The sequence below is a fragment of the Lygodium microphyllum genome, chromosome 28, assembly GCF_053477565.2.
Source record: "Lygodium microphyllum isolate KBCC chromosome 28, Lygodium_microphyllum_v1.1.10, whole genome shotgun sequence".
NCBI lineage: Eukaryota > Viridiplantae > Streptophyta > Polypodiopsida > Schizaeales > Lygodiaceae > Lygodium > Lygodium microphyllum.
Window position 1 is genome coordinate 73361719 of NC_141162.1, and position 72089 is coordinate 73433807.

The following is a 72089-nucleotide window of genomic DNA, read 5'->3' on the forward strand; positions in this document are numbered from 1 at the left end:
TTAGAGGAAAATAAAAATATAGATATTTGGATAAATGGTTTCTTGTATCCTAATGGCTCTAGCACTAGGCTAAATCCACCTTTCAATGCCACTTCTTTGTTGCTCATTTTTGTTGGGGATGGTGAAAATGATCTACTAGGTTATTGCAAATGCTTAGATAGAAATATCCATATGCATCAATATTATCAATCAATGTTATATAGTACTCGTTGATCTTTCTTACAATTCCAAATGTGTTGTGCAAAAAGTTGTTCAATATTAACAAATCAAAGTGCAAAAGCTTGAAGGAGAGTTGAAGCAATATAAAGACAAGGGAGAAGAGATGGCAAATGACACACAAAAAATTTCAACCTTGAAGAAGGACAATGCTTCACTAAAATCACTTTTGGAGCAAATTGAGAAGGATAAGAACATTGTAGAAGTAAAGTTGCAAAAGTACAAGCAAACTCCCATGGGCTATAAAGAAAGGAAACGTCTATTAGTATGAATGCTATCATTATCCTTGAATGGTGGAACCCAAAGAAACGTATGCAAGCATTAAGGTTCGGCATTTTCTATTGAAAGACAATCTAAATCTATTATATTCCCTAAAAATGTCTATTTTTTCTTAAGAACTTTTTCAATGATGTTGGAGGCCAAGGTGAGGGTCAATAGATGGAGCTTCTAAAGGCAGTCTTAAAACATAAGCATCTAGTTGGAATTTTGAGAGATCCTCAATATCAAGGCCTTTGGCTTGCTACTTTAAATGAGGTTCTTACAAATGTTCTTAATAGTTTATATATGGAATAATTTCAAATAGCATGTGATACACGTGAGGTTAGTCAACGGCAAGGCTATGAGACCATATATAATATGATAAAGAAATTAATTGGCTCATAGAAAAATAAAGCACATGATTTTGCCTCATTCATTGTAACTTAGAGTTGTAAGATGAGAATGAAATATATCCATTGTTGATTCGATAGGAGAATCATTTTTTATCACTAACAAAATGGAAGTGGAGGAAATTGAAGTTGGAAAGATTTCTTATCACTATGATAACTTCAACAATGTTTTTGTTGACCTAGTTAAGTTGCAATGTGCCATGGCTCATTTCTATAAGATGCAATACTTGGAAGGTATTGACTTGTCCTAATATAACATTGCAGATTCAATATGGTATACTTGTTTTTATTGAGTTCATGCCAATCATAATTGTTAGGCATTGTTTCAACCTTGGAGTTTGTTATCAAGCTTGTTGAATGCCAAATCATAAAGGGACACAAGTTGAAGAGGGTGGGTCTTACATTGATGAATTATGCAATGGCCTATATACAAAAAATAGCATGTTTGTTTGACCATTTAGTGTGCAATCAGAAAAAGAAATTTGGTGTAGTAGTTGAAGTGCCCAAGGAGACCCATAATGTTATCTCTTGGATCTTCCAATGTGCTCCATATCAAATATTATTTCTAGACAAACAAGTAGCGAGAAGCTCTATGTGAAAGAAGTCTGAGGATTCAACATTAATTGACACTTGAGTGGTGATCTCAAAACTCTAAAATATATGCTCAACTATGATACTAAGGCATTAGCATCATTGCTTTGCCCATTTTGCATGAAAATAAACAATTCCTTTAAGGCCATGGATAATGTTGCATGGAAAGGAGGAACATAGGCCTGCAATAGAAAGGTGCCATCCAATAGGTCACTTCTCGACAGGAATTGGAAAGCCAAATTTTTTATTAACATTATGAATGTACATTTTTGCACTCAAAGAACTACCACTACACGTACTCACCTACACTATATTGACAAACCTAGGTATCAAACCCACTAAGAAGAGACCATATCAAATGAACCCTAGACACAAACATCTTATATAAGAAGAACTAGAAAAGTTTCTTAAGATAAGGTTTATTTATGAGATAGAGCATATGGATTGGTATCATCCATTGTAGTTGTGCTCAAGAAAAGTAGAAAGATCTAAGTATAAGTGAATTATAAATAGGTAAGCACAACTATTAAGAGAGATTATCACCGATTTCCTTACACTAAATATATGACTGGGTACATGATAGGCAAGGAGGCACAAAAGTACTTTAATGGATTTATAGGAAATAGTCAAATGCAAGTTCACCCCCATGAGACTAGAACAAGACCACCTTTGCCATTGAATGGGGACCATTCTTGTATATCATCATGTCCTTCAAGTTGACAAATGTGCTTGCAACATTTTATAGTGCTCATGGAGGATATACTTCACAAGCACTACCTCAAAGTACTTGTGGATGACCTCTATATCAATTCCTCATGGAATGAACACTTGGAGAAGCTTGGAGCAATCTTTGAGCGATATAGGTTGTATCAACTCTTCGTTGAATTTTCTCAAATTTTATTTTGAGTATAGCATGGTATCATACTAGGACACATAATGTCCAAGAAGAATTGCAAGTGACACTTCAAAGATGTGAGATATCTTGGAGCTACCACCCCCTTAGAAAAAACCAAAGGAGTACAATGCTTCCTAGGCCACAAATGTTTGTACTCAACTATACAACCATTGCTAGATTGATGAACAATTCTTGATAAAACTAGAAGTGGACATTGCTTATGAAGCATTGAAAAAGACTCTAGTCAACACACATATCTTATGAGCCCTTGACTAGAAAAGTATGCTCCCCATGCATATTGATACATCCAAAATTGTTATTTGAGCAATGCTTTGCTAGTCAAGAGAACACAATATAGACCTTTTTGTGAGCTTTGCAAGTTGATAGCTCGTTTGAAACAGAAATGGACTACTCAACCACAAAATGTGAGGGACTTGGCATGGTGTATATTGGTAAGAAATTTTTCCACTACCACTTAGTTACTCCCTTCAATTTATCCATACATCATCAAGCTTTATTGTATGTAGTAAACAAACACTACATCATAAGATGCATAGTAAGATAGTGACTATTGCTATCAGAATTTGACTTTTTAAAGTTATTATGAGACCTTAAGGGCAAACATCATGATATGGTTGATCACATATCAAGGGTCACAAGTGGACAAAAAACAATGGGGATGGATTAGAGCTTCCCATTCCCAACTATTCATTCTATAGCAAGAAGCTCAGATTTTCAAGGCTGACTTGACACGCTATTTGGCCAATGATATTGTGGATGTATTGGAAAATGGACTATTTGAGCACGCAATAGAGAAAGCTTGACTTACGTGCTTTCTCATTAAAATAAGGCCCTATCAAAAGTACTATAGTTGTACAAGCTAGAGCCAGATGGATTGTTGAGAAGGTACATATGCAAGCATGAGTTCAAAGACAATACAAGTGATATATATTAGAATAGTTGGATGTCATGCCACCATAATGGTAGGAAAGGTTTTGTAATCACAAATTTGGTGGTCAATTCTATCCAAGGACACAACATAAAGTTGCCATAGGTGGAAACTAATCAAGGATTGTTTCCTTCTCTCAAAAAAGCTAGAGTACAATAATTTACTGCACAAAAGACTAACTTGCATCAATTAGTGTACACATAGAAGTAATTGGCTTAGGTTAATTATTGCACACAAAGACTGACATCATAACAATGAATTAATTGCCACTCCATATGAAATGATAAACTTAAACTCCATAACAAACGAAGTAATTGAAAACCACAAACATGAACACACATATCAATTGCATGCACATTGATTTACTTATTATCCTTATCATAGATTGCCACCACCATCGGTGTCGATTGTGTCCACATTAATTGACATTACCCAATGAACCAAATGTACCAATACTAATTAATTGACAGGTAATCCATATTAGCATCTGATAGATGAAGAACATAGTGACAAGCATAAAAATAAACAATAAACATATCATAAAAATTTATCGGTTGGGACTCACCTTCACTAAAAACTCAATCAAAGAAACCCAAAACCTAATGAAGGGAAGACCTACGTTACAAAACACATAAACTTTGCTTGCTAGCACAATAAAATTATGAAGGGAAAGCCATGTAAACAAGTGTAGCGCGAGGATTGAAGCACTACAAGTGTATTATGGATGTACAAAGAATACATTGAGGCATGTTTTGAAATCATAGAATAGAAAAATAGTAGAATGGAAGGTGAAATCATTTTATTGCATGAGTGTGGCCTTCTCATAATAATAAATTTGATAATAATAATTTACATTGAGTAGCTACAGATGTATGAATTTTGGACATGCATGTTGTAATATTAAAGCAGAGAATTCAAAGGTGGAGGTGTCATAATTTTATAAAATACAAAAGTATGCATGCTTCCAAGGCTATCTTAGGATGTAGTAGAAATAGGAAAACACTGACTGCAAGATTGCAGACAAAATTTGTGCATTTATGCAAGCATGGAATGTAATAAACACATGTAGAAGGGTAAAGTTCTATAGTAAAGGGAATAGGATTGAGAATTGTAGGATTATCATTGCAATTTCATAGACAATTGATTGCAATAAAATAAGACAAAAGTTTCATTGTAGAATTGCTAATTAAAAAGAAAGAAATTACATGGAGTACATGCCAAGCTATCACTTTGTCACTGCAATTTCGCAATCACTTGTCATTGAATGCAAAAAAACAAGACATAAATTTTGTTGTACGATTTCCAATTAAAAAGAAAGAATTTACTTGGAGTACATGTGAAGTTGTTGCTTTGATGCGCTCATTATGGTAGGCTACATAAGTTTCAACACAAGAGGATCCTTATGCATGCACAATGCATAGAACATTAGACTCGTTTTTCTTCACATGTCCTTTATAACCTACAAGGACGGGTGGGAAGGGTTAAGAAGTGAAAGGGACAATGATGACATGCTAACACACTTGCAAATGGATGGCTAACATCTCCAAATGGGTTCATGCTAGCATGCCATGTTTTTATTAGATACCGGAGATATAACCAAGCTTTCCTACCTATACATGCTTGTGTTTCTCATCAGGCAACAATAGGAGGCAATGACATAACTAGTATAACAAGATTAGCTAGTGGTAGACTTGGGATCCACTACCACTTCAGGGACTCCTTGGTCAAAATTGCAAATGGAGGACCCATGCACCCATGGTATCTGTGCTGAAGCCATGAGTAGTGTTAAGGCAAAATATTTTTAGATGAGAAATGATTTGTTCTATTAGGGATACAAAAACTAGGGTTTGTTTTCATACACCCATAATACTCAAACTACTAGGCTACGACCTTGTCGGCACAAAAAAATATTTGGTAGAAGATACCAAAATCTTTAACACAAAAATTTTGAGGGATTTTAAGGTTAATTTACACGTATTTTTCATCTTTATAAAATTTTACAATACACAAACCCTTTTTTTTTTGTGAGCTCTAGCCACTACACAACCATGTCGATTTAGTCTTTGCTAGTTGACATGATCCAAGTTTACACGTGTGGATTTGTATTGTTGACTTGCCACTCATAAGTCCCTCAAAAAGTAAGGGTATCACCTTCACTTCTATACACATGACAAACACTAGGGAAAAGAGCCTAATAAGGTGACTTTTCCCAAAACCAAATGAGTAAGGCATGTGTAGTTAAGATTAGTTAATGAAATTCTTGAAAAGGAAAGTGACTACTTATGATTCTCCTTGGCATCATGTTTTTGGCAAACATCATAGTGCTTAACATAATTGAAAGCATCCTAGAATATCAATGGCCACAAATATCTAGCATGGAGAGCTTTCTAGGCAGTAAGTTGTTTAGCAAAATGTCCCCCACATACTGAATCATGGCATTCCTCAAGAATGAATGGTACCTCATCAGGTACTACATATCGATTATAAATCTTGTCCATTTCTTTTCAATACAAGACACCTGCTATAATTGAAAAGCATAGTGCTTGCTGCTTAATCTTTTTCTTCTCTGACTTTGATGTAGTAGTCCCAAATCCCCTTATAGATAGATAATGCATTATAGTTGCATACCAGGAAGGGATGGAAATCGTATTAATTTTGAATAGACCTTCAATGTCACTTCCTTTAACCAGAATTTCCTTTGGCTCCCTGAAATCCACAAGACATTCCACAATACCCTACAGCTTCAATGGCTTACTCTTAATTTCATAATCAAACTCCTATAAAGTGATTAACCACTTTGCTAAACGATCAAGTGGCTGCAACTTGTTCATCAACAGTCTAAGTCCCTCTGCCTTTGTGAAAAATACCATCTTCTCATAGAGAATACAGTGCCTAAATTTCTTTATGGCAAAAACCATTCCAAGGCACAATTTCTCCATACAAATGTAGTTGACTTTAGATATCCTCAATTTATTACTTGCAAAGGCTATTGGATGATACCATTTCTCCTCCCAAATTTAAGCTAAACACAGCTAATACTATTCATTGTTGTTGCTGAAAATATATAAAAGACCTCACCTCTTTTGGGTGCTTTTAGGGTTGGCATTTTCGCTAGTTCTTGCTTCACATTCTCAAAAGATACCCGACAAGCTTTGCTCATATTAAGTAGACAGTTAAAAGATAACAAGTTTGTCAATGGCAACATTCTTTCTGCTAATGCATTGATAAATCTTTGATAATACCCCATTGATGACAAAAATCTGTGTACCTCTTTTGGAGTGTGTGGTGGACTCATAGAGACTATAACCTTCATCTTTTCCAGGTTAGTCAACGATAGCGGTTGAGCTAACCACATGGCCCATTAACGATCCATAGGGCACCTCAAAGACACACTTTTGTGAATTAAGAGCAATGTAGAACTGTCTGCAATGCCCAAAACATTTCCTTAAAATGATTAGTCATCTTTCCCTTGTGGTGGCTGCCCCCATATCATCGATGTGGACTTTTAACTCCTCTTGGGAGATATCACCAAAAGTCTTATCAACAGTTCATTGCCAAGACCTAGTTACATTGTGTAACCCAAAGGCCATCACATGATATGCAAAGGTACCGAAGATAGTGATAAATATTGTTTTCAGCTCATCTTCCTTTGCAATAGCCATTTGGTTGTATCAAGCAAAGCAATCCATACATGAATAGATTTTCCTACCCGCTAGTTGATCTAAAATCTGATCAATAAATGGCAATGGGTGGTAGTCCTTAACCGTCTGCTTATTAAGCTCTCTAAAGTCTATGCAAAGTCGAATCTAATTATTATTATTTTTCTTGATAACAATTGGTGAATGCCACTCTGTGTGTTGAATTAGAAATATCAAGCCAGCTTTCCATAATTTTGTCAATTCTTCGAATAGCCCGTCCCTTAGTTCGAAAGGCATATGCCTCACTTTTTGTCGCACATGGCGGCTGCCTTCCTTTAGGGGAATAGTATGAATAGCCAGCTTAGGAGGAATACCTCTCAGTTCATCATAACTCCAAGCAAAGATGTCACCGAATTCTTGAATTAAGGACACATACTCCTTCCTTTCTTCTAAACTGAACATGGACCCTAATTTAATTGGCCATGAACCATTCAACATACCAAGGTCTGACTCAATTATGTCCACATATCTTATCCTCTCTTGAGCTTCTATTGGCTCATTCAAACTTACTTGATAAATATCCTCTATAGTGGGCCCTTTGTTGGACTTGTCACTTGATGACATCACACTACTAGCTGCATCCTCCAATGTATCTATCTCTGTAGAGGATAAAGAAGCTCTCTCACTTTGAGGAGATTCAGGGTAGACATATACTACTACATGTCTGGCACCTCTATCAAAGATCAACCGACCAGCGGGTATATCAACTTGATAGTTTGCTTGTAAGATCCATGGCTTGCCAAGAAATACTTAATAGTTAGGTCGCCCCACGAACTTGATAACCTTAAGGTCCAAAATGCATTCCACATTGGCAACGGTCATGTGGACTTTAATAATGCACCCTTAAGGTTGTCGTAAATTGTCATCAGCCATTCGAAGAATCGTGGAGGCATATTTTATTTATTTCTAACCCTAGCCTCTCCATCAATTCCAAACTCATAATGTTGACGGAGGATCCCGTATCTACAATAGCATGATCCACTAATATTCCATCAAGATATGTTGCTACCCTTGGACAAAGCTTTTTAGCATGCTCAAACCAATCATCTCCTACACGTTCTATGCCCAAGGGCTCCACAATATACCCTGTGTGTAGAATTTTTTTAAATTCCTTACACTCTCCTGGGGACAATTTAATCAACTGTAGGAGATCTACATCCAGCTTAACTTCACAAAGAAAAAAGCTAAATCAAATTCATAATAGCTAGCAAGAGCTCTCTTTTCCCACCACACCAGTCTCTCCTTTGGTCTTTGAACAGGCTTTGGTGCCTCTTTCTTGGCTTTTGCCTTCTTCTTTGGCAAATCCTTATCCTTCTTGGGGTCAACTTTACCCTCAACTACTTTTAGAGGTCTGCCTTTGATATTGGGATTAAGGACTTGCGTCTCCTTAATATCGTGCTTAGGGTTTCCCTCAATAGGTTTTACCTTTTCTTTGTCACCATCTTTACCCTTTTGAAATCTTGTAATAACCCATAGATTAGAAGCTTCTATGCCATTGACACAAACAACTTCAATAAGACTCACTCCATTGCCACTAGGCAGCTTCTCTACAATAGCTTTCCCTCTTTGCAATATTTGTTTCGGTCCCTCATCTTGTTGGAGATTATTTCCTTGTGCTCGATGGTTGACTGGACCTAGTTATTTACTTCCTACAGGTACTAGCTAAGTGGCCGAACTTCCCGTATATGTCACATTTCACATTTGGACAATTCCTAGGGAAATGTTGGCTACCACACCACTTACAACTCCCTATCAAATTTTGTTGCTTCTTAAGAAAATTGACATCAATAGCTATTTGCCTATATTGTTCAGTAATCATGTCAGTATAGTGCTTCAACTTTGCCAAGGACATTCAAGGCACTTGACTCATAGCCGCAATCGTCTACATGTCATTCCATTGGTCTAACCACTTGATTGGGAATTGGCTGTTGATTGCCTAGAACAACATTAGGGTTTATTGCTTGGCCTCCAACACTTGGTAGAGCCATTTGACTAGCCATAGGTATGGTCACACTGGGAGGAGCTGGCAACATGGGCACATTTTGAATCACACTTCCTCTCCCATTGGAAGTACTTGTGGCCATCTCTTGACCTGCATTCATTAGTGCTAAAGTATTTCTAACACCTAGACTCAGATGAGTTTGCCCTAGAGGTATAGACCGCTTATAATCACGAATCTACCTCCTCTACTCGTGTAATACCCGTATCAATGTCCGCAAGAGCAACACTGCTTAATTGCGCCTAAATGTTAAAGTTTAGCCCATGCAAAAAGTATTGCAACTAAGCAACAGCTGGAATAAGAATATAGGTTTTCAACTTACAAAATACTTTCTTCAGTTTCTTGGCATAGCCTTGAACATTCTCATGAGGTTCTTGATGTGTTACATTGAGAACATGTAGCCAATACTATTGACCTCCCCTTTCAAGGGCAAACTCTCTTTAGAAGGCTACAAAAAATAAATAAATCATAGTTATGGTTCTAGCCTCTAGGCTGTGATACCATATTGCAACTCATCCTTTCAGAGTCATATTAAAGATAATCATCAAGTGTTCTTTATCTTGGATTCAATAGTTGAGCATTAACTTTTGGAATTCATTAATATGAAGTTCCGCATCTTCCTCTGCTAACCCATTAAAAATGGGTAGAGGAAATCCCAATATTGGCAAGTTCGGCATTCCTGCTATTGGGATTGCAATGGTAACAACTAGATTTGCTAAAGGGGTTTGAATGATGGGAACTATTACTCCTTTTGAAGAGGGTTGACTAGGTGGAAGAGGGAAAGTACTAGAACTTCCTCCTCCTCCTAATGGACTATGCATGGAGCTAGGGTTACTAAGACCCCTCCCTTGTAGGGATATCGGGCCACTCCTTTGTGGAGAATATCTCCTAATAATTTTAGCCTATCATCGAGCCCATTCAACTCTTTCTTGCTTTTGAAGCTCGGCTTGACGGTCTTTTGGATCTATTCCACTGCCTTTTGGCATACACTAATAACTTGGTCCCTATCGACCAAGATTTGGAGACCACCACTTATTAGCAGCTCCTGTCAAACACACCACTTGTAGGGACCTAAAATAGGCTAACACTGGCTCTAAGGCACTAGCCAGGCCTCTACTACACACCCAAACCACCCCTCACAACCTACGGCCAGGAGCATCTAAGGGGTATACTACCCTAACCTCTAATACAAAACTTTGTGTTTGTATGGATTGTAATCCAACGGATAACCCTTCCCACACTCCTCAAAGGGATTCCCTACACATATCATTATAATACACCACATAAGCACAAAAAAGGGAGTGCCCCTTGACTAATTGCCGTGGCCCTAGTATAGCTCTCCTACACCTCAAAGATTGGCCCTAAGATGTGCCATGAACACATGAAGCACATACAATATATACTCCACTCTTTTAATCGATCGATCCAGGAGATAATAGATAGTCCTTACTAAATATTCCCCAAAGAATTATTAGAGGTGATCTTCTCGTCTGTATTATGAGGCATCATAAATCTCTCCCCCCGTTCCCCTATAAGGAACATATTTGTTGTCGGTGTGCTAATTCTTGTATGTTGCTATAATAGCTAATAGGGTAGCTTGTCCTAACTAACACAGAGGGGGGGCCTATTTGGTTTATTTAGACCCCCTCCCACTTAATAGTATAGGGAGGTCAGACCAGCCATACTCGTTGAACTTCCTTAAGAAATTGCCGAAGGGGAGGGACCTCTTTTTCGCGATACCCTACAAGGGGGCACCTATAATATTTAGATTATCCATGCCAATGGGGGCAAGATAGTCCTCTTGTGCCATGGTGTTAACCTCTTCAATTTCACTTTGTGAGAGTGCAGAAGCGTCCCCCCAGGGGTACTATCCTATTTTGAAGCCTTGTGGTCAGTTCATTGCAGCATCTTTCTTCCAAGGACTCCTCATCGGTATAAGTCCACCTTTTTCTCCTTGCCTCTCTAGTATTTGTAATAGATCCTCTTCTTTATCAGCATACAAGGGTGGGCGATAGTGTTCATGAAAACAATTGTTATGTATCCAGGATGATACCATATGTTGCATGCAATGCACGTGTGTATGATTCATAATGCTCTAATATTTGTTTTTAATAACAAGCAGCATTGTGAAAGTGCAAAAATATGTCTTTTCATGCCTTTACTCTAAATGAGATTGTTACATTGTCAAGGGTCAGCACTGAGCATGCTCGTGCTACTACTTGACTCTCTCAATTTTAAAACCACATGTATCCTGTATGCTATGCATTTAAAAAAACATCAAAAATCAGTGTATTATTAGCACACTTAACACACCCCTTCTCCCTTGCGCTTAAGATTGTGCATTTGTTGGTAGGTTCAGAGAGTATTTTTATGCATTTTTTATTCATGAAAGCAGTAAAAATCCACTTCAACGTAGAGATGGGGCTGAACTGAGACTAAACCTCATGCCTCAGCCTTAGCATATATTCACAAACACAAATATTATTTTTTTCTATTTTTCAAATGCGAAAAAAAAATCTACTTTCTTTATTTTTTCTCTTCTTTTTCTTATTTATTTATTGATAATTATCAACATTTTACAATTTACTAATTCAAACTAATTCATCTTATTGAGAATTCTATTTCTATCACGTTCCACCCCATACGAACACCATATGCACAACAAAACCCCAAAAACACATGATTTTCCTTAAAACTGCAATATTGCGAATTTTGTGTATTTATAAAGAAATTATTGGATGATTGGGTTTTCTTAATTTCCTTAACGTTTCTAATAAATGAGAGCATTGACAACCAAATGCAACCATTTTCAACCAAAAATTATAATGAAACAATAAAATCTACCACTTACTCATAAAACAATGCCTTATGATGTATGTATCTCATGATTGTAGGCCCGTTGACGCTTCCCAATAGTTGTTGATGATCCTTACAACCTCGAGCTATGCTCCTTTACGCTCCAGAATCATCTTCCAATCAAAATCTTTCATCTTAGTCCAACCCCTTCTCTCATAGAATCAAGCATGGGAACACACAATAAGAGGAGAGAGGAGAAAGAAAGACTGAAAATCAACATTTTGATTCCTTGCACCACATTTTCCATGTCTACAATCAAATTGAAGTGCTCTTTGCCTAGATTAGAGATTGGCCATCATCTCTCTCCTATCCCCAGCATCCAAGAGGTAGAAAATCCAAGATTTTTTTGGGCGAAAAAAATTTGTGCCCCTTCCCTGTCTCAATTTAGATTTTGCATGTTTTTTAAAGTTTCATTTCATTTGAGTTTCATGTATAAAATGTTTGGTTTACATTTTGGGTATTCACACTACAAATGAAGTGGATTTTTCCATTTTGGCGAGGCAAACAAACTTGGATCGAGATCCAACTGGCCAAGCGACTCCGTGGTGTCAAAATCTATCAACTTGGCCTCTGTCATGCACTATTCAACTCCCAGATCACACAGATGCATTATAACGTGAAATCTTGTGGTGATTAAATGGGGGGTCAAACGGGCTCCGGTCGACGAAGACAAGACTTGCATTGTGCTCCCGGCATCAAACTCTATGTAGGAAAACTTGAGCTTATCGATCCACAACCGTTTCATTTTCCATGAAATTTTGGTCTTTTACACCTCTCGGGTACTTTTATGCTTCAAAAATGGGCTCCAAAAATCCACTCTCAATTGTTGCAATATTTAAATGCACTTCAAGCTTCTTCATAATTTCAAAATAATGGAAAGGCACAACTTTGCCAACAAGAGAACATAATAGATTTCAAAGAAAACATAGCGAATGCTTTTCGACAACACATTTCTATTGTAGACTATGGTAATACATAACCTTAAATTTTGACCAGTTGACATACAAAACTCAATTGTGGATGCTTGATGTCAAGTGAAAAGTAAAGAATCAATCCAGAAAGACCAATGCACAAGTGAAAAGTAAACAATCAATCTACAAAGACCAATGCAACCACACCATTCATAAAATCATCTTCAAGAAAATGTCACTCTTGCAAGAGCTATAGCAAAATGCCAACTTGCAATGCATGCATACCCATTTGTAAACATCATAGTGATTAAAAAAGAAGAGTTGGCCTACACGATATCTTGTTAGTCAACCCACATGGTATCTTGTTAGTTGATGTATTAATATTTGTCCAAAATTTTGGGTTCAAAGAATTATCCATTTCAAAACTTTGTTTGTTTGCATGTGCACATACATGCACGTGTGTGCATATGAAAGAGAAATAGATACCCGCAGTTATTTGACACCATCCACTATACAAATAGAGTTCAAAAGCATCAAAGGAAGCCAATTGTGAAGCATGTATAAATGCCATGTGCGTATGTGTGCATGACTATGTGTGTGTGTGTGTGTGTAATATGTATGCATGTATATATAGAGAGAGTTCCTTGTATAGATTGTCAAGCACATAAAAATGCCATTGTGAGCTTTGAGAATTCTTTGATGACATTGTGCAAGCAAACACAAATACAATGAATGGATAGTCATATCCATATGAGATATTTGAATGCTAGATAATAAGTTGATAATGCTCTTTTTATATTAGATAAAAGTTGAATTGTTGGAAAGTTGATCCATGAGTAATGATCGCATTACAATGTGCTTTACTTAAACAAGCATCTCATAAAATCACTTTGCTATGCACCAAGTTCACCTTGGACCCTCCTTTTGCCATAAGAAAAAGTTAAAATAGTATAGATAATAAGGTACATCAATTTAATATTGATGCATATTATGCAATATAGATGAAGGCTAATCATTCTGCTACAAATCCATTATCATAGACTAACACCTATAAAACAAATTTGTTCATGATGTGTGTGTGTGTGTGCGCGCGTGCGCGTGCGAGAGAGAGAGAGAGAGAGAGAGAGAGAGAGAGAGAGAGAGAGAGAGAGAGAGAGAAGGACTTGGTTGTTTGAATGAGTCAACTGCATATTGCTTTGCAAGATAACATCCAAATGCCTAAATAGCCATCTATTTACCCATGCATGGGTCATTGAATTTACTCAATTTGCAACATGGGCCAATGTAATTACTCCCTTTGTAGCTGATGGAGGCCAAACAAAGAGAAGCCATCCTTGAAGTTGTCTACAATTGGAAAGCATGCTAACATCAATGAATAGCCTATAGTTGAGAAACCATCCTCGAAGTACTCGCTAACACCACCAAGCTGCTCGATAATCGTCACATGCAACAACACACATCTAGATGCCCATCGACATTCTCCTACCTTGTTACCAGTTTTTTAATTTTTGTTTCTTTCTTACATCAACGGATTGGTAGCCTACATCCTTTGCATCATTACAATTGTGTTGTGAATGCTAGATATCCCAATTTCCCAAATCCTCTCTTAGTGTAGCTTGAGAATGGAGACCATCTCCAACTCCTGCTATCAAAGGATATATATTTTTCATGGAATGCCAACTTTCTTCTACCTATGCATGGGATGATTGCAACATTATCACATGAGGAGATGACTTCCTCTACCATTTCCCTTTTGCAGCATCACTATGGTTCTACATGAGCTAATAATGCCAAAAGCAAGCTAGGAACCGTGTTTTCAAAATCTAGATAGAGTAGGGTGGCTTCATTGATTCGAACAAGGATGTAAACAATTGATCAAATAGTAAGAAGACCAAGTGTGGCAATACAAAAGGGCAACTTGTGCCCTATCATGGCTCTTTGACTCACTCCATGCAACCATTTGCAAAGGTTACCTCCATGTGTTGCACACCCCAACAACTCCATGACCATTAGTGCTGCCCCCATCATCCATTTTTAGAAGGGAGAGAAGACTACAATCATGAATAGAAGTTCTTTGTCATAGAATTTGTAAATGTACCAGAAGAAGAAGGGCCTAGAGAGAGAGAAGGGAGGGGTTATGCCTACCTTTGCCCATGGCTCGAAAATTGTGCTGCTCAACTGTCATGCATCCACTAGTCATGCACAGTTTTTGTACCTCAAAAAATCCAAATCTCTAGTTATATAGGCATGGATTTCTTTGCCTCAAAAATATCTAGATCTCCTTCACTTATGCATCACCAAGCAATAGCCCCTTCTAAACCTAGATAGCCTCTTAAGCATGGTATCTCTCTACAAAGTCTTGAATTAAGAGAAAAATATCGAATTTAGGAACATATAATTACTAAAAGAATAGGTCAGAATGGTTTCTTGAGTCAATAATGGTGGAGGTGGAGGCAATGAAGCCATAGATCTTAGCAAGTTGGGTACCTTGCTTGCTATGATCACCTTCCCATTCTCCTTAGATAAACATGGAGGCCCTCTCCCTCGATACCAATAGTATACATTGAGAACTTGCAACATACTCCACCATTTGCTTACCTACAATTTTTCTCCTAATGTTGGGAGATTATTACATGTGTAGATCTTGGTTCCATCCTTGCCATTGTCCACTCCATTGTTTGTATATCCTTTGTGCACATCCTGGCTCCTAACATTGTTTGGCCCCCTCATACGATCCTTTGGTGCAAGCCATGTGACCTAGTCATTTGGTTTGGGCAGGGAACAGGTAGGCTATGGTGGCCTAGTTGTTGTCCCATTTGTTTGATTTGGCCAAGGAGTAGGTGGGTTGGGGTGGCCCAGTCATTGCCATGGAGGCCATCCTTGCTAGTGCACCCAACTAATTTGATGAGCAAAGGGAGAGGAGCTTCTTGCATATAAGTTTGAGGTTGCAAAGGTCCCTAGGCCCAAGGGAGCAGACAATTGGGCTAGCACATCATTTGGTAGATCTTGAAGAAAGCAGGAGGAGCCATGGTTGTCATCATCCAATGCATAGAAGACAAGGGCTTTGGCCTCTGATTAAGGCACATGGCCATTCATTCTACTTGTGGCATGTGCCATTAGTGTTCGAACGATATATATATATATATATATATATATATATATATATATATATATATATATATATATATATATATATATATATGTATGTATGTATGTATGTATGTATGTATGTATGTATGTATGTATGTATGTATGTATGTATGTATGTATGTATGTATGTATGTATGTATGTATGTATGTATGTATGTATGTATGTATGTATGTATGTATGTATGTATGTATGTGTGTATATATATATATATATATACATATATATATATATGTCATCGTTCTCACATGAGAGAGTGAGAGAAAGCTCATGCACACGCACATGCACGCACGGGTCAGTGGGAATCAACATTAAGTGTGGAGGTCTAGGGGCTTCTAAACAACCACCATGAGGACTGGTGTTAGCTTAGGCACATTCTTTATTTATAAGTTTAATAGATTGGTTATATGTTCATAATGCTTTTTGTGAGTAAAGTACATAACTTTAAGATGAGTGTATCTATATTCACAAGTACTTGGTCCACTATTTCGCTAGAGTTTAGTTATAGTCCTATACTTGAAGATAATTGGCCACCATTAAATTTATGTATTTTGATGTGTGCATTGACTAAAGAGCAGGTACAGTGAAATGAAGATAATAAATTTTGAGGACATCCTCTTCTTGCAACTTATGTTGTCTAGTTGATAGATAGTAGCTTGCCAAAAATAAAACAAATAAGCAAGAAAGTTGCTCAAAGTCTATAAGGCAAAAAAAGCTTGGATTATTAATTTTTGCACACAACATTGCAACATTGTAAGCATATAGTAATAAATACAAGTACACAACCATGCTGTGAATAGCATGGTGAAGGGTTGGCACAAGTCTTTTTGTTTTGTAATAATTATGGTAACATGTGCCATTCCCCTATATGTGTTTGAGAAGTATGCACTCTTCTATTATGCTTTATTTTGTTCTTACAAAGACAAGTATAAACAATATAGTTTTGAAAACAAGACCTAACATTTAGCCAAGATCGAATAGATTGTACTTGTCCTTTGGTAATGTGAAGCCTATGAACATGATAGTAAACCTACTCATAATTGAACATGGACAAGTGATAAAGTTAGTTTGAATTGAAAATAATAAATTTAGGGCCTTGTAAAAATGTTAGATAATTTCATGGCTAATAATGGGTAATACAATCACAAAATAGATGGGTAGCTACAAGTTGTGCAATACAATAGCACACAAAACAAGGGTTTTTGAGTAGTGGTTGAAGCTAAAACCATTTCAATGATCTATTCAAACATATTTTGTTAAACCATAGGAAAACTAGCCCAAACATCCATCTAGTTGTGTGGCATAATATAATTGTTGGAAATGATATCAGTGAGCCCCAACAAATTACGTAGGGAATTATGGTGTGAGCAAAAGGAAGTGTTTAGACGATAAAGTTGAGTACACTATGTTGGGCATCTATCTTGGGCATAGCCAATTTGTGGAAGAGAGATTTGGTGTATAAATTGCCTTAGGTTATGTGTTAACAACACATGGTAAGTACTTAATTGAAGTACATGTTGCAACCAAAGTAGTATGCCTCAATGACAGCCTCCACTAGCAAATGCATAGGATGCAAGATGAGATGGCAAAAGCCACAAATGCTAATCATATCTATCTATATAGTTGGATCATGAAGCTAGGCTGTTTTTTATTAACCCACCTTATAGAGAAACTATCTTTAGTCAAAATCTATCTTAAGGCAAGTAATATACATTGGGTACCAATCAATTGAGTGTTGCCAAAAGGATAAGAAATCCACTCAATAGTGGACATGGTTTTATAGAACATCGTAGGGCACCTATAGCTATAACATCAATTAATTGTACACTCAACAAGCATATGATATTACAATACATCATAGGGCACTCATCGCTATAGCATCAATTAATCATGCATCATTCAAATAAGTAATGCTTTGAGGTGGATGCATGTCATTCATGACATCCATATAGTCATGTTTATCATACCTCCAAGAATCATCCTATTAGTGTGTTGCTAATGATTATGGATCTTCTTCCCTTACTGCTTATTGTTGAATGGGTGGTGGCACAACATCGCCATAATTCCTTGAAATTGTGCATGCCTCAAAAGCTCTCATGTATACATAGCAACCACTTCTCTATCATGGTTGGCTTTGTGTAATGTGGGAGACACATTTGTTGAGCATATGCTCTAGCTTTTGGTCTTGTAGGTACCAAGTGTTGGAAGATCAACAACTAGTTGCTCACATCAAAGTTGAAGCAATAGATCATTAGGTGCATTAAGAGTTCATGATCAAGGCCTTGTCAATGGTGGTCGGCCCTTATTCATGGTTGCACTTGTGGTTCCAGAAGGGGAGCATGTTGGGGTGCCTCTTTGGGACTATCAAATTACCCCTTTTGATCTCACTTTCACAAAGCTGATCAACAACAATATATGAAACATTGTAGTACTCAAGGCCCTCTTGGGCTCTAGGTGCAAGAAAAAGCATTGTACCACTCAAGCCATAGATGCAAAGGGAAAGCCTACAAAAGCAGCATGCAAAGCATTACACATGTAAAGGAGAGCACTTGCTAGTGAGATGCCCAATTGGTAGAGGTGGGTGGGCGTGTGCATCTCTACGGATCAAAATATCAATTCCTCCCAATTGCTTGTGCACTATGTGCACTTTCCCATCCTTCAAGATGGTGCTTGGGAAATGTCCCAAATTTATATTAAAAAAGCCATGTGACAATGCATTATTTCAAAAAGAGGGAGCACTTTTTTTAGCCTTTAAGGAGGTGCAAGTAGTGGGGTCAAAAATAGGAAGGGGACCCTTACTCTACATGGTGATCAAAGTAGCCGCAATTTAGAGCTCTTTGTGGATGCCTTGTGGGGCAATACAAGTAGTCGTGAGGAGATGGCAATTCAAAGCATCACCATAGAGCAAGGTGTGTGTGTGTGTGTGTGTGTGTGTGTGTGTGTGTGTGTGTGTGTGTGTGTGTGTGTGTGTAAACATGTGTTTTTTGACTTGAACTTTCTTTTTTTGAAAAAAGTGGTTTTTTCCTTTATTAAGAGAGAGAAAACACAAAAGCAAAGCAAGAATGGACAATGCACTCACTGTAAAGGCTCGAAGAAGGGTTTGGCGGCTCCTCTTCGCGATGGCGGCTCCTCTTCGCCCTCTGTACACCTCCTCCTCATTTCCAACAAACTTTGTGACTAGAAATAACCTGTTGTGTTGGGATTTTTAGTTAATGGTGGAAAATTTGCAAAACTCTTATTGATTCAAGAATCTAAACTATGGTGGCTACACTATCTCTCACCTACTGCAAACACTCATCTATTTGATCAAGCACTCATTGATTCTCGCAAAGAAGACAAATGCAAGAGTAGATTCAAGTTGAAGAGAGAGAGCTTACCCACTTACCTATCATAATACTATATTCCTTGTCACTTGATGGGCTCACAAGTGACTCCTTGATCCACTCTGTAATGAAAGCAATCAACCATGGAATGAAATCTAACAGAAATTGAAAATTAACTAAGCTACAACAAAGAATTAACAAATCTATTGCACCAAGAAATCCTCATCATGTATTAATGGTTGGGGATTCAAGAATACATGACGGCCATGGTTGAGTGCTTCATAGGCTAAGAAGAAGCTAGCTCCAAGAAAATGGTAAAGCCAAGATTATTGAATGATCAAAAGATGTCTTGCCTTTGGCCTCTAGTCCCTTTTATTCTAACCCTCTTCCAAACTTAAGGGCTATTCACACATGTACACATAGGCTAAAGCTAAATTTACAAAGGCTGGAATTAATCCAAGGTGCAAATATTAATGTTGTATTTTTCCTTCATGACAAACCATTCCGTCCTGAAGATGGTTTTGTCCTCAAAACCAAGAAGTAATGGCCTAAATCCAAGTCAAGGATGATAGTAATCATGCCCATTCATCTTCCAAATGATAAGAAAGCACTGCCCATGAAAAGAAGACCTTTTGCATGCCAAAACTGTGAGAAAACTGGCTGCTGTCCAAACAGGGCTGATTCACTAAAACTGCCATAACTTTTGATATATTGGTCCAAATAAGGCGTACGAGGTGTGGAAACGAAGTATACACTCCCAAGCATCACCCCATAACATCAGAATCAAATTTTGATGAAGTCAGGACACTTTTATTGTCTGCAGAAATTTCATACAGCAAGCTGTCTCTGCACAGTCACTGCATACTGCATCATATATCATCCTGTAATAACCAAGGAAAGTTACTGACATAAGTGGATGGTTGCCAAGAAGACTCTTCAATGGGCAAATTCTTCCATTTAATGAGATACTCAATGAGAGTACGATTTCTGAGAACTTTCTCTCTCTTTCCAATAATGCTTTCAGGTTCATATATGATCAGTCCTGCCTCATCCAATGGTGGTAACTCTTCCAATACTTGTACATCGGGCCCAACATACTTCTTTAGCTGTGAAATATGGAATACATCATGTATTCTAGTGGAGGATGGTAGCTAAAGTTTATAAGCAAGCTCTCCAATTTTGTCCAAAATCAAATATGGCCCATCAAACCTATGAGCAAGCTTGTTATTCCCACCCTTTAATGAAGCATAATGCGTCTTGGGCACTTTGAGAAATACCCAATCTCCAACCTTGAAGTCTAAATGTCTTCTCTTCTCATCAGCATAGACCTTCATTACGTCTTGTGCTTTCCTTATGCTGTCCTTGCATTGGCTCATGAGCAACTCCATTCTTTCCAACTCTTCCTTTGCTTGTGGGTTGATGTCTTCATGGAATAAAACTGATGGAAGTTGGACTTTATACCCATAAAGAGCTTCAAACGGAGACATCCCAATGCTCATGTGATGCGTGTTATTATAGCAAAATTCAGCAAGGTGGATCCAACGATCCCATGAAGCTTGTGTGTCATGACAATAATGCCTAAGGTACACTTCCACCCAATGATTGACTCTCTCCGTTTGCCCATCAGTCTGAGGGTGATAGGCCGTGCTAGGAGTGAGGAAAGTACCCATAGAGGAGAATAGACTTTTCCAAAAGTTGCCCATAAACTTCGAATCACGGTCTGATACTATTCTCATAGGCATACCATGTAGTTTGAACACACCTTCCATAAATTGCTCGGCGACTTGTCTTGCTGAATATTGGACTTTAGTTGGGATAAAGTGGGTTGATTTGGTCAATCTATCAACTACCACATAGATACTATTCCATCCATGACTGGTAGTAGGCAATCCCGTTATGAAATCCATGGAAATATCTGTCCATTTGCCCGTAGGTATGGGTAAAGGCTAAAGTAAGCCAGCTGGTAATAGAGTGGAATCCTTATTTTGCTGACACTCCAAGCACTGAGATACATACTCTTTAACATCTTTCCATAGACCTTTCCAATAGAAGCTTTGATGAACTCTATCAAACGTCTTGAAAAGGCCCAAGTGACCAGCCATTGGCGATGAATGCATCTCTTGAAGCACTTTCAGCTTGAATTTACTGTTGGGAATCAAGTACACTTTACCCTTAAACCATAAGAGGCCATTATGCACTTTAAAATTAGGAAATTCAACATCACATCATTGCTGTGATTTCTGTAAAATATGGGCAGCATGCTCATCAAGCACATATTCCTCTTGAATGTCTTCAATCCAATCCTTATAGATGGTAGACACAATAGATAGACTGCATGCCCACATTCTTGATAACGCATCAGCCACCACATTATCCTTGCCAGCCATGTATGATATTTCAAAATCATATGATTGCAAAGTGGCCAACCATCTCTTTTGCTTGGGAGAAAGATTGGGCTGCGAGAGAAAATATCTCAAGACCCTATGATCGCTTTTGACTTTGAAGTGTGTCCCATAGAGGTAGTGGTGCCATTTCTTGATTGCATGTAAAATAGCAAGCATCTCCTGCTCATAAACATGCATCTCTCTCTCTTTGTCATCAAATTTTCTGCTCTCAAATGCAATGACACCATGCTCCTGTACCAAAACTGCTCCCAAACCTCTACCACTGGCATCTGCATAAATGGTAAAAGTCTTGGAGAAGTCAGGGCAAACTAGTATGGGTGCTGAAACAAGCAATTGCTTCAGTTCATTAAAGCTCTTGTCAGCGATCTCATCCCAAAAGAAGGCTTCTTTTTTCAGCCGATCGGTAAGAGGAGCTGCAACATGAGCATAGTTCTTCATAAACAGTCGGTAAAAAGATGACAAACCAAGGAAACCTCTTAATGAAGTGGCATTGGTGGGTGTAGGCCATTCTTTAACGCACTGAACCTTCTTAGGATCCACTTTGATTCCATCTTCTCCCACTATATGACCCAAGTACTCAACTTCCTTTGTCATAAAAGAGCATTTAGTGGCCTTGGCAAACAGTTTGTGTATCCTCAATATGTCAAAGACCTCTTTTACATGCTGCAAATGGTCTTCTTTATTCTTGCTATAGATCAAAATGTCATCAAAGAATACCAAAACTGTTTTAAAGAGAAATGGCTGAAGTATCTTATTCATGAGAGACTGGAATGTAGCTGGAGCATTTGATAACCCAAAAGGCATAACCATAAACTGATAAAGACCCCTCTCCGTCCTGAAGGCTGTTTTGAATTCATCCCCTTCCTTCATGTGTATTTGATGATATCCCGATCTCAAGTCAATTTTTGAGAACACCTTGGCATCCTTCAATTCATCTAAGAGATCATCTATTCTAGGTATGGGATACCTATTCTTGATAGTGACCTTGTTGAGATCGCGGTAATCAATGCACATTCGAAAGGAGCCATCTTTCTTCTTCACAAGAAGGACTGGAGAAGCAAAAGGTGATTGGCTTGCCTTAATGAGACCCATTTCCAAAAGCTCTTTGACTTGGCGTTCTACCTCTTCTCTTTCCACTTTGGAGAGGTGATATGGTGGTTTGTTGATGGGCTTTGTATTGGGCAGCAAGTCAATGGGATGATCCACTTCTCTTTTGGGAGGAAGAGAGGTAGGTGGCTGAAAAATGTCATCATGTTCTTTCAGCAATTTACAAAGACATGGGTCCATATTGTTGGTAGGAGAAGAGGGCTGATCCTCTTCAATCTTGGAAAGAAGAATGGTGAACATACATGCCTTTGCATTTATCTCTTTCTTAACCTTCTTGGGGCTGATCATCTCCATTCTTTTCTTTTCAGCTCCATGTAGTGTTACTTGTTGTCCACACCATTTAAACTCCATTTCCATGTTGTTGAGATCCATGGTAAATCTGCCCAAAGATTTCAGCCAGTTGCAGCCAAGTATTATATCAATGGGACCCATTTCTAATGCAATTAGGCTCACTGATGTAGTGCACAATGGGGAAAGGGTGATAGGTACATTTGGACAGCATTGATTGCTCTTCTCAAAATTTCCATTTGCCACTTGGATTTTGAGTGATGTAGGCATTTCATGCATATTCAATTTCAGCCCATTGAGTGACTTAGCATTAATGAAGCTATGTGTACTTCCCGTATCTATGAGTAGATGAGCTGTCCTTCCCTTGATTTGACCTTTAAGGCGTAGGGTATTATCCCCTCTTGAACCACTCCATGCATCACTTGATATGGCACATAGCGATGGATGTAAATCAGTCCATGAATCATCCAAATAATGACCACCCGGGTCGAAAGGAAACCCATCCATCGGATCATAGAACTCATCATGGCCATTCTCTTCATTTTCATGCTCCACTTCTTGAGTTGTTGTGACATCAAGCTGAGCCAAGCTTCCTTCAATAGATTCAACATCGGAATCATCCTCGATGATCATGCTAATCTTCATATTTTTGGCATTGCATTTGGACTTATGATCGGGTGACCATTTCTCTCCACATTTGTAGCATAGACCTTTAGCATACATATCTTTGAGCTTGTCATTCGATACATGTTTGCCTTGATTAGGGGCTAAAGTTTTGGCATTTATATCAGTCCTCTTTCCATCAAATCTATGTTCAGCATTAGGTCTGAAATTACTGCTTTGTTTTGACCCCAACACAGTAGGAAAAGTGGGTATCTTGCTGTAGGTATTGCTGAAAGTATTTGATGGCTTCCCAATATGCTGAAAATCAGTTTTAGCATGCCCATAATGTCCTAATGTCCTTGGGAACTGCGTAGGCTGAAAAGAATGCCCTATTTTTGGCTGAAAACCCTTGTATTTCTGCCCATAACGTTCAGCCAATTGAATGGCAGCTTGTAGGGATGTAGGATTCATGGCTCCAACTTCAGAAGAAAGAATAGGTTCCAAACCAAATATGTATTTATTCAACTTGGCACTATCGGAGACCCCATGAACATACATCGAGAGGTTCAAAAACTGATTTGAGTACTCTCTAACCAAGAGACCACGTTGCTCAAGTGCATACCACTTTTTCTCTAACCGCTCTTTTTCAATAGGAGAAACAAAGACTTCAATCATAGCATTTTTCAATGCATCCCAAGACAAGAAGTCATGTCCCATCCTCGCCATATATCTCCACCAAGTGTGAGCATAGCCTTCTAGATGAAGAGCTGCAAATTTTACTTTGGCATTCTCGGGCCTTAGGTAAAGGGAAAAATACATCTCTAACTTGTCAAACCACTCCTCCAACTTTGTGGGTGAAGGGTTCTCTCCCTTGAAGTTTGAGATAATTATTTTCTCCTTGTACTCTCTCTCGTATTGAGGAGGTTGTCCATTAGGGTGCTGCTGCCCACTATGGTGTTGTGGCCCAAAAGAATTGCCAAAAGGTCCTTGCCTAGGATATTCATTATTTCCATGCCCTTGGCAATAAGGAGTTTGCTGTCCATAATGCATACCATGACTTTGTGGCTGGAAACAATGTCCTTGAGGCTGAAAGTATGTGTTGCTCACATTGGGAGGTTGTCCATGCATAGGTGAGTTGAAAGGTGGTTGCTGCCCATTATTTTGCTGATTCCAACCATGATTTAACATGGGACTTGGCCTATTGGGCTGCACTTGAGTAGAGAAATTATGTTGTGGCTGTCCAAAAGCATTTGGGGCTGAATTCACATGTCCATGTGGCTGCCCATAAGAGTTTGGGGCTGAATTAACATGCCCTTGCTCATAGCCACCAACATTTGCTTGAGGGTAAAATTGCTTGTAGAAAGAGTTGCACCCATGGATGTCTTCATCATGCTTTGAGTTTGTTTGCACTCTTTCTTGAAGATCCTACCCATGTGGCTGAAAGTGACCCTTTTGTTGATGGAATTGTGGCTGAAGTGAAGTGGGATGAATAAAATCCTTAGCTTTAGATGATTCTCCAACTTCAAATTGACCTACCACCTTAGGAGTAGGTGGTTTAGGTGGTTCTTCAGCCCTATGAGGATGTGGGATATTAGGACCAGCTGTAGGCAACATTTTCTCACCAAGAAGTGCTACAAGCTTGTCAATACCCAACCTCATACCCTCGAAACCTGATTTCATATCCTTTATGTCATTTGACAATTGTTGAAAACTGTTTGAATTCATTGAGATATGAGACGTCTCTATGGGTTGATTGGTAGGGGAGTGGGTAGAACTTGCCTCGACCTCATCGTTCTCATAATGCATTCGGTAAATGGCATCTTGAGAAGTGTCATGTTCACCCCTTTCCTGTTGATGTTCATCCCTTTCCTGTTGATATTCCTTCAATTCTTCATTGATAGTATCCAAAACAGGGTCTCTCTTCTTATTCCTAGCCATGGGTTGATTTCTGTCCTGATTTTCCTGCAGTAGAAAAACTTGATTATCTTTACTTCTAGAGCTCCAAATTACGAGGTCTCTGGCTCTGTTCAAAGCTTAAAGAGCCCTCTATCCAACGATCTATCAAGTGCAGAAAATGGATGAGTACAGAAATTTCTGTAAGGGATTTTCTGTTGCTGTCTGAAAATTTCTGCAGGCAGTGAATACCCTGTTCTAGTCAATTAATGGCTTGTACCATCAATACCAAGCATGTACCAACTTCATAACCTTGTAGGAGAGTCTCGTACGTCTGCCCATACTGAAAATGACCTCTGTAACCAGTAAAATGGCTGTCTAACTCAAAGTAGACTGCAATCTTTAATGAGGGTATGTATACATACTCTGTTCCAAACTTTAATGCTGAACCATAGTGTCTTTACCATAGGATGCATACATTTTACTGTAGCCATATGTCTTCATACATTTGCCAAAATCTCAAGAACTCACTGCCCATAACTCATGCTGTAGGCTGATTTCAAGTGCCTTTGAGATTTGTACCTGCACCTAAACTTGAAAATACGTGGGATCCGAGACCTGAGGGGTTTGCAAAGTTCCCTCTCGGGCCGGGTTGTGCTCCCCTTCAGGGTCCTCGTCGGTAGGGGAGGGTCACCTCTCTTTTGTCCTACCGACCCGCCCGGCATCCACTTTTCCTCGTGGGCAAGTACATGGCAAGTGAATTCTAGCTCTAAAAATCAGTATGATATGCATGGAATAGGAAGGAAATACAATTGCCTTTCATTTGCCCTTTTCATGATATGCAAGATTGGAATTGAAAAGGCTGAAATGTAAATGAGAAATGGAGAGGTATTTACCTCAGCAGTGACTCACTGCTTACAAAGCTTTTCTCACTTACCAATTGGGTAATGATTTTCTTATGATCAAGAGGCAAAATAGGCAATCAATTTCATGTCAAGGTTAGGCAATAAAGATTGAGTAATGAAGCTCAAGAAATTACTGATTTCAGTGAATGAAAGTAGATGGGTAATGCTCATTCATTATGGAAGAGTTTGAGACATTTAGAGATGGCCATTTCAATAAATTGAAAAGGTTTAGCAAAGACAATGACTGACATAACCTATAGGCTTCATGTAATGCATTAAGCTATGAAAGAAAGCTTCATTAATCCTCTTATTTCTCTTCAGCAATTGGAAATGAGATCAGCAATTGGATGGAAAGAGAAATTAAGAGTGATTAGAGTATCTCATTTAATTGATTGGAGAAGAGCATTGTTGATGGAATGACCTTCAATCCATAATGCTTGACATAGGTGAGCTGAGCTTGATAATCCGTCTAAAATCAGTCCAAGAGATCTTCAATATTCAAGAATAATCCCTTCCTTGATAAGCTTCAGCTTCATTAATTCCATGAAAGCTCCATGACTCCATGAATGCTCCAAATGAAGGTTGATGAAGACTGATTACCTTCTCTACTTGAAGTAGGTTGCAATAGGTAATAGAGAGGGCTTCAATGTGTCCAAGAGATCCCGAAATTTGAGAGGGAATGCCAAAATTTAATGGCATAAAAGCTTCATGCTGTCCATTGAGTACCTAGACCTCCATTGGCTTCAATCTCCCTCAATGTCAGTCCAATGTTGATGGATTCTTGAGGGGAAATGGTTGAGGAAGCTTCAAAGATGCTTTGCCCACAAAAGACCCATGAATTGCTTTAAAAATTTCAGGAATCTTTAATGCTGTCCCAAACTGTTACACATAGATTTTGCAATCTCCATATCCAAGCTCCATCAAAGCTTCAAGCTTCAAGATCAATCAATGTTGGTACTAGGATGTATGTAGAAGCCTCAGGGAGTATAATAGAGCAAAAACCCTTTGATCTTGATGAAGAAATCTGAGAAATTTGAGTGCTGTCCAAAACTGTCATAAAACTCCATACCCAGGGTTTTGAAGAAGAGGGAAAACTCCAAACTAATAAGAATCTTGAAGAAATTTGTGAGAGATCTCTTGCCCAGGGTTTGAAGATCATTAGCAATGCTTAAGAGGCATCATAACTCTGAAATTTTTCACGCAGTAAAAGAGTATGTACAGGCGGCGCAAACATTGTGAGTACATACTCACGTACCAGAAATCCACAATGGTGCTAAATAGCTATATTAGCTACTCCACTTGAAGCTCTTGAGGCAGGGAAAAAGGTCATCCAACACATTCTCATGATAGAAGTGAGAAGGAGAAGATCTGATGTTGTCTTGGCCATGGATTCTTGGGGACAGCTTGAAGGAATGAGGAAAGGGAAGAAGAAACCCTTCCTTCTCAAAAGTAACCACATTTAAAGTGTCCTGTAACCATTAGTTTGTACACTTACCCCAAATTTTGGCTCCAATCTTGATCACGTCCTGCTATTTTGGCTGGAGCCCTCCATTTCTTCCATTATTAATGCCAAGAATCACCATCTTCATCCCTGTTTGTAGCAGTCTTTCACAAGTAACTCCAGTTTGAATCCTTCATATCCTGTCAAGTCCTGTCACTCAAATTTCTAACTATGGTTTGCTCTCTCTAGCCTAGGAAACTGAATCTAGTACTTGAAAATGACTTCTGCAAGGATCTAAGCTATGGCTCTGATACCAATGTAATGAAAGCAATCAACCATGGAATGAAATCTAACAGAAATTGAAAATTAACTAAGCAACAACAAAGAATTAACAAATCTATTGCACCAAGACATCCTCATCATGTATTAATGGTTGGGGATTCAAGAATACATGACGGCCATGGCTGAGTGCTTCATAGGCTAAGAAGAAGCTAGCTCCAAGAAAATGGTAAAGCCAAGATTATTGAACGATCAAAAGATGTCTTGCCTTTGGCCTCTAGTCCCTTTTATTCTAACCCTCTTCCAAACTTAAGGGCTATTCACACATGTACACATAGGCTAAAGCTAAATTTACAAAGGCTGGAATTAATCCAAGGTGCAAATATTAATGTTGTATTTTTCCTTCATGACACACTTCTATTACTCCATTGCAATTTCTTCAATCCACAAGTGCTCCATTGTTGAGAGGAAAAGTGGAGAAGAAAGAGAGATATCCTAACTTCACCTCCACTTCACCTCTCACCTTCCAAACTATGGAAGAAGAAGGAAAATAAGAGAAGAATGCAAGGCAAGAAAGAAGCTTCACTCTCCAAGTCCCTCACTCACTCCATCACTCTCACACTCTTACTCTTTCTCACGCTCAATGTGATGCACAAGAAGTTAGGATGGAAGCAAGAAGAAGAGAACTCTCAAGTTTACATACATAATAATGAGCTCCTCTATTTACTTTTTAGTTTTGATACATATGGTTTTGAGTCTAGGGTTCCTTCCATAAGTTAGGTACCCTACCCAACGTTTTGGTCTTTGATTTTTTTATTTTTTTGGTACTCTTTTAATTTATGCATAAATCTTAGCTTATTGAACCGATCCTATCAAAAGTGATTGGAAGCTTAGTACCCACAACCTCATCCAACTATGGATCTTTCTATCTAAATCTGGGATATTTTACAATTTGCACAGAATTGAGCTCGTCTCTTGGGTTAATATTACAAAAATAAGTATGCAACCATAAAATAATTGAAATAGATCAATGTTACATATTGCAATGCCAATGCCTAGAATAATATGATGCAATTCTAATAATATAGTCTTTCCTGAAATTAATTCTAGCATGTCGCACTCTTGCTCAACATTCTTGTTGCTATTTGTAGTCGACATTACCCCCTCCTAGTGTTGAATGCAAGTCCTATAGTACTCACATCGAAGGTACTAGGTGTATCTTGCTCTACAAACATAGAATGCTAGGATAATCAATAAATAGGTCATGATGGAGGCGTAATGTGTTCTATTGATGAGGTTATTATTGATGAGGAAAATGGTGGTTTTGTTTATGGAATCTTGGGTAGATGCCGATTGATGTTGTTATGAGTGATGAAACATGTACAGGATGGTGACATTGCTGCCACAACTCTTGACTATTGCTCCTTTTGATGGATAGAACTTGAATGGTCATGGAAGATAAAGTAGAGGTTATGAAAGATGGAACATTTGATGTGGAAGTATGAACTGTTATATCTATAAAGTAAAACCTTGGGTGCATTCACTTCTCAAGGGGAAAGTATTAGTCTTATTTTCCATGCACAAAACATATATGATTGGGGTTTTGGGAGATGGATCAAGCTTTAGGGAAGGCTAAAGTGTTGTCCCACACTTGAGGATCCAAACTATGCATAAGTTGTTGTGCAGATATTATGTGTGTGCCAATGCATATTTGGATATTACTTAGTTAGAAGATAGCTACACTAGTTCTTTTGGTCATGTAATCAATGAAGCAAGAGAATTGGATAGATGAAAATAATTGTTGGTGTTAAGGAAAACGATGCTTGAAGAAGATAATTTGAGATACAATTACTATGTTCGGCAAGGTGTTGTTTCCAAGGAAAGAGATTTGAACTCTCTAGGGATCATAATTGCTTATGGTAGTTGAAAAAAGTGGTTTTGCTATTGTGATCGCACTAAAGTAACTAAGGAATGGAGAGAGAAAAGTGTAAGTGACTTAGGGAGACGTGTCTAATAATAAGTGAGGTGAGTCCCCCATGTATATATTGTTCTTGATGAACCCTGAGTGAATGCAAGTTAATTGGAGAAAAAGTTGGAGAGTTAGAGATGGAGCCCACCAACCAAGGCCACTAGGTGTACCTAACTTGAGGATCCCTATTTGTAATGCCATGATCATATGTGCATATTTAATTTTTCTTCTTCTTTTTTTGAATATACAAGTGCCACATCATAAGGCTTTCAATCTTACAAAAGTAATTGGAAGGTTAAAATCTTCAGTCTCTTCACATGTAGGTCCATTGTGATGCACACAGAGTGAATGCTAACCCAAAACGATTGAAGCATGAGCCTTGTCATCATAGCAAGTGCTGTTGTGAAAAAACCACATGTGCCATGATTCATAACTCATTCCCTCCCCTACACAAAAATGTTGCAATGCTTTCTAGTGTTGCAAAGATTTTGCTTTTGTGGTGAACATGGATTTTTCAAGAAAACTTATTTATCTACAGTAGTTGAAATGAATTGATTATTTATATACAAGTTACTGAGCTATGATACAACATTACGCAATCACAAAACATGTCATTTGTAAAACCATGATTATATTTAGATGCAACATGGGTGTTAAGAAGGTGTGACAGCTTAACTAGCAGGGTTGAGTATCTCGTCATGTTGAGTACCATGTTTCCTTGAATGAGCCTACTTGTGACATGCAGGTCTTCTTCTATGAGGATTTTTCAAGAAGCAGAGTGTTGTAAGGTAGGTCCAAGTATATCTATACCTCATACAATGGCAAGTACACAAAGGAAAGTCAAAACTATATATGTTGGTAAATTTCCATATAACTTGCCTTTGGTTGTGAAGAGTCATTAGTTGACTTCCAATTTCATCATTGATCTTATGATTTTTCAAACAAGCTTCATCCCTTTATTTTTTGTTTCAATTCTTAGAATTATTTGATGGTTTGCTAGTAGAGTGTATCATAGAATGTAGAAACCAAATGATGTTTCTCAACTTCCTCCTTTAGGATGAGTTGCACAAGGTCATTTAGGTGCTTGAGTATTGCTTGCTACTAAGGTGTTCTTATTTTTCCCATGACATTGGCCACTATAAGAATTTCATATGCTCATTAGCCAATCCAATGTCAGCTCTTGGGCATAGATAGATGCAAGCAAGCATCATTAATTTATTGTTTAGTTCCTCAAGGCATTCAAATGACATTCAGTTTTTACTTTGAGCCTTTTTTTGCCATTTTGTTGATAATTTTGCCTGTCAATTCTTGTTTCAATTTAATTGGAGACTTTGGTCAACTTGATCATGATTTAATGGATATCAAGTTGATTATGCTTGTTATTTTAGAGCTAGTATCTGGTTGCATTGAAGTAGTAGTGGCACAATCCTTGGTATAGTTGACTATTTTAGTCACAGTTGGGGGGGTGGGGGGTTGTAGCTACTGTGTTGTTGCAATAACTTAGGGTTATTGGATTTGATCCACGCTAGTAGTTGTGGGAAACTATTGAATTGGATCATGGGAATGTTTGGAAACATTAGACTTAGGGGCTTGGGTATGCCTTTATTAGTGCTCTTTGTCTCTCATCAACGTGCATTGAAATGCTCTTTTCCTTTTCCTTTAGGATCATCCATTCTAGTGTTAGAGCAATTCCTTTAATAGGTACTAGCTTAAGATCAAGATACCCAAGCATACTATTCCTTTGTGCTATATCCTCATTAGGAAAGGTTTTGGGTAAATCACTCCACTTTGCATCATTGGATGAGAATGTGAGTTGTGTAAGAGTGGAAGTAGATGACAAACTAGATTTAATGTCAGATATCTTTGGATTAAACTACTTATAGAAGTTAGGATGGTACGAAAGTGGAGCAGCAAGTAGCATGTTTTCTAATCCCAACCTAGTAGCCACCTGTAGCTCTTTCTTTGAAAGGGGTTTATCATACAAGGGATGTTTTTGGGCAAGTGCAAGTTTCACAATGTGGATAGTTGTAAGCTTTTAGCCATCAGCTAGTTGGGCTACCAAACTTTGACTAGAGTATCCCTTTTGTGCAAACACATTTTGTTCTTTTCACTTTTATTCAAGTGCATTTAATTTCATCTTGCTTGTCTCACAATAATCTTGTGAAATGAGGGAATCAAGTGTAGATTCATAGATTTAGCTTTGGGCATCTACTTGATAACTTCACCAATAATGGTCATATAATAAGAGCGAATGTGTTGTTGCTTGTCCCATGTCAATGGCTTTTCCAAGAGCTTCATATACTCTTTTGTTAGATTTCCAATGTCGACATGGATGTAAGCACACATACTAATATCAACATGTTGTCTAGCTCTACGAGGCACTTCATTTCTAGTTCATTAGTTTGTTGTGCTATCTCTTACATAATCTCAATGAGATATTTCTTGATGTACCTAGGCTTCAAGTGCACTAGAGGTTCCAATTATAAAGTGAATGTCTTGTGAGCCATTGGGCTTTTTGTGATCTTGGTTGAATAACTTATGTCCCCTTATAGTAGTGAAGTAATAAAGACTTGTTTCTTGTCTAATATGATAGGTTTTATCATATCCAAAGGCTATGGCTATTAGGGTTCCACCTCAAATTTTGAAGTAGTAGTGATGACTTAGTGGATTGGCTACTTTTGGTAGTCAAAGAATGACTGCTTGGTTGGATCCTTAGATTGATGGGAGGTAGAGGTATCCTTGGCTATCCTTTGTGGGCCTTATTATTTATAAGACTTTAGGCTCTTAGGTGGACTAGCAATTGACTTGGGTTGTTGGCTACCTTTCTTGGATGGATTTACTCCCTCCTTCAATAAGCCTTCCTCCTCAACTTGTGTATCATGATTAGGATGTCCTTTTATCTTCTTTTTTAGAATTAGTGGCTCATTAGACACAATCCATTTCTCTATCAAATTGGCAAATCTAACAAAAAATTGCACCTTAGTCACAATGAGCTCAAGTGTCCTTGAATAGTAGGTAGGGTTTGGCTTTTTGGTTCCTATCTTGGCTTGTTTGGTCTCCTCAATTTTGGTTCTTGACCTTGACCTACATGTTAGTCTTTTTCTTCTTTTCCTTGTTTTGGAAAGGACTTGGGACATGATAAGTGGTGGTGGTTGTGCACGCAATTTTGGCAACTAGATCCATTGATTTCCCACATAGTACCCCTAAGCATGTACCAATGCTTTGGAGACCCATCGTAGTGTTGTGCTAACTCTCTATTGATGTTTGTGATGATATTCCCAAGATTTTCACTTTCTTCTATGTGGTGGTCTTTCTTGACTAGTTTTAAAGTTGTTTGGTGGCTCTTAGTAGCTAGAATTGTTCTTTTCATGCTAGGAGGATATCAACTAAGAAATTCTCTTCTCTCATATTGTGCCTTGATTAGTTCATTTAGAACTTTGTGGCCTTTCTTTGAGAACTAGCAAGGGTGCCTTTACTAAAAGTAGTGATTATCTTGATGCTAGGTAGGGTCAAGTACAGTTGGGTTTCATAGTCCACTTCACATCCGGTTACACACTTGAAGTTTCTTCCAAGTAGCACTTTCTTTCCTACGTCTTTCTTATTTAAGTGCACATAAAAGATGATGGGTATGCTTTCAATTTCTATGGTCACATGAGAATTTTACATTTTCCTAGGAGTGAAATTTGATTGTTGCATTAATGAAATTTTCTATGGTTAAAGACTTCTCCTTCTTTGATTAGAACTTCAATGATGTGCTCTCATTTTGCAATTGGTTTGACCCTAAGATAGGCTAGCAGGATTAGTACATCATCTTTGAGTTTGGTGTTCATGGCTTCAACCCTTCAAATATTAGGTTTGTAGTCCTAGCCAAGGTACTATTCAATACTTTACGTTATGGACAATCTTGATACGTGAGTGAAGTTGCACTCAATGCATCAGGAGTTAATCTTAGTGAGAATGTAGGTTCCAAATTTTGGTCTACTTGCCTTAGACTTGGCTATTGTTATGCTAGCTCTGTCATCTTATCAGTTGGCTAGGTGGGAATATTCTCAAATGTCTAGTTATTCATGTGAATTCATGACTCATAGATTTAAAGGGTAGACACTCTCTATCAGGTATTAGGCTCTTGATAGTAGAACGAAATCATTCTCTCTTCTTACAACAATTCCCTTGTGTGTTCACCCTTGCAATGATTTTTTATGTTGTTTGTATAGTTGTGCTATCTTAAATGTGTATTTGTGCCTTGAATCCTCAAGCTTATAAGCACTTCCTTAGTCTCCATCAATTTGTTCCTCACTAAAAGTATCTATTTCTCAAGCCCTCTCTTTAGAACTCTTTAAAAATCTTGATTTTACCTTTCATAGTGTGTGGATATTCTTTGTAATCCCTCTTGAGCTCATGACTTTATTCTTGGATGATCAATCCTCTTTGAATCTTGCTCTTGATGGTCATCATTTCCTTATACTCTTGCTTTAGTTAGCCTTGTAAGTTGAAATACCCTTGTAAATATATGCTTATGGCACTCAACTTATTGTATGTAGGATCTTAAGTAATTGGTCCCTTTGACTAGGCTTGGAAAATTGGTGTATTGCTCAACATGCCATTGAAGTCAAGTAGTAGTGCCCAATCATCAACTAGCCTATGAAGTGAATAACGAAGGTTAAAGTCAAGTGTTTGGTCAAGCAGGTATGCCTAGTCCACAACTCTTCTTAAGCTTATGAATATGAGGTTGGATCTCTTTTGTAGCTTGACAAGTTCGTCTATGCTAGCATTCAAATACTCAAGCTATTCAAGATGGATCTTACAATTTGTTGTAGCGCTTGAGGTAGTCTCCTTCAATGCCTCAAGTTTGTGGCCTAGAGTGTGTGGAGCTACTAGCTCTCAGATCCAAGTGAGGTGGTTATGACAAGTAGGAAATGATACTAATCAAGCAATGCAAGCATGGATGCTTGCTTCAGAGTTCTTATCGATTCATCAAAGTTTTGTGGATTGGCTTTCATATAAGTGACTTAAAGCAATAGTGTGCTTGTCCAATCAATTCTGTGATTCTCACCAAGATTAAGTACCCTTATGGATGTGTTCCAAATGTATCAGACCTTCAAGAGGCTAGAGTTAGTAAAGGTCCAAATGCAAATGATTCGAAGTTATCAAGTCCTTGAGTATGTGAGGACGATGTGATGGATTGACCTCTTGATGCCACTTTAAATTCACAAACCTCTCAATAGGCATTAGGGCCAATGTTGAGACCAAATAGGCCCTATAAGGATTTGGATTGATTCTTAATCACATCCTAACCACATAAAAATAGGGAGAAAGAACACCTTATTAATTACTTATTTTTATGTAATTTTAGGGTTGAGAATTAGCATTGAATCATGGTGGTAGCTTTCTATTTTCTCTCTCTTCCATTTACTTTGTGTTTAATGGCCTCATTCCCAAATATTTGACTAATACATCAACAAGTAATGTCCCATCTCTAAAGAATTTTGATTCGGACCTCTAGATACTTGTTTTAAAAGATTTTTTTTATGTTTTATTTTTTGACTCTACTATTCTCATATTTTGACTTTTCTAGAGTTCTATTTATTCTTTTGTTGTTTTGTTTACTATTTTGTTTTCTTCATTCTCTTTCTTCTCTTGACATTTCTATTTGTGTTCGTCCACACCATTGGAAGAAGCTTGACGTATCATTTTCATTTACATCATTAAGGATTTTAGAAGTCTTACTCTTTTTTAAGTATTCCTGTCCTATTGGGAAGAAGCTTGTTATGTCAATTGGATTGGAAGAAGCAAGAAAGCTAGCAACTAATTGGAATGTTAAGATTGTAATGGCTTTAGAACTCATTTTGATTGCTACATGTTTTTCTCCTTGTTTTCTTTCTTTCTTACTTTTATTCTTGCTCTTTACATCCTCAGTAGGCTGAAATCATTGCAATGTCTTAAATCTTGGAGTCCATTCTGCTTCAAAATGATGGTAGAGAGGCTTTGGAGGTTAGGAAGGGCCAAATATTGAACAAATTGAAGCTTCCTTGTTTGAGCTATGGCTGCCTTGCTATATTTTAGGATTTCAGGAAGAAAAGATGAAGACCCTGACCTTTGTTCCTGTTGAAGACAAGGCCCAATAGGAGTTCAATGATCATGCAATCCATCAAGGAGTTGATTGAGATGGCTATGGAGTTGAGAACTGCTACATGAAATTCATCACATTTTTTGACACATTTTTAAGGCTGCTTCCTAGCCCTAATTGCTACATCAACTACCTAAGATAGATACTCTATCTGATGTATAGGAGATAAAGAATCATTACCCCATGGTTTAACTAGAAGAAGATGTCACTGGAGACCACCATGGAAGCTGCAGCCAAAAGGTTGGAAGAGAGAGAGAGAGATAGAGAGAGAGAGAGAGAGAGAGAAGCTCCACTTGAAAAGTAACCACAATTTATTTCCTTTCTAAGCCTGGTTAACTCCCATTTGACCAAGTTACCTCAAAATTGCATGAAAATTTGATGACGACTTGCGATTTTAGCCTTCCACTGCCATATCTATCCTTAAAGATCTCTAGATATAGTCTTCATCTAACTATAGATGTCGTGCAAGCCACTGCTAGTCACTGTCCATGTCTTGTACTTGCAGTACTTGTTTGAAATTGACTTTTATGGTGGAAATTAGACTGGAATAGAATAAAAATGGATCAAAGACCAATGCTTTGATACCACTTGTCAAGAAGTGAACTAGAGAGAGAGAAGAGGAGAGAGAAGAATACAAAAGAGAGAGAAGAAGTGCATAAGAGAGAGAATCCTTGATCTAATTCCAAGTTTGGAGAGCTTTAATAACTCCTTTATTGTAGCACCATTGTTTCCACTAGAGCTTAGCTTAATCAATACGATGAAGGTGCGGTCATGGATTCATTAACAATAGTGGTTTCCACATGAAGTAACTTCAATGAGATACTTCTCAGATGTTGAAATATTGAAGATCAACATACTTGTAAAGTCCAATCAACTTAAGTTCTTTGATCCATTTCAAAAACTTAAGGTGAGTTTCCAAGACTTTGGGAAGATTCAAATCTATATAGAAGTAGGGAGATATGCCCTCCCCATATTGCAATCTAGCTATAGATAAAGTTGGGTCTCCATTCCTATCGAGGGTTCCAACTTCCACACTTTGGTTCAATAGATAATGGAAACATAGTAGGTTCCTAGTCCTTTGAATTCTAACATTTGCTTATATTCCTTAAGTGAGTAGAGGAGAATTAGGTCTCCTTGGTCAAAATATCTCTATTGGATGTGCTTCAAACCAAGCTTTTATGCAAATTTTCTCTATAATTAGTGCATGGGTGGCTAAACACCAAGTTTCAATCAATCGTTCTAATTCAATGAGTCATGCAATCCAAGCCTTATTTCCTTCCCAATGTTCTTGTATCACAACATATATGATAGGTTTCTATGGGCATAGCAACATTAGTGCCATATGTCAATCTAAAAGGGGTTTGACTTGTGGCTATTTTATATGTGGTTTGGAATACCCATAAGGCTTTCTTATCTCGCTTTGATTGTGATCTTGAGACTGTCTTTGTCAGTATGTTGACTAGGGTCTTATTCATCAATTTTGCTTGGTTATTTGCTTGTGGGTACTAAAGTGCTAACTTCTGGTGAATGATAAAAGTGTAGAGAGTAGGTGCTCTACCCTTCATGCACAATATGTTCCTCAACCCCTCTTAATCTCCATTGGATACCAAATCTAGATCTCACTTTTTCCCACAAGAATTTGGTTGCTATCCTTGTATCATTCTTTGTTGCTCTCCTATCTTTGCCTATTTGCTCATATAGTTAATAACAACTATGATGTATCGTGCTTGAGAATACTGTGCCATAGGGTTGATGGGTCCCATGAAATCAATCCCCTATTTTCCAAAGGGTTGATGGGATAGATAGATTGGCACTAACTCAAATTTATCATTTTTGATGGTCACTTTCATATGTTGGGACTTATCACAATGTTTTACTATTAAAAGGGATTGAATTTTTTGTTTTGGCTAAATACTTCGAAAACACTACAATAGCTTTTAGAGTGCTTTAATAGCTTTTTTGAAGACTTTTTTATTGTTTTACCTATCACTTTAATTCTATTATAGCCATGTGTATATGCATAGAAATATAAAATTGTTATTTTGTGAAATTGTTATTGTTAGTATATGCTAAGCTTATTGATTATACATGTTAATTTCTACATTAATTTATTGTCCTTTAACTCTCAATCCTTTCAATTCTTTAATGCAACTGACAAACTTAAATCAATTATCAACCAATCCATAGATTGCATTCCTTGCCTGTTTCTTAAGGGGGGGAAGGTGAGCTATCTACCCTTGAACGGTTCCACTACATGTTGACAATGATAGGGGGGTTGCTGAATGGGACGAATGGGGTGGAAAAACAACTATGAGTATGATGATTATGTACCATCCTTCCAATTGAATATGTATGGTTTTTCTTCTTTCACTAAAATGATGAGAGGTAGCATTGATGACTTGCAAGAAAATGTAAATGTACACGACCAAATTGTACTAGAACAAAATGAACTCAAGTAGAAAATGGGGTCCTATAGAGACCCTAATAGTTCTACTATTTCCGAAGTAGAAAAATGTGCAAGAGTTGAGTAGCAAGATCATAGGGCACATGTATTAATCAAATGACATGAGGATATGTGCACCCACACCAAGAAAGGAAGGCTTAGGTCCAAGGATTGGGAAAACCTTACATTCGCCCTCAACAGGGAGATCCAAGGAAGTTATAACATTGATCAAGTATGAAATAAAATAGACACACTTAAGAGACAATACAAAAAAGAGAAGAAACTGGTAGGGCAAATGGTGCATGTGCCACCTTCTTGGCTATTTATATGCCTCCATGAATGCCATCTTGGGTATCACATCCAATATAGATGGAGTTCCAAGGGCTGTAGATATTGATGTGGGCTAGACACCCCCTTTGTGAGGAATTGGATGACGAGGATGTGGCCCTAAAGAGCACATCACAAATGAAAGGAAATTAAAAAAGCAATCAATACCTTGGGTTGAAGGGACAAAACATGAAGAACAACAAAAGAAAGAGAACCCCAAGCTCTCATTCTTATGTGTGGTGGCTAAGGGATTTCTATCAATGTGTAGTACAATGGAGTCACTAGAAGAGAAATGAATCATATTCGATAGGGAGATGTTCAAGTTGAAACAACAACATACAAAAAGACTAGAAATTCTTGCAAATGTGCAACTTTGCATAGCGGAGTTGCTACATGGACTCCATCAAACTAGTAGGAAGGCAAATTTTTCTTATATTTTTTAATACAAATGTTTTTTAAATTAGTTCTTTAATATGGTTGGTAGACATGTGATTATTAACAAAGATGAAGAGATGGAGAGAGGGATGCTAGTTGATTGAGTGGTTTTATAAATGCTATAAATTGCAATTTGATAGGATGGATGATCAAGCAAATTGGTTGTACTTAAATATGTGCCTCCTACTATCTCAAATTGAAGATGATGGAATGGGGCACATAGGACTAATGAACAAATATTTTAGAATGTGTATTATGTTCACAATGTATGTCATCCTTGCAATAGATAATGTGGAGGATTCTCTTAACTATGGGCCTCGTTTATGGTGGGTATTCCCGAGGCAAGTCACACTCTAGCAACTACTACATTTAGGCTTATGGCATGAAGCCATGTTAGAAAACCAACATATGTACCAAACCTTCTATCGTATGTCATACAAAATTTTTCATCTATTGAAATGCCAAATAGAGCCATTTTTTTTTCCATAGTAGAGACAACCCATTTTGTATGAAATTCTATCCCTAATGATCTAGCACTTGTTGACGCTTGTGGTGCTTAGCTCATGGACACTCAATAAGAGCGATTACAAAAATAGTTGCATTAGGATGTAGCACAATTAGGAAACACAGAGAGGCCATTGTGGACATACTTTGTTCCAAATGAATGTTAATGAAGCATTGCCTAACAGCCCCATTAGGAGGAGACCCTTTGCATACGATCACTATAGAATTCAAATTATTAACATCATTACCTAATATGTATGGGGCGATAGATGGCTTCATCAACTTTCTGATGAACATGAAGCCCCTTACACTACATTTGCAGACATGGTTTTCACTAGAAGGCATAATCGACACAAGACATTTTGGAGTGCAATATGTAGTGCTCTTGGAGGTGTGCACATCTCCATGAATTTTAAGGAATTTGCCTTATGTAGTAAGTTGGTTAGAAATGAGGTTTTGCAAGAGCCAGTGATCCAAGTTCAAGGTGAGAATGTTTGACCTTATATTGTTGCAAACTCAGCCTACAAAGGTAAAATCCTTTTTATTGAAAGCATTTAAAGCGAAAGGAGGGTTAAACCTGCATGAGAAAATAAATTTTGACCGACATGTGAGCAAGGGAAGGGGTGTTGTAGAAACAACATTCAATATCTTGAAAAATAGATAGTGTATACTAAGGGAAGTCACAACTCACTCCACCTTGGCACCTCACATTGGTATTGTATGTTGTGTATTGCATAATTTTGTAATGAAGCATGGAGAAGTGGAACTAGTTGATTGTTTAGACCCACAACCAAATGATAGGGAGCCAATGAATGAGTGTAAAGATTGAAGGGACCTTGGAAACTGATTACAAGGAGCCCAATGGAGGGACTTCACCATTAGATCCTTTGGTGTTGTAGAAGGAGGAGGAGGAATGTACGAAGAATTAAATACATTATGTTGTTTGAGACTTGCTCTTATAGATATGTGGCACCTTGGCGTGTACAACTTTCTTTCTTTTAGGTATGTAAAAAACTTTTTTAGAAAAAGACTTGATTACATGTGTTTTATACCTGGATTTGCAAAGTATGTGATGCGTGTTTTTCCTTTTTTTTTTTTTTCTGCTTGCTCATGTGTGTGATCCTATGTCATAGGCTGGGCCTAGCTACTAAGCTAGGTTGTGTGGCTACATGTATGCATGAGCATTTCTATGTTGGGATTGGGGTTAGAATCCCCAAAAAGTCAAGTATGTGTTTGGTTTGCCTCGAGGATTTGAGGTGCAATGTGCTGCTAATTGCAACAAGGTATGCCCACATTCCAATACGCATATGCCCCTATGTCCATTTTGATTCCAATAGGTATAACTGATAAGTCTCAATCACTTTGCTTCACTTTCATCTCATCATCAGAACATGTGCCCGTAAATGCGGGAGGATCCAGTCTTTTGGGCAAAGATGTGCCCCCAAGTTCCAACTCTCTTAGGGTTCGATAAGTAAGGAAGGTATGTGCCAGTTGTGGGACGGAGACCCTCATGTGCCCAAGGTAAGCGAGGGAGAAATTCACGACGGCTTCTGTACAACTGTTGCATCTTCCAAGATCGGGGGCATGGGTATCCATTGGTCCAATGTTATCTAATGGTCGTCGACTGGCAGACTCGCACAGGGTCGCCTCTGTTCTGCAGCAGCTTAACAGCATGTTCTATTCTTCCTCCTCTTCTCCTTCGCTCTCTGACATCCTGCTCGACATAGCCTCCGAAGAAGCCAGCGTGCCATCATCTCTCGGTGGATTCTCAGAATCGAGCCATCATCGTCATCATCATCACAGACGGCATCTGGAGCAGCCCCTGCCACGGCTGAGGCCTCTCAGCACGGAGACACGCAACGCCGAGCAGCCTCGCAACAGGATACAGGTGGAGGAGGATCAGACCCACAGTAGGGTCTCTGAGGAGAAGGAGTTTCCTCCTCTCTCGGGAGACCTTGCAGAGATCGTCTCCAATGAACAGTTGCGTAGGAAATTCCTCCAGCAGCTCAAAACCATTGCCAAGTTCTTGAGCCTCCCCGGATGGCATCCTTACACAGAGATGCGCCTCCTCGACCACACCCTCATTATCACTCCGGCGCATGTCTTAGAGCTTGTTCGTGCCCTCCCCGACTCTGCGCATGCCTTGAGAGTCTACATTTGGGCCTCGCTGCTACCAGGCTTCGAGCATGACAGATTCACTCGGGCTGCCATCCTCACTAAATGGCCGGGCAACAGCGTTGTTACACGTTTTCTTGATGTCCTTGCAGACACAGATGGACCCACAACACCCGAGTCACAGGATCTTCTTATTCGAGGCTATGGTTGTGCAGAGATGGTCAACGCCGCCAGCAGCACCTTCGACAGGATGCAGGATGCCGGTGTTACTCCAAATGTCTCTCACTTTAACTCTCTCATGTATATCCTGGCACAAAATGGCTGCCTTGTCCCAATGCGTGAACTTTATGTTCGGATGCTCAAGGAAAGAATTGAGCCGAATCTGTCTACTTATAACATCCGCATAAGAGGATATTGCAGAGCAGGTCAAGTGGATGAGGCTATGAAAGCATACTATGAAATGCTGAAGAAAAGCTTTCCTCCGGATCTTTGTACCTTTGGACAGCTGATGCAATGTATGTGCCAGGCTAATAAAGTACACCGCTTGTATATGCTTGTGGCCAAACTGCAAGAAAATCATATTCGTCCAGACCTGTCCATTTACCATGCAATTATCGAAGGCCTTTGCAAAAACGGATGTGTGAAGAATGCAGAGAAGCTAGTGAAGCAAGTGCGAAAGAGAAAAGCTGTTCCAAGTGCTTTCATATGCAATTTCCTGGCATTAGGATTTTGCAAAGAAAGTAAAGTAGTGGGTGCTCAGATGGTGGTCAGGTACATGCTACAAATGGGCATACTTCCTGAACTGGAAGTCTTCAATTTGATTATTATCCTGCTTTTCAAGGAAGGCCATCTACGTATAGTTTTTTCGTTTGTTGATAAATTGATTAGGCACGGTTTTGTTCCTGATGTATCCAGCTACAACATCTTAATATATGGTCTCTCCAAGAATGGGGAAGTCAGTAAGGCCCTTGATACCTGGAATGTACTGATACAATTTTCCCTCCCTAGTTCAAAATCATATCGTGCCTTGCTTCGAGGTCTGTATCAAACAGGCAGGCTTACGGATGCAGTGAAGGTGTTTAAGGCTATGTTGACAAAAGGGGGCATTGGAGATGCTTCAGTTCATGATAATCTATTGTATAGACTGAAACAAGCAGGCAGAGTTATTGATGCCCAACAGTGCATTGATATATTGAATGCCAGAGGAGAATCACTTGCTGATAGTTACATTGAGATCTTTGAACGGTCCAAGCATGGCTAAGCACTAGTGAATGCAGGATGAGCCTATGTTGCATAGCTATGTAACTTTTGTTTATGTGAGTAAGCAAAGGGTGAGACATAGGAAATTGATATCGGTGCTGAACAGACTAAAAGGCAGCACCATTGAACTTTGGTCAAAGCAATGAAATTGGCTTGCTGCATAACCAGCTGTTTGTGTTGAGTTGGCATGGGTACAAATGTTTTACTTTTCCAAGCAGAGGTCAGATCTCTTTTTTACCAAGCACACTTTCAAAGGTTGTGCGTATCACAGATAACAGGTGTATGATGATTTGAATGTTAATACACTTCTTGTATGTACAAGTGACAAGAAAAAAGTATTCTAGTGTGAATGAGATCAGAATGCACACAGTAAAGGCAACATTCTTGCTTCTCGAGATGCTCAATTTAATTATTTCAATGTAGCTTGGAGCGTCTACCATCTGGCAAAGCTCTTAGACATTTTGTCTGGTTATATCACAGCACAGTCAAGAGTCCACAATTTTGCAGCAATTCAATGGCAGCTTGCTTGGGCCACAACAAGTACCTATGAAGCGCTACAAAAGTTTATGTGAAGCAAGTTTAACTGAGTTAAAGTTATTCTTACATGCATGCTGCATGTGATCGAAAGAAAGACATATTTATGGACTGGTTGTTCCATTTATCAGCATCAATATCTTGGATGCTATAAGGTACTCAATCCTGAATTTGCTAATTTGTAATGACTTACTCTCAGCACGACTGATAAAAAAAGATGCTGTAAGTTTGATAGTCTTGCTTGATGTTATTTGGTGCAAGATGTTATGATGCGCTTCAATCCTCCTAAGTGTCTAATAATTTACACTCGGCTGCTTCTCTTGCTACGTCACACTGGCTCTCCTGCTTCAACACCTGTCCTGCTACCTCTTCTGCTATGACAAGTGCCAACCACTGTGCCTCCTCTGCCCAGATGTTGTTGGTTGAAAGTGCTAATCCTTGCGGCCAGTTCTATTACCTTTCATGCCAACGAACTTGCCACCAGTGTGCCTCCCTTGCCTAGTTGCTGTTATCTGAAGGCGCTGTATTTATTGCTCTGCCAGTGTAAGTGCTGTCCCCTCAATTTTTGATCGACAATGGCCATATACAGGACATGAAGTAAGTTGCTTCTCATTTGATTTGCCTGAAAATAAAATAAATATATATATCTCGCTCTCTCTCTCTCTCTCACTCTCTCTCGTATAGAAGTATGGAGCTCATCCAGATCAGATCAAGCTCAGTATCGACATCCCGTACTCTTACTCTTGAGCGCTAGCCCTCTTACACAAGTTGTTTAGGTAACGAGGACGTGGCCTGCAACACTTATTCGTGTAAGGTGATGTGTTCAGCTGTACATTGGTATATTCACTTGTGATCATCTAGATTCCTTGTAGATTGTTGGAGTAGTTATGGAGGATCCCCTACCAATCATTGTTGCTATCTTTTGCATGGTTCTTTACTTCATGACAATCTTTGCAGCTCAACGTCCATTCATGAGACGATACTGGCAACGAGGACATGGGTAGCACAATAGGGTGCTTCCATTCTTCTTTGCAAAACATCTATTTGTGTAAGGTGATATGCTCAACTTTATATTGGTATATTCACTTACAACCACCTTCCTTGCAGATTGTTGTAGTTATGGAAGACACCCTATAAATTATTGTTGCTATATATAGTATGATTCTTCACTTCATGACAATCTCCCTCACTACCTTGTAGTTTAGTTTTGGACATCGGATTATGTTGTTTTGGATCCTTTCAACATTGAGCATGTCGACATCTTTTTGTCGAGGGAGAATACGTGAGTCACAATTGATAATCAAAGGCTGGGATTTCATTGTGGAAAGATAAGGTTGTCATTGCTCTTCTCCGCCTTGCAACTAGGTGCTCGTGCTCTTGTATCAAAGGAGTTTGGATATGAGTTGTCCATTGTGTTCAAAATTGTTAATTGCTTTTTGTTGAAGCTATGCTCCAACATTTCGAGGATGTCATGCAGGTGATCAACTCCCCTTGTCAACATTCAATCCCTTAAGGTTGAAATGGAAGCATTCCAAGGCTTTCCACATGGGCACCATTGATTACACCTATATTAAAATGGAAAGGCTATCAAATGAATTGGTATAATAGGAAAGGCAACTAGTCAATAAATCCAAATTTTTGCCCTCTAGATGCTTATGCATACTTCCTTGGCCTTGCAAATAGCAAAATAGCTCCTTCCAATTGGTGCAAGCTAATCAATGCTTGAATTGTCCATTGTTTTATGACCTTGGCCACAATATTCAAGAGTATATGATAGGAGACCAGGGATTCTACCCTTTGCAATTGGTTGTTGATTTCTTTTCAAGAATCATGCTCACCCTTCGACTCTCATTGCATGTTGTATGTTGCATAACATAGCCATAGATCATGGCATGCAAGTTGATAACGAGGCGAATTTGAGATCTCGTGGTTATAGTGAGGGTAATCCTTGATAAGTCAATGCTTTGAATGCTATCCACGTTGAGTCAATGACAATGTACCTAGATGAAATTCATGATACTCGACTGACTTTGTCAATGAGGTTCTAATATTTCAAAACTTCTCCATTTTTTGTTATGTTAAGTATGATGTAAGTATTTTCTTTCATATTGTTTTGAGATAATTGCATGCATCAAGTTTTCTGAGTGTGGGTGTATCCTTAACTTTTGTACAAGTTAACCCTCACCTTGCATAATGTGTATTTGAACTTAAGGACCACTAGCTAACATTTGTCTATACTTGGCTTCTTCAAATTAAGTTCATAGTGCCTTGTATTAAAGCAGTGGAAGATAATGTGGCTATGTGAACTGAAAAATGTTGATGTAAATTATGAAGTGAGTATGATAGTATATAAATGTTAAATGGCTATAAATAGTCATTTAAGCATTATAATACAAACATTTGTATGCACCTTTGAAAACATATTAAAAGTGATAATGCCTTGTTAGCAAGTTGTCCACAACTAGCTTCAAGCAAAATAATTTCTATATTCATCCTATCAATGCAATGAAATGTCTCATGCTAACAAAAAAAAGTAAAAAGATTATAAATGTTCATTCGGAGTTTACTATAAAAACATGTGATTGCATCTTTGGAAATAAAATTTGGGTTTGTTGAATGTAAGAAATGTAAGTATTTATAAGCTTAACCTATGTGAGCTATGGGGCTTAGCACGAAAGAGATGCATTAAGGAAATTAGGCATGGCCTTTATGGAGTCTACAAGAACTTGGAGTTGGTTTTTGGTTTCTTGCAACTTGTCTAGCGTGTTATGACGACATTCCTTCAATATGTCTGTATTGTTGCTTAGCCCTCTCCTTCTATATGTGTACCATGGTGTCAACGAGGTTATTGGTTATATCTTGAACTCCTTTAAGCTTCTAATTTTGTTCTCCTTGCCTCTTGTTTCTTGAATCAAGTTTGGACTATTCAATTGAATTACAATAAAGGGGGTGGCTATCAAACACATGGCAATGTTGTTGCTAGCTTCGATTGCTATCAAATTTTCTACACACATTGCAAGTGCAATTATATTACTTTATCTTCATCAAAACTTATGAAAATATGAAGGCGATTATGAATACATAAACTATATCAATACATTAAAAGATGATCACAAGCTATGAAAATAAAAATGAATAATGCACAATACCAAGAGAGATTGGGGAACTATTAATCGGGATAAACGACCATATCAACCCTAAACCATGCATCTGAAATGTTGTGTAGCCTCCTATCATAGATTTTTGGAGATTTCCCATCCACACGCCCTCGTTGTTCCTTCAAAGCATATGTGATTTTTCTTGATGGCATTGCCCTGTCCCAATCTCGTATCTTTTGTACTTTGGAAATGTGTTTTTTCACTTATCACAATATTGTCATGAACTTTTGTTAACTTCCTCTAGCTTGCCCTACACTAACTCCTTGCACCATCTCTCATCCAACGATAGAAGTTGATTCTTTCCTCTTGTTTACATAATTTATTGACCATTGGTCTCTAAATGTGGAATCCACATTATCAAGCTTGTGTCTACTGGACCTCAAACTATGATTTCTGAGCTTCTCTAAACTACTGGCAAAGGTTGGGCCATGTTTCTTAGATGTGATTTTTATGGCATTATGTGCATTGGAAGTGGTTGTAATTTCTTTACTTGTGACACAAGGGATTGTCACAATTGTCATCTTCATTTGAATGCATGTCTTTAATTTCTGTTGAAGTGTTTGAACCAATGTGACCTTGAACTAGTGAAAGAGGCCTTATTGACTAACATATGTGATCTAATATTGTACATTTGTTGTGTAAGCAAAGAAGATTTACATGTGACTTCCATTCCTTGAGAACCATGATGAGGTTCAAGGGGGCGTATGCAGTATGGTCAACATGCAATGTAGATGGAAATGCAAATTCTTGTCTTATGGCTAGAGGAATGTTAGAGTCATGGGCAAGGGAAGGGGGGAGGATATATAGGCGGCTCTCACAACTGGTAAGAGTAGTGCAACCGTACAGAGGAAACATGAGATATGCAATACATAATTGCAAGAGATATGGAAGATATAGGTAGTGGTATAGATGTTGGGGTTATGGAAGCTTGTGGTGTGAAAAGAAAAGTCCATACTGCATGTATATTCCACATAAGTTAGTAGCTACATCCAACTTTTGGCACATTATGTATGCAACTAAAAATTTTTACAAGGCCATGGAGGTTAGCCATTTTAGCAAAGATGGAACAAGAGCTATGTAATTTTTATATGAGAGACATGACGACGGAGACATGGGTGTAGACAAGGAATGGCAAGCACATGAGAAAATAGTGGATTGATTCACAAGGTTGCATCAATTGTTTTATTCCCTCTCCTAACATAGTTGATGGGTTTTGGAAAGTCAGTAACTAAGATGTAAGCATCACAAGCAGAGTTGTGTCGCCTTTCCCCAATATCTACATATGCATTGTATGCATAGACCAAGTAATGTTCAGAATAGAACAATGTGCTCAATTCTACTTTGTTAGCTTTGAGGCTCACATTTACATGGCTACCACAATTTCTCAACATTTCAAGCTTGTCGTTCTATTAAAAAATAACAAGAGGAAAGTGCTTGCTACATGTCATGCAAAATTTGTATTGGTTTTGTAATTTGATACTAAGTGCCATACAATACATTGTAGAATATCCCTCATAGACATTATTATTATGCAAGTGTCAAAACACACACTATATTTTTTGTTAACCCTCTCAAGCATGCAATGAGTGGAAGCATACACTAAATGTGTGCTACACATGTGTAATGTAGTTACTCTTTTGATAACAAATCTTAGCCATTGGCAATCAGGATCGGGTTCACTTCCATGCAAATTTTATGCATCATTTTTTAAAAACTCGAGTGACATATTAGCATTAAGATGCATGCAATTTTGGTGGACATGAGCCACTAAAGTGTGCTAGATGGCTAAAAAAGGTAGAAAATGGGTGTATAAAGAGCATGTGAACTAATGAAAAACCATATATGTGTATGGCATCTTTGCTCTTATCTTCTTTTGTTGTTCATGTGAGAGTGTGAAGGAGAGAAAGAAAGTGAGAGAGTGTGAGATAGTGAGGGACAAGGAGAGAAGTTTTCTCTCTTCCTATGTGTTCTTCTTCTTCTTCTTCTTCTTCTTCTTCTTCTTCTTCTTCTTCTTCTTCTCATTCCATTGTGTTGAGTACGTATGTGGGTGCAAGAGAGTGTGAGGGGCTAAGGGACACATGTGTGAAGAGCTCTTTCTCTCTTCTTCCCCTCTACTTGCCTACAAGGATTTATCATGCATAGCAACCATGGATGGAAGATAGCAAGGAAGGAGCAACAATATGCGTCTTGGAGAAACACTTGGCCATCCATTTGTAACTATAACATGGTTAAGTGAAGGTAAGTACACTTGATACCTTGTGTTGACCATGTGTTATGTTTTGCACATGTGAGTGGGCTAGGTGAAAGATAGCCTTGGCTTTCATCGTCGCTTCCTGGAACAATAGAAGTGTGTCTATATTCTCAAGTAGCATGTGAACGTGACATTTTTGGTTCCATTGCTGGGAGCAAGGGCACATCAACGACAAGGTTGCTCGCACACCTCACATTGTGAAATAGGAAGGAGGTGCATTTGCTAACTCCGAAACACATGTGAGGGGATAGCATGGTTTTTTCTTGTGTCTCATTGAAAGTGGTTGGATATCATTGCTCTAGAATGAATGTGTTAGAAATTCCATTTCATGACTTTGTTTATTGGATAATGTAAGGAATGAGATAGCACGGAGACATGGAAAATACTTGGTCACATTGGCAGGGTATAAAATATGTAAAGGGACTCAAGTAGGGCATCTAGAAAATAGTGAACTAAGTGTCTTCACCTTCCTCACAACTTACTTGGCCTCCCTTGCTTCTTTCTCTCTCCTTCTCTAGTATTTGTCCCTCCTTTGTACAATCTTTTCCTTCTCCCCTTCTCTCTTCTCAGTCCTCTTCTTTATAGTTGGTATTAGAGTTGCAAGCTTTGGTCCTTTCTTCCTTCATTTTCTTGATCTCAAGTTCCCTTTTCAAAGCAAGAAACCCTATTCACTCAGGTATAGCAGGTATAATTACAACGATGGAGAACCACATTAGTTAGCAGACCTCCACAAGTAGCTGGTAGCTTTCTTGAAGGACACACATGAGCTATGGACATATCTAGAGGTAACAAGGCTATCTTAGTAGGTTGTCACTAAATTTTATGCAAAGTTTAGAGGTTCTTGGTAAAGGAGATCACTGTAAGAGTTAGAGGAGGTAAAACTACTACCATACTTTCAAGAAGACCTCTCTCTTCTTCCTCCTAAGTTTTCATGGAGATGCAATGAGAAATCTTGCTCTCCTTCCTTGAACTTCACTTCCCATGGGCAAGAGACACCACATAGGCATTCTACAAGTGATTTGGAGCATCCCCATAATCATTTTGTGGTGCTTTGGCTACCACATGGACTCCCAGATTAGGCCCACAAAATGTTGTCTCTTCTCCCTTTCAACTACTCCCTCATTGCATTTACAAGTTCATTGTCATTCAAATGCAAATCCAAAGAAATATGCAATTTGAATTGCTTGTAATGTCTAGGGTTGGTTGGATTATTTGTTGTTTCTTCTTTAGTTGATCATTGCCAATAAGCCTCCTTTAGCACTATAATATCCTAGGGCAGAAAGATGACCCACATAAGAGAAGCTCCCAAATGTTGCTATAAAACAACATGCACCACCATGGGTGGTTTGCATTCGGCATGACCTAGGATGCCAACCTTCATCTTTCTTCCATGAGGCATGCAAAGTGCTACTATCATGATAAGAAGGAGCACAAAACATTGCATATTTGTAGCTAGATAGTAGAGCAAATTCAATGCATGGGCTACTTCACATGCACTATATCTGTAGACAAATTAGTCCAAGTTTATGTAGAATAGGTTGAACACATGTAGGAACTAACCCTAGATCTTCTCGAAAAGCCAACATGTTGGATGAGTTCAATAACACAAGAAGTATCTTCATTTCATTTTCACACCATAAATTCTCCTACCTCTAAGAAAACATTACCGTAGTATAGGTGTCGCAACACATTTTTGTTACCTTCATCCAACTCCCTAAAACTGGTAGTTTGTTCAAGGTTAAATTGGGGGTAAAATTTCCTAGAATCTTTTGGAACTTGAATAAGAATAACCTCTTGAATCATGTCAATAAGCCATTGTTTTACATCTTTCATATCTTTGATAAGGGTGTTTGACAGATCTTTGAGTGATTCAATATGTTTCACAATCTTTTCTTAGTGTTATATTGCTCCTTGAACTCATAGCACAATTGCTTGTATTTTGTAAAATATTTTTCTACCACTTCACACAACTTACCACCAAACTTCTATTGTAGAATACAACAACTTGTGTAAGGTGTGCTTAATTTGTTGAAGTCCCATATACCCTCTTTTTTAAACTCTTCTTGACTCAAAGCAATGGAAGGCAAGAATTTTCCCATCAATCTAGTAGTTGCATGATATGGCAATGTCTCTTGATTGTGGAAGCTCAATCTTACTCCTTCAAGCATGGAAGAGGTATGTCATATGAATTTTAATCTCTCTCTTTTAGCCATTTGATAAACCCATGTCCAATTTCTTTGAGAGATATTAAGAATTCAGCCCTCTTCTATATTGGTCATCATCTTTTGCATAGAATGTGTCAAATGATTGCATCAATTCAACTAAGTTATTCATGATGTAATAAAGATGGCATCTCAGAAATAATCATAAAATACATGAAATGCTGGAAGCCATAGCCTTCACTATCATATATATGAAGAAAATGTCTAGGAAAGATTGAATACATGAAAAGAAATGCCATGGCCTTGTTGAGAATCAATGATGAGCTGTAGCATATAACTCACAGTGTGCTAAGGTGGGGCAAGAAACTCACCTCTATGCCATGGTGGGACATGTACACACCCATGCCATGGTGGAAGAAACCATAAAGGTTATTGGGAAGTGTTATTCCAATAATGACAAATTGATAAGATCCCTACATTTGCGTGATTAACCCTATTTTATATCAAACCCTAGCTTCTCATAGCTAGGATAAAACAGGCTAAAATTATCTATATTACAAGCCATCCCCTCTTGAAAAAGCTTTGTCCTCAAAGCTAGGAATATGGGAAAATATAGGGGATTGAATCAAGGAATCAGAGACCCATGTGTTGAAGAAGATCACATATCCAATGCAGCTCAAGTTAGATCACTGCAAAGAATTGCTTGCATGCTGTCATAACAAGGCAATTATGAAAAACAAAACCTATAACTCATGTTAGACATCTTTGAATTGGGCAAACAACACATCTTTGAATTGGGCAAACAAGACGTCATCTTGAAACCGACACTGAATCCCATCATGTTGAAGCATAAAACTCAAACTTTGATGATAATAATTCATTTTATTTAATGATAGTAATAGTGATACAATAAGCTATAATATGGAAGGAAATTCATCATTTTCCAAACCTATTTTCTCTCAAAATTATGGAGAAACAATGAAGACCAAGTAGCACCAATTATTGAGCATGAAATGAGTTGTTGCAATGGATTTCCCTAGAATAAAGCCACCTCTGAATTGAATGGAACACCAACATGATAGCCATCAAGCATAGGAAAATTGTCATCAAGTAGAAGTACCAAGCCACCAAGATCAAATGGATATAATGCATCATCCCCATAATCATTTCCAAAATCCATATTGTCATCATCATGTCTATGATCCATGCCATATGCATATACATTCCAAGCATAATGTCCATAGGTATCCTCATTAGGAAACTCATATACATCATCAAGTGATGACCCAATGCCTTTAAGACATTCATCTGCAATACAATCCTCTTGAGTGCCATGAAAACCATGTAACTCTTGGGGTTTCTCTTTTTCTTGAGCATCATCATTCATTTGTAAGTTATTGTCTTCTTAAAACTCTTGATGCTCTTCTATTCTATCAACTTCTGGTCCATCTTCATCTTCTTATTCTTATTCATCTTCATCCACTCTTGCAATCAAAGTATTCACCTTTTTGAGAGCTAATGATAGCATGTTGCCCATATTCCTGATGATGGTACCATGTAACTCTTGGGTTTTCTCTATTTCTTGAGCATCATCATTCATTCGTACCTCATTGTCTTCTTAAAACTCTTGATGCTCTTCTATTCTATCAACTTCTAGTCCATCTTCATCTTCTTATTCTTCTTCATCCTCATCCACTCTTGCGATTAAAGTATTCACCTTTGTGAGAGCTAGATAGCATGTTGCCCATATTCCTAATGATGGTAACAATCCAAAGAACTAGCATAAGTATCCCTTAGATAGGGTTGTCCATAGGAGTTATAAGAGTTACTTTGCAGTTCACTTCATAGGCTTGTCCATCATCATCATAAGATTGGTCATAATAATGTTCACAATCCTGGTCCATAGCATTATAAGAATGACCACGATTATATCTATAATGCCAACCCATAATTTGCCCCAAAGAGTCACGAGAATGATTTTGATCATCATACTAAATATTATCATAATGTGGCTAATCAATGCATGACTATTTTTGCCCACACAAAGGTGGAGCTGTCATCATGTCCTCAAATAGAATCTTTTTGTTTTCCTCATATCTAGCATGTAATTCATCCCAAGGTGTTGGATATTTGGACTGCATAAATGAGACTTTATGATCCTTACATGCATGCAACTGTCTAGGAAAATAGGTATTATGCACATTTGCATTTCGCCAATATGCATAAGCTTGATAGTGCTTAAAATTGCATGATGACTATCCATGGGGCATGATGTGATCCATCTTCATGCATTTGGCCATGAAATTCACTATATGGCTATTGTACATATTCACTAGTATAATGCTGCCCATGCCCATGACCAAGTCCATACACACTAGAATAATGTTGCTCATGTCCATGATCACAATCATATGCATGTTGCTACCCATAGCGATACTCATCATGCCCATTATCATATTGTAGCTATTTAGGTGGAGGTGGGATGCTCCTATCCATAGCGATACTCATCATGCCCATTATCATATTGTAACTGTTTAGGTGGAGGTGGGATGCTCCTATCCATAGTGCATCTATTCATGTGTAGGTAGGATGCTCTTATCCCTATAAATTTAATACTCTTTTAGTGAGAGAAGTTTATTGCCATGATGCACTATTTGCAAGACCATAAATGCTTACCATGAAGATTCACTTCATTGATTGACTGATACAAGCTTGCTAGAACTACTATTAGATAAGCTTAACCCAAATATCCTTTTGAAGCTTAGCCTTGAAAATATTTTGAAGTCCGTGCCAATGTAGTAGAACTTTTAGCTATTGCTAGCTTATTTCAGTCATAGCAGCACTAGAAAAAAATACCCTGCTACAAAACATTACCTGAAATTTTTGTGCAATGCCCATTTCTTGTAGCAATAAGATCTAAGAGAAGGCAAGCATTGTCTTCAATAGGCTAAAGAAGTTCACTTGAATCTTAACTAGATAAGTGTGATTACATTTGCTTTGTATCATCCAATCATCAATCTCTCCATTCAACCTAGTTGTCTTGCTGCTATTGCATTACATAGAGATTCCATAGGATTCACAGTTTCACCAAAGTCTAGTGCTTGCAAAGAATTGGCATCTTTGAAGATGTTCTGATGGTTGGACCAAGTTGAAAATGGCAAGTAAGCTTATGATATGAAGATTCCCAATCACTCTTGTTGCTATCTCTTAGAAGATCCAACAAAACCAATAGAAACAATTGATCCCAATCAAGGTTGGTGTTGTCCTTTACTAGGAAAGCCAAAAAAATTAGTTGAGAGCCACAAGGTGCAATGAATTCACCTAATGGTGAAGATACTGATGTCGATGGAGAGAATAAGCTCGTTGAAGTAGATGTTGTTCAATGACTATAGTCTATGAATTAATAAAAAACTTTTGGATATGAGATTCTTCCTAGTGCATTGTTAATCCAAATGGTGTTAAACTAATCTTTTTCAGCAACCTAATCATAAATTTTTGTCTAGGGCAATGAACTTATTCTCCATCTCTTTCTATTGCCCATGGCAAATAGAAATCCTTATGCTGTCCAACCATACTCACCAATCACCAGGTAGCACAAAAAATCATCACATTGCCAAATTCAACTACCTTAATGAAAAATTATAAGCTCCATAGCTCCATGGTATAAATATTTTGATCATATTCCTTGGGCAATGTAGTCCTATCCAACATGCCAATGGTGTACTTCCCAAAACTCCCTTCCTTCTCCTTCCTTGTTGTATCCTAAAATGCTATTGTAATTGACATTCAAGTAAATAAGCTCTGAATATCAAAAGAATCAATAATTATTCAGCTTGCAAAGCTAACCGAGAATCCAAATAAGGCTGGAAGGCATATCAGTGCTGGTGGCATCCTTCCTATGGCCTTGAATTGCAAACTACAGTAAGATAAGACTAGAGATGGTGAAAGCACCTTCTCTCACTACCATTCCCAAGCCTCCCTGTACTTTATCAATAGTTGTTATAGAGAGGATGCTATTTGCATCTATGTCAAACTTCATCTCATTCTAAAGCCATGTCCAAAGCCTTTGTCAAGGGGATATGAGATGAATGTATATGTGAGGACATGACGCCAGTAATTTGACACTTGATAGGTCAAACTTGGATATTGTGTTAGATGAGGCCATGTGTATAGATGATCTTCATAGAGAGAGAAATATAAACAAAAAGATAGAGCTAAAAGCAATGCTTCATCATCAAAAAGTAGTGTTGAGTTGAGTTTTGCGCAAGAAATGCTCACCACATTTAAGCAAAGCTAGCAAGGTTGATAGACGCCTTGAAGTAATGTCATACTTATCATCCAAACATTCATGTGTGCATTGCAAGGGTGACCAACTCCCGTTCGAATGGTCCAGACCTCCATGTGTTTGTATAAACTATAGTTGTGTGGAGCATGATGTAGCTTCTTATTGAGCTCCAAGGTGACAAGCCTATACACAGCCATACAATAAAAACATATACCAATAGTCGAATAGGGCACTATCCTACCGTAGGCCACAACAACTAGCCTTGCCAATCCCCCCAATGAGTAGAAGCTAGCAGCCCAAAAAGTAAAGATTAACCTATTAGGAATACCTTGACCTCCAACCCCAATAGTCACTCATCCTCTAAGTAACACTCCCTTTTGAATAAGCTCCTAACCTTGGAGACATAAGCTTTCATACTTTTCTCTTCCTATTGCTATGTGGTCATAAGTTAAATAAAGAGATTATCTCTATATCCAGCACATGAGATCTTCAAGTACAATGAACGAGGATTTCTTGGTGGTGTCAAGCCCCGTGAACCAAGTGCTATCCTTCTCTCCTAAGCATAATCTAGACACTTGTGCCTATTTTGCATCACCCATGAGGTTGTTAGCTTTTCAAACATGTTTGATAAAGCTATAGGGATCATCCCTAGCTCTGTATTTATCTACTTTCTTAGCCACAATTAGGATCTTTGCTTGGTCCCTTGTTCATGGTGTGTTTCCTATTTCTATCAACAAGGTTTGGGCTATGTGTGTTTTGACTTGGAACATGTTTTGACTATGTGGTCAAAGAGCTCTCTATACTAGATCTAATATCGAATCTTGAGAGGACCATGCAACTTGTGTATTCAACAACATTCATCTAATGCCACCCATCTCTATATCCATTTTAGCAAGTTGGCTACTATGTGCCGATATTGATTAAGAGTGCTAGTTCCTTGATTCTTCAAATCTAGTAGTTTCTTCCCCATAACCTTGTGTCATGGTTTCTATCTCAAATATGCAGTACTATGGAAAGTATTTATAGGTGCATGGAAGTCATTCAAGGCATCCCTTCAATATCCAATTTTTAGTAGTGCTTTGCGAGACACCTATGATTTCTTGATCAACTATTTTAATGGCTTGATCAATCAATTTTGGAATTGGGGTGTTCTCGTTATCATGTGCTTGTATCATCCAACTCAGAGTAGACTTCTAGTTTTACTGGAATTTGGGATCTTCAGTCCATTCCTCAAATGCATACACTTGTCTAACCTTCGAGGCTCTTGATTAGCTAGACATTTCATGGCAAGTTTGCTTTTGGTTGGTCTATCTTGTCTTGTCTTGGTTGGATGAGTTTGGTTAAGATCCTTTGCTCATTCTTTTTTTGCTCTTAGTGTATGATTGGTTCTTACTTGATTGTTATGGCCAATCAACTTCTTCCTTAGTGATGCACCATGCCCAATGGTGATCCTTGTGCCCAAATAAAATTTCTTCTTTTTAGGCCAAGTTATGCAAATAGTACTTGAAGGTGTAGTTGGGCACAATTAGGTTTTCTTAAGGTTATGAACTAAGTGATATTGGTTCTTTGTGCATGCATCATCAATCTATGGCAGATGAATTACTTGAGTTCCTAGTTTTCACTTTAGTCTAAGGGTGATTAATCTTGTTTGTCTTTAAGATGCACTATGGTGGATGTGTGAGTGTGGCGGTGATCTAGTTACAATGGTGTTGTTGGGGATGACCTAAAATGCCAAGATGACCGACATGATGTGAGAACTTGTCCATATGATGTTGTTACTTCTATGGGACAATCTCAACCTAAACCAAGAGTTAAGGTGTGGCTTGGAGACTAGTGAGGGTCCCAAGTAAAGTAGAGGGTAGCACCCTAGTTGTTTGTGCAAGAAGAGTTTCTCTATGTGTTGTGTTGTAGACCTTAGGCTCCTAATCAAGGTTATTGTGAATCCTAAAGTCTCATGATCCTAGCATTCCTAGGTTACTGCCTAAGTTTATCTAGAGTGGTGTGTTAAGGCATAAGTGTTGTATGTAGTTGTATGGTTATGTACTTGGTTCAAGGGTTGTTTCTAGGTGAGATACTTGTCTAGGATTATTGTGGATTACCTAAGAGTGTGTTCCTAAGGTGATCCTATGCCAACATGCCTAAAGTGAGTGTCTAGATGTTAGTGCCTCTAAGCTAGGGGTAGTGTTGACATAGTGTAGTGTCATGTCCTAGTGAGTAGGTGTCTATCTTGCATGCTTAAGGGGTGGTTATGCCTAAATTAGTGCAAAAAAGTGTACACATGTGGGTAACCTTCTAAATGCAAGTGTATATGCCATGTGCCTAGCCTATGTGTATGTGGGTGCTATGTGTTGTGTCTCCAAAGGTTTCTAGCTTTGCATGAGGATGGTTCATGTAGTTTTGAGTACACATTCCATCTTGTGCGCAAGAGTGCATTAGAAAATAAGTGCATTGGGATGTATATTTAAGTGGGCTTAAAGATGGGTGCAGATGTACTAAGCTACTTATTTATGGAAAGTAGCCTTTCCCTTCATGGATATTCTTATGTGTTTGTGTGGAAGCTAGTGGGTTAGCACTAACGAACTAGTATGCTAGAGCTACTACAATAAGATTAGTGATCTAGTGTGTTATACCATGTGCAAGTGCTTTACGATGTGCCATGCCCTATTGTGTGCTATATGTGGGTGTATTATGGTGAATTGTAATGCATGTATCGAAGCATGTGCTCAAGTAAGTCTATTCACATGCCCTAGCTTGCATACCAAGTTATTTGCTTGTGCTTGTGCTCTAAAGTATATGTGTGTCTATCAGAGTATGGTGTGTGCTTGTGCTCGTGTTGTGTGCCCTAATGTATGATGAACATGTATATTATGTCCTATATGTATGCTCTATTATGTGCTCTAGCTCTTGTGTGTTAGACTATTATGCTTTAGTGCTCTAATGGTTGGGTTCTCTAGTGTGCATCTAAGTGTGCCCTTATGCTCATGCCCTAGCATGTGTCTAAGCATTTGGCTAGTGTGCATGTGCTCTAGTGGTGTGTTGAGTGCTCTACAGTGTGCTCTTATGTGTAAGTGCTCTATGGTACTTTTGTGTGCTAATGGCTCGTGCTAGTGTACTAGAGTGAAGGCATGTGCTCGAGAGTCATGTGCTTTTGCCATGCCCCACAATGTGTGCTCAAGTGCTGTTGTGTGTGTGGCCTTGTGCACATGCTCTAATGGTGTAGTATACTAATTTTGCACCTCCATCTTAGGTGGTGTTTGTGCCCTACTAGTGTGTTGTGTTACATGTGAGTGTCATGCATTTAAGTGCTAATGTTTATCCCCATGCTCATTGATTTTTCCCATGTGCTTTCATATACCCTAATGTGTAAATATGTTTGTGTTCCAATATGTCCATGTGCTGGAGAGCATTGATTTTTTCTTTGTGCTCATGCACTAGTGTTTTATGTTGAAATATTCAAAAGAGGAATGAGAGGAAAAGAGAGTACACAAGTACAATGGACCAAAATGAAAGTACAATGCAAAAATACTTGTTTATTCATGTAGAAAGGGTGCCCTTATATAGGCTTTCAACTAAGTGGTTTAGAGTAGTGGATTTGGATAATGGTTTTAGTAGGAACCTTTCTACTAGTGGTTTTTAGGTGGATAAGGTTGGTGGCAATAGGTGGATTCACATAGTGCAGTGGGTGTAGGGAGACTCTCCCTTTATTGGTGGATACAAATCAATGGACAAACCAATTAACCTAGGCAGTGTGACTCTTGTATATCATGTGTTTGCAATTTTAACACCTGCCTTCAAACTCATGATTGTACACAACTTCTTGCATGACTATCTTTTCAATAGCTTGGGCACCACATGACTTACCAAGGACATGTCCATCCTTGAATGTCAAAGAGGCCCATTGGTTTGTGCTCCCAAGATGATCAAAGATACTCTTTGCTTGATCACTTGTGGCTTAGAGGTTTGGATAGTTTAGGGACTTGGGCTTTTATGCAACATGATTTTAGCAAAGGCTAATAATATAAGTAAAAGTTACAAGGGTTTTATGACATGACTAGAGAGAATTACAAAAGAGAATGCACACTTTAAAGCAATCCTTTAGAAGTTGAAACATTAAAAGGAGCCTTCTTAGCTCCCTTTTTCTTCTTGAAGGTCATGGAAAGGGCTTCATGATGCTTTTCTTCTTCTCGTTCCACTTCCTCCTCTTTTCTTCCTCTTCTTCTTCTTCATTCTCTTGAACTATCTTCTTAAGAAATACCTTTTGAGCTCTCTTTCTATGAAAGCAATCTTTCTCCTTGTGGCCAGGTTTGTGACAAAGTCACACACAATGGCTTAATTGTGATTGACCTCGGTCTTCCTTTGAACTTGGATTTGGTGTAGAGGGTCCCATGCTTTAGAGTTACATTGGACTTTAGTATTTTCTCTTCTTCTAGAAGAGAGGCTTTAACTTCAACTAGCTTAGGAGAGGGCACATTGATAAGAGTGCTAACCGTATGTGCATACTCCGTAGGCAAGGATTTAAGTAAGACACCAATAGCAATGTCTTCTTCAAATTTGAGTTCAATTCTTGTAAGTTGAGTTAACAATCCTTTCGTGTGATTCAAATGAGATGAAAAAGAAGATTGTGAGTTCATTTCCAAGCGAGAAATTTCACGTAGTAAACCAAACTTGGAAATATTGGATTGAGCTCCAAACAACTTGTTGAGCTGATCACAAGTATCTTTTGCAATGTCACATCCATTTATATAATGAATAAATGTATCATCCAACTCCAATTTGATGATGGCTTGGGCTTTGTCATCTCAAATTTCTCGGGTGGCTACTTGAGTTGCTTTATGTGGCTTCTTCTCTTTTCCATTTGCAATGTCCCACAATCCTTTGTTCATGAGGATTGGTTTGATCTTTGTTTGCCATGTGTGAAATGCATAACCTTTGAAATTAGTGTATCCATTTTCTCCACTAAAAAACCATACTTGCAAACCCAGAAACTGAGAGAAATATTATAAGTACTTATGTTGCTATGTTTAAAAACACAGGAATCAAATAAAATGAGCTGAAAATTGCTTTGGAGTTTCAGCAACACAGATGAGGATAGTGTTGCACATTGAAAATGGATTTGTTGTAGAGCAGCTTAGTATAGATAGATAATGGAGCAACAATACTATAGAGAACAATGGGCATGTTCTTCATTGAGAATTAGACATTAGAATTTAGTACTCTTAAGATTAGATTTTCTCAAAACTAGGCAGCAATACAATAGTAAATACTCAAACCAGATCTGGGCAACAGTGACAGTGCTCTGAAGAGTAGATTTTCTCAAAACTAGGCAGCAATACAATAGTAAATACTCAACCCGGATCTGGGCAACAGTGACAGTAAAGACAGAATTGCAAATTGACAGATTTAGCATGATCATTACAGTAGTTGATGGTGCCTCCTCGGTAGCTAAACAGAACAGTTTTCAACTTGTTTAGTAGCTCTTCAATAGTGCCTATAAATCAGCATGAACATCACTGAAGAAGCAACTCGTTAGTGTGAACAATAGCTTGTTAGAGAAAACGTGAACAGTAGGCAGTAATGGCAGCTCCCCAGCGTGATTTGCGCCAAATTTCAGCGTGGAACGTAGGAAGAATGAAGCCTGTAGATAAGCGCCATCTCAGTCATAGTCAACAGCCCTATTGACAGCATCAGTGAGCTTTACACCAGCAGAATGCTTTCTGCTGGATCTGAAGAATAGTTTGGATAACCAGCTTCATTCTTGCTCAGATTTAGCAATGATCTGATAGTCAGCAGTAGATCTGAGAGAGGAAAGAGCAGCCCACGTCAGTATCAGCAGCGTGATTTTAGCAGCTCATGAGACTACAGCAGGCCCATTTTCAGTCGAGTTGAGTCTGTGAGGAGTAATATGATCAGTAGGAGTTGTGCGCAGTAGATAACTTCAGCTCATTTTGAGCACAATGATAATAGTAAGAAGCAGCATAATTGGGCAGCAAGAAACAGCGGTAACGCTGACAGAGAGCAGACATTAAAAAGGGCTCCAAACCAACTGCAATGTCAGTAAATGACAACTCATTTCCCAGTCTAAGAGGACTTGTCATATAGCAATAACACTGAAATTAATCCCTATGCATGGTAACATGAAAGGAAGCCCCAAAATCAAGTAGTCAATACTAAGAATATGTAGACGAAGTATTGACTGACAAACATCAAGAGAGGAAGCTGCTAAGATGTACTCATCATCTAACTATGGTTGCACTGCATTTATCTCTTCAATCTTTATACCAGACTTACTAGGGACAATGCTATCTTTATTAGACTTTCCCTACACTTTGCCCTTGCCTTTCTCTTTGTGCTTATCATTGTGACCTTGTGGATGAATATGACCCTCCTTCCCATAGTAATGTCATGTTCGAGAGGACTTATGACCATGAGATTTATTATGAGACTACCCACGAGACTGAGACTGTTGTAAATCTCCACTACGGTGGTCATTACTGCTCTTATCATTGTATATGTACCTACCAGTCTCAATGCATGAGGAGTATGGGATACATCCACATTATTTCTATTTATCTCCTATGTGAGTAAAACACCCCAAAAACCCTAAAGTTTCAAGCCATTCTTAGGCATATTAGCACACATGGTTGTACATAAATTATCTTATGACTCAAAATGTGTCACGAGTAAGAACAAGGGAGGTAGGTCATCCTTGAACTTAATACCCTATGAAGTCAACTAGTTGAAATCTAATGAAGCTCATTTGAATATGAGGACATGCTAATCCCTTCCTTCATGTGAAGGTCCATAAGTTGTTTCAACCAATGAATCTATGATGTAAGACTTTGCTTATAATAAAGATTGCATAACTTTTTCCATAACTACCAGGCATCATCCTTAGATGCAACAACATTGAAGTAAACATGTTTAGACAATGATAGTATAAGCATGGATTTATATAACTCATCCCAATCATCTTGATCCTTGCTTTTGAGCTTTACACTCTTAGTTTTCAAGGGCCTAATCTACTTTTTTTGAACCAATACCTATCATATCTGTGTCTTCCAATAAGTGAAATTTGTGCCATCAAGCTTTTCAATATTGAAAATAATGCTATCATTTGAAGAACCAATTCATCCCAATCATCTTGAACCTTGCCTTTGAGCTTTACACTCTTAGTTTTCAAGGGCCTAATCTGCTTTTTTTAAACCAATACCTATCATATATGTGTCTTCCAATATGTGAAATTTGTGCCATCAAGCTTAACAATATTGAAAATAATGCTATCATTTGAAGAACTAACGCATCCCAATCATCTTAATCCTTGCCTTTGAGCTTTACACTCTTATTTTTCAAGGGCCTAATCTGCTTCTTTCAAACCAATACCTATTATATTTGTGTCTTCCAATAGGTAAAATTTGTGCCATCAAGCTTTTCAATATTGAAAATAATGCTATCATTTGAAGAACCAACCATAATAACAATGTACCAATGCAAAATCCAAGAGAATGGGCTATTATAAATGATTGCAAATAAACCCCCAAAACTCAACCAAAACAAGGGCAAAATAGGAGAGAATACTGAAGTATAGAGTTGTCCACCAACTACTTGCAACCAATAGACTGCCAAAGTATAATATTTACTCTCCAAGAGAATGCTAAAAACTATCATTACAAAAATTTTGAAATAAAGAAAGTAGTATATATTAATCTAAATGTGGGAAAATAGTCAAGAAAGCAAGCTCCCATTGCCAAGGATATCCAAGTAGCAATTGAGATACAAAGAATACAACTAACAATGACTAAGTATAAACCACTGGTACCAAAGATTATCATGAACTCAAAGTGTTAGTAAACCATACATCCCATAAGCATATACACCATTAACAAACTACTAACAAAGGTAAGTGCTAGTGTCCAAAGCATACACAATCAAATCAATCCATAAGCAGAGGTAATTGCATCCAATATCATACATGGCATCCTATACATGAACCAAGAGTCCCAATGTTTCAAAGAACCATACTCTACCAAGTAAGTACAAGCATCTCCCATTGGAAGTAAATCCAAAATCCAAAGTGAGCAAGCAAGACATATACATCAAAGAATCCAAGAAGCCCAAGTGCATCACAAATATATCTAGGAGCATAAGTCTCTAATGAAGCTTCAATACACATAAGTGGTGCACAGATCGGATGCTATATGCGTACACAGTGAGCGTCGGAAGGTCCCCAAGAACAAAAGAACTCTACTTTTGCACAAAAAACAAAAGAGAAGACTTGCACGACATGAAGCAAAAGACCAATTGGGTACAATCTCCCCCCATGCCTTGTGTAAGCGCTCCACAAAGCATGTATTTGATATATTATTCATCTCCAAGCTCAAAAAATAGCCCAATTTACAATTAGCACTCTTTAGCTTTTGTGTTTGCTTTTGTCTCACTAAAGAATTAAAGCGATTGGGCGTCCAAAGAGTCGGGTTGTGCCCAAATACAATGTCCAATAACAAATATTTAAATCGTGGGCCCATGCGCATACAAAATAATAAATAAATATCAAGCGCTTCAATAAATAAGCGGGTCAAAATAAACATTGGCGCTATGCCTAAGATGCGCGTCCATAAAAAATGATAAATTTTTTCAAAATAACTTGAATACATGCTATCGCCCAATGCTTCCCAACGCCACCGCTGCCTGCTCTACACATCAACTGAAGCATTCACAATTGTTAGAAAATAATAAAATTAAACCGACAAAAGTGAATACCAGTAGTCTTCAACTACAAAATAAATAAATTTCTTAGAACTCAATCCTAACCTTACTTTATTACGAGTGCGTACTAAACTCATAAACGTCCATTAATTTAAATACGTATTTTGCAGAATTGCCCGCTATGGAATCGCCCACTTGCACATTAAATTAACAAGACGTCCGAAAAGGACAGGTGTCCCCATCGACTTTTAGCACAAGGAATCCACCTTGTGTATGAGCCCTGGCAACAAATATAATTTTACGGAATCCACCGCAAAACCTCACAGAATCCACCATGGAATATGCCTCCTGGCATCAATAAGTGAGTAAGCACAGAAGCCTAAAGCAACTAACCAAAGCCCAAGTACATCAAATGTAGCTCAAATCCAAGTGCCAAAGCATGTCATAACCACATCTAGGCTCATACATCAATGCTAGGTATCATTGTATACATGTAGCATATCCAAAATACCATGTATGCACAATAGGCATTCAAAGTACGAAGCTCATTATTATATGCTTATTATTCGACCCATATAATGGGCAAAACCAATAAAAAGATTGAGATTATCTGCACATGACAAAGTGGATACAATGGTAAAAGCATGTAATTCTAGTAAATGGAGAATTGTAATTTGATCAATGTATTGAATACTAAAGATCCTACTTGGCTTAATTTGATCGCTAAAATTAGAAAATCATGGTAATATAAAAAGTATAAACCTTCTTTTTCATTGAATCAATAAAATATTATTTGAGAAGAAGTGATTGGTTGCTACCTTGGGTTTGCAATTTGTTTGTGAAATTCATTCAAAGATTTTTTAAATCTTTTACTTATGCCCAAATGATGAGTAGAATTAAGCAATTTGCACTCCCCGAGGGCTGTTGCGGCTCAAATTGAGTCGATTTTGTTTCGCCTATATGAGCGCATTGTCATGTCGCTATGCGGATATAGTGTGAAAAACTCTAGAGTGCATCATCATCCAACTTTCTTATTGATCTAGAGAGTCAATGTCATCTTAGTCATTAGTGCTAGTGTCCATAGTATGGTTAGTTCCAAAATACGGGATTTTTAGACAAGTTTAACCTATTTTTGATATTTTGGATATTATTTCTTGTAAATATCCTAAAGAGCTATAGAAAACTTCTAAAATAGAGTGACATGCAAAAAGCAAGTTGGTTTTTAGCCAGTTTAGGAGATCTCACGCAAAAAGAAAGGTCTGGTGAAATCGTGTGCAGCGTGATTTCAATTGACAGGCAGAAAATAGCACGCCGATGTGGGTGAAGAAGGAGTGATTTGGGAAAATATTGGCCATGCATGCTTGGAGATTGCTTTTGAGTAGTGCCAAAAAAGGAAATTGTTTATCTTCTTAGGTTCTATGAATACATAGTGCTTTGGTTCTTTATGCTTTGTCTTTATGTTGTGTACCTCTTGTCTATTCTTTTTCTTCTCTTCTATCTCATATTCTCTACTTCCTTCTCTCTTTGATCCCTAGTGGATACAACCTTTCGACTAAAACCCCTCTGACATTGGTGAACCCAACCTGAAAGGTCGTCTAAAGGAAAGACTAGATGGGAGAACCTTCAAGCACAATTTCTAGTGATGTTTTGTAGCAATTAATGCAGAATATGAACATGCTTATGCAAATATAACAACAACAACAATAGGAGATGCATGCTTCTGCTCAAATAGAAACTGTTGTAATAAATGCTCTGCTGCCAATAGATCGTGAGATAAAATTGTTTAGTGGCATGAATGTATTTGCATATTTGCATACCTATGCTCAAAAGATGAAGTTCTCTAGGGTGGCAACTTGTCTAGAGCTAATATTTTGTACGAGTTACTGTACATGAATTGAAAGCCCAAGTTACTAAATGATTGTACATACAGGATGCTAACTGGGTAGTTTTTGAGAAGACACTCAAGGAAGAATTTTACATTGAAGACACCAGTTTGATTACTTGCAAGACTTTCCAGGAGCAGGTTCTAGAATCTAATAAGGGTCTTGTGGCTACAGAGTTATTAAGACAATTTGAAAGTCGGTTTGAGTAGTTATATCTTGCAAAACAACAAGCTCTTGCAAGCCAGAAAATTGAATTGTTTCTACAAGCAACAGATCCTGAGCTTCAAGAGAAGCTTGATGATTTGTTAGAGGATCAGACTATAGAGACAGGGCTTAAAACAAAGTGGAGGTATGTTAAGGACGATGTTACTGCACTGGTGAAAAAGCATAGAAGAAGAGAAATATTGCATGTATCTAGCTTGCCCACTGTTCGGGACAATACAATTGATGTATCCAATAAGCCATCCACTTCTATGGCTAATCCTATGACTGCACCTGTTGTTCCCAATGTTAGGGAGAAAGATATATTAGATGAATTGGTCAAAGGCATGTGGGATCATTAGTTGAAGGTCACAAAATTGGATGAGAAAGGACAAGAGAAAAGGGGATAGGAAATAGCTCCTAAACCAAGGAAAAGATGTATATGGTGTGATAGTTTGTAGCATGAAAGGAAGGATTGTGTTGCTTATTAGGAAGTCTTGGCACGACAACTCATCTTTTGGAAAGATGGCAAGATCCATGCATAGGAAATTAGATTGCCTCTTGCTTTGAACTTTGGAAAAATAGGTATGCAAAAGTTGTTGGAAGACTTGGTTGTCTGAAATGCTTATGCGGTTGTATATGCTTCTACTTTTGGTCTACAATTGGATAGAATGCTTGGCCAACTAATGGTTGGTTTGAAGGCTGCAATATGGACACATGCTTTGCATGCAGCTGAAAAGAGAAAAGTTATTGATAGTGAAATGTCTCATGCAAGGCAAAATATTTGTGACATAACTAGCTAGGAATCACCGATAGATGCATATTTAGCAAAAGGACAAACCACGGACGTACTTATGGAAGACAAACAGAAGAGAGATGAAGATAGTGTAGGGATATCTAAGAGAGTGACAAGAAGAAGTGTGGATCCTCCTAAAGTTACAAATCACTCACCTCTCGAAAATGTTATGGAAGAGCTTGGGCAGGAGCAGAAACATGATAGCAAGCAAGAGGGCAAGCAGCTGTGATATAAGCTATAGTCTAATATTGAGACAACCAGGGATGGCTTGAAAGATCATATAGTGGAAGAGTCACCCATTGTATCTGTAGATTTTCTAAATGAATCTAAAGAGGTTTATGAAGCTCATATTTTACTTGATGCAGGGACTCAGAGGGAGATTGATGAAGTGTTGGATGCACATGATTTGCACGATACAGTTATCATTTCTAAGACAATTCATGAGCTTGAGGATATGCCTTTAGAGGATGTTAGATGTAATGCTCCACAGCTGTAAACTATTTCGGATGCTTTGTCAAAGCTCTTGATAGGAAATTCAAAGATGCTTCAAGATATGGAATGCTTCACTATTTCTGATGATGATCAATATGTGTTGGATGTAAGTGAGGCTCAGTTTATGTTTGATGTGGTACACAATTGTCAGTATAAGAAGGTTTCCATGCGTTAGACTTTGAAAGAGTAGGCATGTTGGTATGTGTTTGTTGATGGGTGCATTGATAGCCTGTATATGGAGAATCAATAGCCTCTAGTGTATGATGCACACCCAAGGCCTTATGACCCCAGAGGAGGTACTAGGTGTGGTTCAAGAGTTATATAGATACTGAGTACTTTGATCTATGATCCAGGAGAGAGATGCCTTCTTATGTGCATGATGAGCAACAAGTTGATGCTATGGGCATTTGACCTAGGTAGTGCACCAATGGCACATACCGGAGGATGTGTAGGTTCAGAGGGGGTGAACACCATGTTGGGGAATATGGAAATTTCCCATGAGTTTGGGACACGTGGTCAAATCTTTGGATTTTTTATAACTTGAGCACTATAACTTGAAATCGAGTGCTCTATAGCTCAATAGATTCCATTTTTCAAGGGCATTCCAATGATAGGTCACATCATATGGTTTTGAGGAACTTATGGGCATATTATTCGGTTGCCACCTTTTTAGTATTAAAAAAATGGAAATTGGGAGATTCCCAAACTCACTAATATTGTGTTGGTGGATGTCATGTTGCTATGTGGACACAGTGTGAAAAACTCTAGAGTGCATCATCATCCAACGTTCTTATTGATCTAGAGAGTCAATGTCATCTTAGTCATTAGTGCTAGTGCCTATAGTATGGTTAGTTTCAAAATATAGGATTTTTGGACAAGTTTAGCCTATTTTTGATATTTTGGATATTATTTCTTGTAAATATCCTAAAAAGTTGTAGAAAGCTTCTAGAATAGGTGACATGCAAAAAGCAAGTTGCTTTTTAGCCAGTTTAGGATATCTCATGCAAAAAGAAATGGCTAGCGAAATCGCGCACAGCACGATTGTAGTTGATAGGCAAAAAACACCACTCTAAACTGGGAGAAGGAGTAATCTGGGAGAATTCTGAGTAGGTGTCCTAGAGTTTTACCCCCCTTTCGGAGCCAGCAAAACCATCAGATTTGTGGTCTGAGCAGCAGAGAAGAAGCTAATGATTGGTGCACATTTTTCATCTACAAGGGAGCTCCAGAAGATCTAATGTTTGGAGTTTGCTTTTGAGTAGTGCCAGACAAGGAATTTGTTTATCTTATTAGATTCTATCAATACATAGTGCTTTGATTCATTGTGCTTTCTCTTTATCTTGTGTACCTCTTGTCTATTCTTTTTCTTCTCTTCTATCTCATATTAATACTCTACTTCCTTCTCTCTTTGATCCTTGGTGGATATGACCTTTCGACTAAAACCCCTCGGACAACGTGACCAACATCCAAGTAGGAAGGTCATGTACAAAAGGTTCCCTCTTATGGCAACACATAACTAGGGGGACTCTAGTTAGAAAAGGGTAAATGTGTAGTTGGTCCTATGATGAAGAAGAAATCTGTATGAGTACAATGCAACAAGCACTAGGAGCTTGGAAATTATGGGCTAGTTATAGTTTTGAAGAAGAGAGCTGATTTTATGTTAGCTCTATGGGCAAGAATCCAATGTAAAGATTATCAAATAATAATACAAATGTTTTGAAAGGATTGTCTTTGTGTTGCTTTCATGTTGTACTTAAAGAGGATGAAATGAATCTAGTGATAAGGAATAATTAAGAAAGCTATTTTTAAATATCAAATAGCATGTTAGCATGTTATGTTTAGAAATATATAGAAAATTACGTTCAAAGTGGAAGTGGGCGATTGCTTTTCCTCAATGGAAAACAATTGATGGCTGGGTGGACCCAATAAATTGGGTGTTGTCCTCATATGGAAATGTTAGGACAAGACCTAAACTCTAACTTTTCCTAGGGTTTGGCTTATGTCTTAGTCATGTGCCATTTTAAGGGAACAAAGATGAGATTTTCCCTTTTAAACAAAGGGAAAGAGTTCAATTCCCCCTCATGTCTCACTCAGTATGAACCAAGTGTAGCAATTGACCCACTCTTAGTCTCAACAGATTAAAATGTGATAATGTTGACTAAGCACCAGAATGTTGTTAGAGACTTCTAGTATTTCGGAACCTTTAGATCAATCCTCATAACGAGGCCAAATGTTTTGCTATACAAGGTGGACCTAGGGCCGCCTAGTTAGGTTGAAGTCTAATTATTTCTATGGGGAGTGTGGATGATGACAGTTGGGATAGACCCTAGATGACTACCAAGCATTACCTTATGCAATTAAGTGGTGGATACATTACAATGGGGCCAACAGGGTACCATGCAATGGTTGTTCAAGTAGGTGCATGATGCTAGGGCAAGGTACATCCTCACACATATGTATATGCATGCACATGCATGCATGCGCATGTGCGCACACACTCGTGCACGCACGCACACATGCACACACGCGCACGCATGCACACACGCACACGCACACGCACATGCATGCACACACACACACACACCCACACACATGCACACACACGCACGCACGCACACACGCACACACATACGCATGCATGCACGCACACGCACACACACACACACACACGCACACACGCACGCACCCACGCACGCGCGCGCGGGCACACACACACACACCCCACTAAACCATGCAAATATCCGTATAGCAATAGTATAAATTCAAAAATCAAGCTAGGATGTTGATAGCAATAATACAATTTTAGTAAAGCATGCCAACACATTGACTGTAACAATACTTTTAAGTGTAATAATGATGAAATGAAAGCAAAGACTTTATTATGAAAACTATTTAGTCAAGTCACCTAAACAAGCTATCACTAAGCAATCACCAAGCAAGCCTAAGTTGAGGTCTACTAGTAAGGGGAGTAATAAGCGAGTTCGTGTCCATAAGGTATGTAACAAACTATCCAAAAAATCTTTGGTAGGGGAACAACCTAGCCCAACAAGCAAGAGAGTAACAAGCACACTCCTCTATGAGATATATGCCAAACTATTAGGAAAAACTTGGATAGTAGAGAGTACCCTAAATCCAACAATGCTCTATTTTTTTGACTATGCTTTGTCTTTACAAGTTCAATAAAATTGAAGTCTGACACTATAGCATGCCATCTGCCAGTTTGTGCATATGCAAATGGGATGGATTTAGTTGGGAGGATGCTCTTTTGGCTAGTTTTGAGCTTTGAAATCCTAACCTTAGAGGTCATGAATGCATTGTTGAAAAATTAGAAAGGACACACTCAAGACCTTCAAGTGGTCTACAAAGTTAGCAATAAATGGAGATGCATCTATACTATGAGTAATATGGTTGGCACCATGTGTTTCAAAATGGACATCTATGCTTGCAAGCTTGAAACCGTCTAATCCACTTGAGAAGAAGGGAGTCCTAAGGTGGGTGAATACATGGGACTCTCACATGGAAGAAATGAAGGATAAGCTTGAGATAGAAGGGAAATTACAACTTGGGCAAATGTGAAATAAGGTAGCTAGGGAGGTGTTATAGTCAAAAGCAGATCACTAGCCTTGTTGGGCTCACACACACACACACACACACACACACACACACACACACACACACATATCCTCTATATATAATATGCATTCATGGTCTATTTATAAATATCCTAATCTGTGAATTTTTCTTGAATAAAACACAACCCTTTTTTATTCAATCTATAAGTAACCCCTTTATATGACACCCTTCAATATGTAAAAAATGTATAAAAGTAATGTTAAAAAAACCCCTTATTTTGGCCCACATTTACTTTGGTGGTGTCGAGCTATCCTATATGAAATCATTGGCTACCTCAAGAGGCATAGTCTACAAAAAGTAAAAAAGAGTTTGAAAATGAAAAATATGATATATTCATAAAGGTGGCCGAAGAATGCTCTATTTCCAAAAACTAGGTGGAAAACTTGGAAGTATAGAATGAGAAGTGTGTGGGCTAGCACTCAATCTAATGAGCTAGCTAGTTCCACAACAATGATAGAAAAACATTAGTAGAATATGGTGTGCTACAAAATGTCAACTATCACAAAAATATTTGCCATAAAACACTCCCTACTCAAGTCATTTTGCCCACATCAGTGTGTGGCCATTGCATACAGAAATGCCCACATTGAACATCCTCATTGAAGATACAAAAATTGTATTTTTTAAAAGAATGTGCAC

General features: G+C 38.1%; 1 protein-coding gene and 1 pseudogene across 3 annotated transcripts; both read left to right on the top strand.

The window, feature by feature from the left end:
• Positions 1-39740: 39740 nt before the first annotated feature.
• On the top strand, positions 39741-40644 carry LOC148011595 (uncharacterized; annotated as a pseudogene).
• A 732-nt stretch (positions 40645-41376) lies between these two features.
• Positions 41377-45784, top strand: LOC148011596 (uncharacterized). Of its 3 annotated transcripts, none has more exons than XM_087670671.1 (2): positions 41377-44044; positions 44151-45784. In XM_087670671.1, the coding sequence occupies exon 1, from the start codon at positions 41584-41586 to the stop codon at positions 43354-43356; it is 1773 nt and encodes a 590-aa protein (XP_087526797.1). In that variant the 5' UTR covers positions 41377-41583; the 3' UTR covers positions 43357-44044; positions 44151-45784. The 3 variants fall into 3 exon arrangements, with proteins under 3 accessions (XP_087526797.1, XP_087526796.1, XP_087526795.1); XM_087670670.1 differs by having other exon boundaries at positions 41377-44703; positions 44847-45782; XM_087670669.1 differs by having other exon boundaries at positions 41377-44942; positions 45090-45781.
• Positions 45785-72089: the final 26305 nt, after the last annotated feature.

Excerpts from the sequence above, each read along its gene's own strand:
- LOC148011596 (XM_087670671.1), top strand. The coding sequence starts at position 41,584 with ATGTTATCTAATGGTCGTCGACTGGCAGACTCGCACAGGGTCGCCTCT.